The sequence below is a fragment of the Gossypium hirsutum genome, chromosome D05, assembly GCF_007990345.1.
Source record: "Gossypium hirsutum isolate 1008001.06 chromosome D05, Gossypium_hirsutum_v2.1, whole genome shotgun sequence".
NCBI lineage: Eukaryota > Viridiplantae > Streptophyta > Magnoliopsida > Malvales > Malvaceae > Gossypium > Gossypium hirsutum.
In genome coordinates this window covers 16,289,206-16,360,899 of record NC_053441.1, presented here as the reverse complement: position 1 = coordinate 16,360,899, position 71,694 = coordinate 16,289,206, and the positions used below count along the sequence as shown (strand labels likewise).

Below are 71,694 nucleotides of genomic sequence, written 5' to 3'. Positions count from 1 at the left end.
TGACAAAGTGCATTACTCTGATGCAAACACTTTAAAAATGCAAACATTTCACCCTAGATTTGGCAAAACCTAATATTCTCAAGATCATATCCAAGAACCTAAACATAGCCGTGGAAAAGCCCACAACATTTTTGGTGCTACTTATGAAAGATGTCCAACTTGTAAGAGTCCTGATTTTCCCCCAACATCCAATTGGTTCAAGCCTGTTTAGTAATGCCTTAAAAAAGAAAAAGAAAAAGTACTTTTGGCTTTAAAAATATATTTAGAAAAAAAATTACACTAAACAAATTATTTTTTACTAAAATTTTTTTGTTTTTCTCTCCTAAAAACACGTCCTTAATTATTTTTTTAATATTCTAATAACATAATTCTTTCTCCTTTCTTTTTATACTTAATTACAAATGTATTAAAATCATTAATTAAAAATAAAAAAATATTTTTTAAAATACTAATTACAAATATTTAATAGTTATACATAAATATTTAAAATATAATTTATATATTCCAATTACATTTTATAAATAATTAATATTTATTACTTAAAAATATTTAAAATTTATATTTCATATACTAAAATATAATAATATTAACTAATTTAAATATTATTTAAATATATATTTATGATAATAACATGTCTAAAATAAATATTCTCAAATTTTAAACCATACTTTTCAAAAACACTTCTTAAAATTATTTTTCTATGTTGAACAATAAAATTCTATTATTTAATTTTATTTTAACCTATTTCGACTGTATGCAGATCTTGACCATTCGGGGGTAAACAGTCCAAACATTCACAACTTATTCTACAAAAATTTAGTAGACACGTTGCCAGATGATGATGTAGCATAAATAAAATAAACCAAATCCTTAATCCCACATCGCTTCTGAACGCAGCAAATCAGAAGCGTAGAGATTAGAATGCAAGTCTTCCATATATATATAAAAAAGATTATTTATAAAGCTAAAACATCTATAGGAGGCAAGCCATCCAATATATAGCAAGCAGTTGTTATAATTATTTACATAGCCCTTTTAGTAATGAGGTTTGTCAACTTCCCCACCCTCCTGCCGCAGCTTCAGTCTCTCTTTGTACTCTTTCAATTCTCTCCTGTATCTTTCCTTGTCTTTCAATCCAATGTTCTGGTACACCTACACAAAATAACTTCATATCATAGCATATTGGGGAAAAAATGTATGGATTAAGAGACACTAAATAAGATCTCTTTCATCGTTTTGCAATTACCATCCTTTCTTCTGGGCTGAGACTGTTCCAAGACTCTCCTATCATTTTAGTGAACTCCCTCTCTCTGTTGGGGTACAGTGATTTGAGTTTATAATGCTTTTCAGCAAAGAAAAAGTTATAACCACTCCGATTCGGTTTTGGATAGCTGGGGTCCCCGGCCCTTCTGCTTCTCCTCCTCCTTGAATGGCGAGCGCTGCGAACTTGCTTGTATGGGACAATGGCATTGCTATATTCAGAAACTGGCTGTTGTGGATGGTAAAGCACTCCACTAAGAACCTCGGAACCCAACCTCACAGATATCAGATAACCACAATCGAACTTCCCTTCGATCGTTCCCGTAACTGAGAAACAGGAAGTTCCTACAAAAGAGAACCATATCAGATAAGGTTATCTAATCAATTGCAAGCCTGGAGATGTTCAAAGCAGCATTCTACCATTATTGATTAAGAGCTTCAACAAAATGTAGTTAGAAATAATCCATTTAAACTAGGTTAAATGTCAATGTTACACATTGCTTCCAGAAGCAGTTGGGTGCAGATTTGAACATGAAATGCCTTGCGAAACTAAATGTTTGCTAGGTTATTATGTAACACCATGCCATTGAAAACATCGGAATGAACCATAGATAGAGACAGCAAAATATACAAATATCATAAATACCATAGCCACATATTACCATAAACTTATGGATAAACATAGCCGGACCCCATATGAAAAAATAAGATTGAGAAATCACTAAGCTATCGACATACAGATTAAATATCAAAGACCCTACCAATAAAATGGCTAGATTTCTACGGTATCATAATGACCCTTGCCTATTTGACACTCACAAATCAAACCGAATTTTGGGGCATAAAGAAATTAAATTTGAACATATTTGTGTTGTGTGGATTGGGAATGAAACTAACTCTATCCTCTCGTACCTTTCCCTATTGAAAACAATAAAATGGAGAAATTAGAGGATTAATATAGGAAAAAGGAAGCACCTTCAATAAGTGGATCTGGGGATTCTCTTATCGGTTGAGGGGAATATTCCACGAGAGCCAGTTCAGGCCTGCATGAAGGGTCGTTGACAGGAGATGCAACTGCACAGACGTAGAGCATTAGAGTCGTACATGAATTACATAAAACAAGGGAACAAAGAGGGTAAGATCAAATAACAGTTTTCTGCCATAAATAAAAGAAAAAAAGGAAAAATCCATGCAATAAAAACAAACATATGCATTGAAAAAAAGAACACATACCCGTAGGAGTGTTGAGAGGACCCTTCATCTTAAAAAAATGAACCTGTTCGTAATGGTAAAGAAGGCTGAAGTAGTGTTTTCTAAGCACGAAAGATGCACTCGTCGTCGTTGGAGAGAACTTGAAAACACTGCCCACTTCCCTCCATTTCTTCTCTGAAACTACCTACTCAGCCATAGCAATCAAAGCAAAAGATTGGTGAGATGTTTTACACTTTACAAGATAGTGGCATTTAGATGAAAATCGCAAGAAAAAAATATGAAAAAGGTTAACCTTCTCATAACCACCCCTTTTGGTGGCTTCTACATACAGAACATGTAAATCTAGCTCCTTTCCTCCAATCACAGGAATCCTTTAAAATACAGAAGCCGTCAAAACAAAGATAAATGCAAAGGAGCATGAAAAGACATTACCTTTCTTTAAAGGAGTAACAGTGTAAATTTGATAAGTTAAAGAAAACGCATTACATTTTCATATATCTAATACATAATCAGCACCAAAGTTACTCTCGAAAGAAAAAAAAAAAAAAGAGAACCGAGAGAAGGATGAGAATTACATGAACTTGGTGCCCATGATGAAATGAAAGCGCCTGAGAGTATCCCAGAAAACGATAGGGTCCTTAACAACTTCCTCATGAGAGGTTAGCGAATCCGGGTACTCTTTCTTCTCAACAACCCCATTTCGACCCTTGGCTTTCACGGAAGACGGAGTTGTTTTGCTGCCACTGTCCATTAATGGTGGTCACCGGAGAAACCAGTCGAAAGAAACAGAAGGTGCGAGAGGGAATACTAGTTCTACTTTATGGAGGATAATGACAAAGAGAAGAATGATAAGATTACAATTAAGGAAGGGGCAGAAAAAAAAAGGTGAAATTAAAGAAACGGGGTCTTTGGACGCTTGAGCAAGTAAGGATTACACAAAATCGGCTTTTTCTGGGGATTTGGAGTGGCCAACCAATCAAGAATAAGGTCCTACTGGGGTTATTAAATTACACCGGCTATGTTCATTATTTATTTATACACTGGTTTTCTTTTCACCCTCTATCTTTTTCTCTCGTGTCATTCGAAGCCTGACATCTCTGCAGCTGAAAGGGGGTTTTGATTTGCTCTTTCTGGTTTTGCTTTCTCCAAACGATGACATGCACTTGCGCTTCTTGTTCTGATGATTTTCTGAACATATCTTAGCGTACATCTGTTGAAAGATATCTGGCATATAGTCTTTTTTTGGGTTCCAGTTCTGTAGTGCAGCAGCGTACGCTTTTGATGGGTTGAAAAAGGCATCTCCATCGTAGATTTATAACAAATCAAATATCTTAAAAAGCTCCAAACCTTTCTCTTACTTGTCTCTTGATCTTTGGTCAAATTGCTTTCTACTTGGCTGGTAGTACTGGGTCATCTTTATATCCGTTCTATGCCGAGTTGAAATAACGTATCTCAGCCTTTCAGTAAGCTTGACTTTGAAAAGCTAGAAAAAATAATAATAAATTTTTTAAGGGTTGAAGTATAATTTTCTCATTTTATCATTTTGCGATTTTTTTTCAAATTTTGAAGAGATTATATTATAAATTTACCATTTTGGGGCCTGTCTTCGCCGCCCCTGGTGACTAGAATAGCTGTCTAGTAAAATCAGAAGTATTCAACTGAGACTTCATTTACATGGGAAACAGACCATTTGGATATCCAGTGGATCATTCAATGCAGAACATTATTTGGCCCAGGAAAGTCGCGAATAATTGGAACCATTTTGTTACCACAAACGTTAGCTCAGGCTTATACTAGATATTGTAGGGCTTTACCCCATAGGGAGCCCTTCCAGAAATTCTCGAAGGCCAGGGACAAGCCCAGGCCTAAGAGGGGGTTTGGAAATAGTTTTCAACCAGCAATAGACGCGCCTCGGTTAGAACCTCATGAGCTGCGTCATTGCCCCAAGCGCAAAGATGGTTAAGCCCAGCTCGCCGTTGTCCTTTTATAGGACTTAGGAACCATCAGCAGCATATTCTCAAGTGATGTGGGATTTGTAGCATCACTTCCCTGATCTTATTAGCCTCTATCCCTGTGGCATTCAACCTTACTTGATTCTAGTTTTGAAGTCGCAAAATGGGAGATGAGAAAGCTTTTGCATGGGTATTCTTCAATTCAACTTCACTCTTTCATATAAATCAGACTCACTAGTATCTGTACCAATTATCATTTACACTGGGCGTCGCACTTGATTTCTACAGCTGGAACTTCCGAAGAGATTTGCTCCAAAGGAGAACCAGTTAAAGACGTGTCCTTATCTGTAAAAAATTATACATGATTAATACATCAAATAATAACAAATATTTAAATAAGCCTTTTTAATGTCTTTTACCATTAGTCACTGATATATTAGTTGGTATTTTATGATCACATGAAATTTAAAGAGGCAAAATTATACAGATATTTTTTTGTTGATATAGACAAGTACCTTTTTTGTTATTTTGAAACATGTCATGAAGCGGTTTGCTGTAAGAGATATATAAATTTTCAAAGAAACAACTAAATATATCTTATTAAAACTATTTTAACTTAACAAAATTCTAAGTTATTGATAAGAAAATCAAAAAAATAACAAAAATAAAAATATTTCTTTAAAAATGTCAGGCATAATGATTTTTTCCACCCTCTAACTTTACAAAAAAAAATCATTTTAGCCTCCATTTAATTCATTGTCTCTTTTAATTATTCAACTTTTTTCTATTATCAAATCACTTCAAAATTATGGAAAAATTAGCATTTGTCAATTTTTCTGATGTGGCATGCACGTGAATTGCCACATAGATTATATGACATCATTTAATTAATTTTTAAATTTTTGAAACATTAAAAAATAAATTACAACTTTTATAATTTAGTTATAATTTTTAAATAATTTTAATGATTTTTTTAAAATAATTTTTTTTATTTTTAAATAATTTTAATGATTTTTTAAAATATTTTTTTCCTTTTTTTAAAATTTTTAAAATTTAAAAAATAATTAAATGTTGATGTGTCATCCATGTGGCCATTCACATGTATGCCGCCACGTCCACGAAGTTAAAAAACGTTAACTTTTTCATTTATTTTTGGGTGATTTGTCAAAAGAACTACAAGTTTATGAGCTAAAAAAGCGAAAAATTAAATAGAATGCTAATATGACTTTTTTTTGTAAAGTTTAAGGGCCAAATAAGTTATTATGCCAAAATATTATGACTTCAAATAATTTTTTAAAATTTTTTTGGAGAAAACGAATTCATTAATGGAAAAACCGATCAAGGTAGACAAGTGTAACACCCCCAACCTGTATCCCTCGCCAGAACCAGGTTACGGAGCATTACTGAAGTTTACAGATTAAACAAACAGAAATTTCAAACATTTCATATCATCAAAACAAGTCATCAAAGCATCATTTTAATCCAAGTTATAAACATATCAAATCCAAAACAATTTTGCCTAGTTCACGAGCACTTAAACATAGAATTAAAATTCACATGCACCTATCTAGATTTAGTTCAATTTACCATGCCATAATATAGCTTCAAAAACAAACACATATTTATATGTATAAAACCAACCAAAATTAAACTTATAACCTCATTTACAATCAAACAACAAAATAATTATTATTTAGACACCTTAGGTACATGCCGACACAAAGGATAAACATCATCGCATTTGAGTTTGGGATCGTTGTTGGATGTTTAATCGGCGATCAAAAGTTAAGTACCTAACCTGCGCACGGGAAACAAAACCGTACGCTGAGTAAAACTCAATGGTATTTCTATAATCTGAATATTTAAAGACAAAATAATATAATAGACACAATTAAATATTAAACACAATTAAATATTTAAAATTCACATTTATTTATACAATAGCATTAACCACTCAATACTCAAATCATAAATACATCATTTTATACCATACTCAATTCTCATTATTTGCCATAAAATAGCTTCTCACAATATAATACACATTTCACTTAAACAACAATAATGTCCACTTCATGAATACACAATTCATGTGTCTCGATCCATATTTCAATTCACAGTCCCATTTTCATTTCACATATAATATTATCCAACATCGATCATGGTATCATTTCATTTAATTACCCCTCTTAACACAACTCGGACTCGGACGGATACAGAGATCCAACCAAAACATACCAGTTTAGCACCCAGTGCCTAATCGGATAATTCGAAGTAATAAATTGACACCCAGTTTCTCATCAGCTAAACCGAAGTAAATTGGTACCTAGTGCCTCATTGAATTAATTCGAAGTAATAATTTGACACCCAGTGTCTCATCGACTCGAAATCGAAAAAATTCTTGAACTATTTCAATCCTATGACATGCCATCTATATCCGATCCAGCCTGATACAATTAATAGGGTTTAAATTTCACATTTCAAATACAACCAATAACCAATATCAATTTTTCATATAGTCACATAAATTCAATTCAAATAAAACAATTAATACAATCATAATATATATATCAATTCAATCAATTTCCATTAACTTTAATTCAATTCAATATCAAAATATCAAATACTCACCTCAACCACTTACCATAAGCATTAAATCAAAATACAATAATTAATAATTAGATTCGGATTATAGAAATACAAACCAGGAATTCCAAGCTATTCCACGTCGACTTTATCTTTCCCCTTTTTAATCGAGGATTTCGGTACGACGTTAGCTACAAAATTAAAACAATTAAAATTCATCGATACAACACAATTCAATTTCATATTGCATATTTCAATTTTTGCTCAATATTTGCCTAATTTTCTATTTAGTCCCTAAACCGAGACTAACTTTATTTCTTTACATTTAATCTTATATTTTCATTCAATTTCCACTTTAAACTAGATTTAACTCTTTAATTTCACTTAAATCCCTAAATTTCAAAATTTTCATAATTTAGTCCCTATTACTCAAAATTTACAATTTGTTCTACAATTTAACCTTTTTTCATTTCTAACCTAAAAATCTATCAATTTAGCCTATAATATTAAAATTATTCAACATAGACAACACTTAAAAACTCAATAATTTCTAAAATTTTGATATAGGTCGGGTAGTATTTAATACCGGAATTCTAAAAACATAAATATTACAAGAAAAATGAACTAAATTGACTAACCAATTGAACTTTGAACAATTGAAGACCTAACGCAATGGCTTTCTCCTTCCTTTCTTTCCTTTTTCTTTTCTTTCTTTCTTTTTCTTTCTGTTTCGTTTTTATCTTTTTATTTATTCTTTATTTTATAATTATAATATAATATAATATATATACTTAATAATTAAGATATAATATTATATATTTTAACTTTAAATTTTATAAATATCTTCATCCTTATGTTGCCTCATTTAATGCCAATGGCATAATTGCTTATTTAGTCCCTTAAATTTTTTAATCTATAATTCAACTTTCACCCTATATGCAATTTAATCCTTATAACTAATTACCTTTAATTCAAGCAAATTCACTTAATCGAAACCTAATTAACTACACAAATAGCTTAGTAAATATTTATTAAAAATATTTATGAGTCCGATTTACGGGAGCGGAGTCTCGGGAATGCACTTTTTTTTAATTTCACCCTGTTCTCTTAATTAACTACCGAAACGTTAAAATTTCTTAACGAAACTTTAATACCACCTTAATGACACTCCGTAAATATTTTTATAAATATTTACGGCTTAGTTTATAAAAACAAGGTCTCGATACCTCATTTTCTAAAATCACTTGAACTTAATAAATCACTTATATAACACAAATTATCAAATCAAAAACCTTTTTAAAAATCACATTTGACTCATAAATATTAAATAATAATATTTATGAACTTACTCGTCGAATTTGGTGGCCCTGAAATCACTGTTTCCAACACCGCTAAAAAACGAATTGTTACAACAAGGATATAACAAAGAGAGCACCTAACCCCAAGCCATAAAGCTTGCCCAATACACCCAAATTTAGCTCCCCTTGTTGACATGCAAGCTAGACAATTTCTCAATGTTTGCAATACGGACAATAGAAGAATGACAAATAGTGCAATCCATGTAGTTTGCTCTCAATTAAGCTCCTCTTGCCAAAACATAAGCAACCTTATTAGCATCCCTACGAAACCAACACAATTGAAAGGATTGAAAAGCAAAGGCAATAGTAACACAATCTTTATGAACAAAACCTATGTCCGAGACATCCTCGTAATCATAATGAAAGGCTTGCCAAAGATGCTAACTATTGATCTCAATTATAACATTGTTTGCATGCAAGGACATGAGCTAAGAGAGAGCCTCACGAAACAAAAAAGAATCAAGAGTTCTCTTCATAAAACTCAAAATGCATCAAATAAAATCACTTTTGTCATTTCGCAAAACTGCTGCCCATCCCATGCGCCCATTATTCACGAAAGTGGCTTCATCAACATTACATTTTAACTTCCACAACCCTAACTTACGCCAACAAATATCCCCACCCTTAACCATGTCATGCATAACCAATTGAGAAGAATGAACAACCCGAGCCCTCTTCCAACATTGTAAAAATTCATCAACATACTGTACAAGTTTGTTTGTCATCATAACCTTTTGTTTCCACACCACCTCATTCCTACTATACTAAATACCCCCAAATCATCCCCCCACATGCCACATTTTTTCTCTTGTTGTTTGCCAAAACTCGAATTATAATATCCTCTATTGAAATATAAATTGGTTTAAGTCCTAGTTCATGCTACATAACAATTGTGAAAGGGCAATGAAAAATAATATGCTCTAAATCCTCATTTACTTGACAACATCTCGGGCAGAGAAGATCAATATCAGCCCCTCAAGCCAAAAAGCTCGGTATTACAAGGCACAAACCTTCGTAACAATCACCATAAGAATTATTTTATTTTTGACAGCAAAGCCTCATTCCACAAAGTTTGCCAAGGGCCATTGACATGAAAATCAATAATGTTGAAAAATAAGCTAAGAGTCACTTGATAGTCAGACTTGATAGAATAGGATCCATTAGAACCAAAATGCCATGTATAAATATCCTCCATAGAATATCAACTTAATGGTATACGCAAAACCCGCTCAACATCATACGGTACAAGCAATCCTTCCACCATATCCCTATCCCATGAGCCTCTATTAGGATGAATTAAATCACATACTCACATATGGGCACACCCATCCATAGGAATAATGTCAACAAAAAATTTACCATCATTATTAACCACGGTTGATTAAAAACACTAATCATGTTTCTTTTTCCTATTCACCATCTAGTACCTTCAAGGAACACTACTTTAGCCATATGAATACTTTTCCAAATAAAAGAGGGAGAAGCACTCTTCATTGAACTAAGAAAATCGCTAATTGAGAAGTATTTATCCTTGAAATTCTTGCACGGAGGAGATTTAGGTTGGTTGAGGAACCTCCACCCTTGTTTAACTAATAGTGTCAAATTGAAACAGTACATATTGCGAAAACCCAATCCACCAAGCTTCTTTGGAGCACACAATCTATTCCAAGTTGCCCAATGAATTCTTTTCCTATCATCCTCCAAGCTTCATCAGAATGAGTTCATTTTCTATAGATCATTATAAGTATTATGAGGGAGAAAAAAGACACTCACGCTGTTTTAATAACCACCTCCTTTCCCACCCTTGAAAGAAATCTATTATTCTAATTAAGGATATGTTTTGTCAAATGTTCATTTATAAATGCAAAGGCTTGATTTTTTTATTACGGCCAATCAAAGATAGAAGACCCAAATAATTAAGAGTTGTGGTGGTGCCAAGAATTGCAAAAATAATTTTGAATTAATAAATAGGCATTTGACTATAATTTTTATTAAAAATGTTCAAATTAGATATTTATGTAAAGTAAAAATAAGGTAAGAATTTTTTTAGAGAGATGATATTTCTTTTTGGAGGTTAGAGAAGACATATCTATAAAAGGAAAAAAAAACTAACCAGGTGAATTATTTTCCTAATTATTAAAAAAAGAAGAAGAGTGTAATTGAAAGTTGAACAGCGTGAAATAATGACATGCCGCGACATAAGGAAGTTTGCAAAAATTGTCCAAGTTATTTTATTTATTTAAATTCCATATCATTAAAAAATATTAACTAATTAAAATTAAAATGAAAGCTAGTGTGTAATGTAGTTTACTTTACTATGTAGAGCTTTGCTCTCTTCTTTAAACCCCCAAAAAATGAAAATGAAATTAAGAGTTCCTACATTAAAGGATAGAATTTATTAAAGTAAAAACCCATACATGCTTTTCTAAAAATAAAGCATACTCGTTGAACAATAGTCTGGTTTTACAAGGACAAAAAGTTGGAACCCAAGTTTTTAAATGTTTCCAAGAAACCAAAAGGCCCAATTATTGTTAATAAAAGGCTAAAAAATGCTTTAAACATGAATTCGGTTGGGCCGCGAAAATAACACCGAAAGATGGTTCTTCGTCTCCTTATTACAGTTGGATTGTTCTCCAAGGTTTTAGAATTCCTTTTTCTGCTCGGACAGGCCTTTTTATAAAATATCATAAAGCCTATTACTCCACCGTCGTAATCTATTAGAAATTAATCGAGTTTGATCTTCATTCTTTAGGCAATTCACCTAGGGTTTCCTTTTCTTGGTCAAGAATCAAGTATTTGCTAAGGCAATGGAGGATTCGGAACACGCAGAAGACAAGCCGTGGCTGGCCCTTCCCCGCCATAACCAAGAGAAGGGATGTTCCATGAGATTTCAAAGCGTTACGAGCAACAATGTTTACGACTATGAACTTGCTGCATGCGCTAGTGGAAAAACCTTATGCGGATCCTCATCTGGTTTTCTCATCATGGTCGATGAAACTTCTCAGATTTCCATGATCGACCTTCTCACCAAAGCTCGTCGGTTTACACTACCCACAATCCTACCTTCATTGCCGCCTAAACCTTCCACCGACATTGAACCTAGCGAGAGACGCTTGACCCACAAATACCCCGTTCATAAAGCTGTACTCTCTTCCCCTCCTGATCGCAATCCATACGATTACATCCTCATGGTTATACATGGAGAGGAACGGGAACTGGCTTACTACAGTGCATTGACCCAAACTTGGATCGAAATTCAAGAAGCTGGACGTTATTACGATGATATTATCTTTCGCTTGGGAAAGTTTTACGCTGTGGACAAGTACGGAAAGGTTATCCTTTGTGAGCCTGGTTTGCCTCCAACCGTTGACGAAATTGCAATGCCATGGCTTCTTCGAGGAAGCAAGGTCTATCTTGTGGTCATGGGTAGGGGTGTGCAAAATTCGGATAAAACCGATAAAATTCGGTTAATAGGTCGGTTAACCGATTTTTTTTGGTCGGGGGTCAGTTAATTATTTTTTAATTTTTCAGTTAATGGTTAATTCGGTTCGAAACTGGTCGGTTAACCGAAAAAATTAATAAATAAAATTATAATATATAAATAGACTCACTATTTACCTAAACCCATTTTAAACCCAAGTATTCAACCCAACCCAACCCAACCCAATCATAAAATTAAATTACAAATAATTTAATAAATAAAAATAAAATTTTAAAACTAAGACTAAAACTAAAGTCTAAAAGTCTAAAAATAATTTAATTATGTAGTGATTCAATTTGGTTAATTCGGGTAATTCGGTTAATTCGGGTAATTCAGTTAATTTTTAACCAAAAATAAAAAAAACATATAATTTTCGGTTAATTCGGTTAACCGGCCGAATTAACCGAAAAAATTTCGGTTCGGTTAATTTTTTTGAAAAAAATTTCGGTTCGATTAACGGTTAAAAATTTTGAAAGGTCGGTTAATTCGGTTAATATTATTTCGGGTCGGTTAACCGAATGAACACCCCTAATCATGGGGATGCATTATGTGTAGCTATTAGATTTTTGATGGAAAACCCTAACGTGGGATATGAAACTTACAAGTTCGCAGTACACTTGTTGGAGTCATACGGGAAAAGGATGCGAGTGTCGGAGACATGGCGGATTGGGCAATATTATTAGGTCAAAACGAGTCAATGGCTCTATCAATTAGAGTTGTCAAGGGAGCAAAGGGTAACTGCATCTACTTCACAGACGATAATTTCGATGCATATAAGTATGGAGTCGTTGGTGGCCACGATATAGGTATATATGACACGGGAGAAGAGAGGTCCAAGCCACTGCAATGCTGTCAGAGTGATATACAGTGTGCTTGGCCCCGACCAGTCTGGTTGACACCATATAATAATGGATCGTTTTCATGAATATTTGGGACATAACAATTTTCATTTTCTTAGCAATTTATTAATGTCAGCACAATCAACAGCTACTGTTAGTTATAAATTAGATAAAGAAATCACTAATGGGCAAGATTGCGAGCCCCATAAACTTGATTATATATTAAACAAACAAGCTAATCTGTTTGCAATAATTGGTATATGACATCCTGGGAAAAGAACCCATTCGTAGGCAAGGCTGCGAGCCCCATAAAATCAAGTTCCTATTAACTATTTAATTTCTTTACTTTAAAAATTAAGTCATAATTCAAATATAATTGTATTATTTTCAAAGTCTTATACTACAATTTCATATCAAATTATCATTTCTACATAATATTCATTAAAAAAAAACTACAACAATTTGGTTAATAAATTTAATAGTTGTATGTTTTGTTTAGGATTGAAATTTTAAAATTCAAAAAAATGTAGAAATTAAAAATATCAAATTGAAAAACAGTGATTAAATCTATTATTTTTGCATAATACAATATTGATAATAGAATTTGACTTAACAGATTTATTTGTTATGGTTTAGAGTGGGACTGAAATTTTAAAATTAAAAAATTTAAAATATATAAACTAAATCTGTGCAAAGATTAAGAGTTGTAATGTGATGTATGAACAAAAAAAAAAGAAATAAAGTTTCAGTTGGGTATTTAAGGCTGTGGTCTGTTTCTAATCTATCCCCAAGCCCTCTGTATTCGCTCTTTTTTTAATGAACACAAATGGAGCGTTGAAAAAGAAAATGGAAGTACACAGTAGTCAACGATTTGCTTGTTTGAACGGCCTTAAGCTTTGGATAAAAACCATTAATTGCAAATGTAAAAGTTGGTTGGTGGTCAACAGATTTCTGTCTTTTCTCCTCTACAAGGAATTAGCTTTATGAACAAAAAATTGTAAACAAATTTCTTGTCTTTGACATAAAAACGGAGAATCTGGCGCTCTCTTTTGTTTATGTTTAAGCGGAATCGAAGTCTAATTTTCTTTTTTCAGATGCAGGGCATCGTTTTCTAGTGTCTATCCAGCGTCAAATTTGGGCCGCAACCACTTGTATTGACATGGGTAACTTGAAAAATGTGCCCAATTTGCATTAAACTTGTTTGGAACAAATTCGGGTTAATTTCAAATTATGCATTTACAATGTAGTACAAGTTGTGACAGGGTATCATGTTTAGAAGTATACGGTGTTGATGCTAACCCTTGTTTAATCTAGTTATGGCCAGCTCCATTTGTTTCCTACACGTATCCACAAATACCCACAGCTTTTTTATGATTCACGAAAAACTGGTATTCTACATGACCATTTTGTAAGCCAAGAAAATATTTTATATTGAATTAATGGTTCTAAATTTGTATGCAGATTAACATGCGAAAGCGTCAAGATATTCACAGCCGGTCACCTGTCAGAATTCTGGAGACAACCTCTATTCCGCAACTACTGGGGGAAGATCGGGGGCTGGTTCATGGTATCCAGCTGGCAGGGAGTGGACACTAGCCACGAGCAGACAAAGATATGCTGTATTCATATATGTATATATGGCTAAATTAATAATGCAATGATTCTTGTACCTTCTTTTTTATCTATTCTTTAATCCGATCCGACTGGGGAATGGGTGCTACCCATTGAAATCTGGCATGATGGTTAGTTCTCCAGTGTTAATAAAGCATAAATCCCATCTGTTTACATTGGAAGTCATTCTGATGCTTTACCTGTTTAGAAATTATCTGCATTTACCATTGAAGGATTTATAGAGCATATCTCTACTCTTAACATTTCGTTCCTGGTGTTTACAAACATCTATGCGGTCTGCCATTTAGAACTCTAATTGCAAGTCTCTTTCTTTGTTCCCGTTTAAATCAGCTAAAGGACCTTGTTAATTTTAAACACGTTAGCTAACCATTTCCTGAAATTATTACATGTACAATATATGCTTATGTTTTGTGGGAACTGTAACGGATTATGTTATTCAAATTTTCGACAGTCCAAAAGTAATGGAATTTAATTATAACAAGCAAGGACAAAGACGAATATTAACTGCAGACAAAAGTAGAAAAATGTAACGCTTAGTAATGATTATGCAGCTAACTTTGTATAGCTTTGCAGTTGAGTTGTAACTTGCAAGTGCTTTTATTAATTTTCTGAATAAGAGCTGACCCCAAGTTAAGCTGAAACTCCGAAATGAGCCTGGGACAAAGTTTTCTACTGCACAACACTGTCAAAGAATTACTAACAAAAGAGATCACATCCAAGTAATCCATAAAGTCAAGTGAATAGTATACAAGTTTCGTCCCATCAAATGTGAGAAAGTCAGAAGTTGATGCACAAAAGCAGCAGCATATCATCAATGTACATTTTTGACTAATTGAACCAACTAAACCAAATCATCATCCATATAAATTATTAAATACAACTTCAAACTTCAGAAAAAAAGAAAGGAACCTTTGAAAATGTGGGGGGGGGGGATTCCACATGGGCTGATCTGTTAAAACTTGAAAATGGGCCTCCCGCAAGTAGGGAACCTTTGAAAAATAATGGATAGAAAGGTTTGTATGGAGTGCAGTGCAGAATGACAGATTATTTGGAGTCATTTGAACATTATTAACCTAGCAGGCAGGCATAGGCAGCTTAGTAGATAGTAGTAGTAGCAAGTGAATAGTGAGAGATGTGGGGGAAGAGAGAGAGAGAGGGAGAGTCACATGGATGGAAGTAGAGCTGGAAAGAGATTGAGGTGTATGACAATGATAAGCATGGTCATCGGCACCATCATTTCATGCTTTGAAACTAAATAAAAACTCCCTTCCCCACCACACCGCATCTCCTATTCCTTATCTATCATCAGTAAACACAACCAAAACTACTTTTGCAAGTTTTTATGGGGTTTGGCCCTATACCTAACACCCAATACTACAAATCACTATGTTCTATATGGCCTCCTCTCTCTCTCACATGACATGCACTGCTTCAAAATCTGTCAGTTCATTCTTTTTAAAGAAGAAATAGAAAAGAATTCAATCACCTTCCACGATATTCCAATCTCAATCATCACCTTCTTTAGAATTTATCCAATGTTTTCCTTCAAACATGCGCTCTCTTATCTTTTATTTTTTCAGGACAAAGAAACGTTCTACTACTATATATAATGTCAAAAGAAGTCAGTATGATCAGAGTGAGATTATGTATCAGGATTCAGGAGTTGTACTAACTTTACCTGCACACTATATATAGAGATTATATACGTCAAGATCCTCGCGACTTACCATTATAAAGAATATAAGTACAGCAACATGCTAATGATTAAGTTTCACAGACAAATTTTGTTTTCCTAAATCCATACTTGATCCACAGAACCTGTATGTCTATAGAGTAATTCTGCAACTGGGTTCCACATGGTTTGCTATTAACTTTTATTTAATTTCTTAAGTTGACAAAGCTGGAGATCACTAGAGTCATTGCGTGATGTTGGCTAATTCAGGTCCAGACATTTTAAAATTTTTTAATCTCATTTTTAAAGGCATTTTTATTGACCAACTTAATTTTCTAAGAAATAAATAATAACATTTACTTAAAAGAATTTATTTACATTTGTTTATAAAGTTTTGATGCAATATAAACCCTTCAAATAGAATATTAAAAAAGGAAGTAACCAAATAATAAAATATATGGTAATTTAATGGTGAGAATGTATGACCATTGCATATGGTGGTCCGCACGCATCAAAAGTGAAGGGGAGCGAGCGTCTTTAGTTTTGTACACCCAAATATTAATATTCGTAGGTGCATGGCATGGCATTGGCCACGTAAATTCAACTCTTTCCAATTGTGTTAATTTTTTCATCATGCAGATCTAATTTTTATATTTATGAAAATTTAAAATTTCAATTCATAACAATTAAATAAATTCTTTTGCATTTTTTTTGGTAAAAAAGATCACATACTAAAATAAAAACGTACATTATAGATGTAAATTTGAATATTAAAAATTATATTACTAAAAAAGCCGTTCCGATAAAATATACAAATTTCTACTTCAATCATAAACATAAATAAAATTTGTTTAAATTTGGTATGCTTTTTCTTTTTCATTCGACTTCAGTCTTATAATTTAAAATACAGGATACTTCAAAACTTCTAAATATTACTAGAAGAAAAAGGTTTATTCTTTTCATGATACAATTAGGAGGCGAGGAGGAAATCAAGATTTCAACTTTGACGTTACAATGTCAACTATTACTCTAAAGGAGTTCTTTTTTTTTTTTTTTTTTTGGATAATTAAAAATTACTTTTTCAATAATGCTTCTATATTCTTTTGAAAAATATAATATATTTGAGAAAACATTGAGAAAAATGATTCATTTTTCATCGTAATGATTATAATTATTTTAGTGGGACTGGGAAGTGCAGAAATTCTTATTCAAAAACACAGTACTTGTATATAGCAATAAATAAGATTGAATCCATAGAAATTTTTTAAATAATTGCAAATGGAATTTATTAGTTTTGATGATCAATTGTGGTGCTGGATGTCACGCTTAACCATGAATATCTGTTTACCTTTTGGATAACCATCCTATTAATAATATTTAGAATTAGACTAATTACATTTAATCATGGATTTAAAATTTCTAATTTGCAAGAGAAATATTCTAAACCTACAATATCTGAATATTTACAATTAAAATAAAACATATGTAAAGACAACTAACTTTGAAATCCTTTCAATTACAAAACAATTTAACAACACATTTTGAAGAGAAAACACAATAAAATAAAATAATAAATGCGGCTACGTCTAATTCTGATTCTAAAATCCTGCAGTTATGCGGCAATTTTTGTGTATCTTTCCAAAATGTTTTTATGCCTCGAGATGAAATAGCCCAGTTAAATCTTTCAAGTTTTGTAATTTAAAATACGGTTAAAACTGTCAAATCAGGTCCAGTTAAGATTTTTTTTGTAAAAAATAATACTCTAATTTCTTTTTCTCTAATTCTTTTGATTAATCCATAAAAACAAGTTATAAATCAATATAAATTAATTATGCACTTAAATAATAAAAGCTCAAACGAAAATTTTAGAAATTAATTCAAAATTAGAAGTTTTGTAATGTTTTTTTTTTATCTAAAAGAATCAATGTTTTTTAATTTGAATTAGTGGTTGAATTGGTCGAGTCATCGATTTGTGGTTCAATCGGTCTAACTGGTATAATTAAAAAATATTAAAATATTATTAACAAATAAAAAAGTTCAAAAGTCTCGGTTCAACCGATTTTTTTACCGATTCAATTGATTCCTAACTTAATTGATTCAAAGCTACTTTTTGGATCAATCCCCCAACCAATTTTTGATCTAACCAATCCAATAGATAGATTACTGTAAAAAATCGAGCCAATTTTTCCAATGTAAAAATAGAATAGTTACAAACTTAAAAAGAGACAATCATTTTATTAAATATTTTCAAGGTAAAAAAAAAAGATGATTTGTGATTTAAAAAAATTAGGATACATAATTATGACGTCAATACAATCGTGGTCAAAAGACTAATTGATAATTTAGTCAATTAAAAGGTTGAATTGAATCTAAAAATTTAGAAAGGATTTAAGTAAATTTTAAAAAAAATACTTGAAGAGCTTTTGGTACTTTTTAAGAATGAAAATAAGCACAGGAGACGGTGAGTTATTGAGAGCAGTTGCACTTGAACTCCAACACATTGCTCGCAATCATTAAAATTGGTGGATTTCCATGCATCGAGCTGTGCGATCATAAAACAAAGTCTCTCCTCTCAACGGTGCCCAATACACTTGCTGGTCCCTTCATTTCTTTAGTCAACCAAATCAAATCACCATTTCAACAGTAGTCAGTAGGCCCGGTCATCATCTCTTGTTCAAACCTTACCTATTAGCAATATATATATATGCCACCCTAATCTTCTCTTCCAACCTCAGCCTGAAATGGAAATTCAATGAAAATGAAACAGAAAACCACTAGCTTTGGCACCCACTAGTTCGCACAATAAGAACCAATTGTCCCCACAATCGCACCATTGCTTAAAAGCTTTCCAATTTCCATAAAGTAACTAAAGTACACGAGAATAAAAGTCGATACTTGAAAGTTTTCACAGTCGCAGGGAACAAAACGCATGAACTTTTTTTTCACTCTTTAACAAAGCTAAAACTGAGACATGGTTTTTAATTTGTAGTGGCCTTTGGGTGACAGTTCCTTGATATTACTCCTTTTTTATCTTTCACCAAAGCATCTATTGTTCTACCATATGAAAAAAGTAGCAGAAAGATAACCCTAAACTTTTAACTTTGTAGTACTAATTGTATATTCAAAGAGTAAACGGTCAAGAATTCCAGATCTTGTCATTAAAAAGTCAAGGCCCTTCTTTAATTTCTTTCAACTTTTTGATATGACAAGGTTCCCCCTCTTCAACTACCTATATATGTCTCATATCTACTGTTCATCCTTTTTTTTACCCCATATATTCAACTGGAATATGGAGCATTTACTATAAATGTTGCTGTATCAGTTTATCTATTTACAGAACAGTTTCCTTCCAGCCACTTTTAATCATAAATAATTCAATGGGGTTAAGTCCATTTTTCTTAAGATTAATTAACCTCCATTATTAACATTTGTCTCTTGAAATCTGCTAGAAGAATCAAATATATATACATATAAACAGGAAACTAATTCAGGTGAAGGACATTGATTCAATTGGAGTAATATTAATATCAGTGATTAAGAAGTAAGTAATCCTAAACGTTTTGAATGCTCCAATGATTCAATCATGGCTGGCTCTGACAGTCGCTCAGTGTGACAACTGGTATTGTACCTGGAGAGGCTAATGGGACGTTGAAGGAACAAAGTCAAAACCAATCTGCAACTTCTCCGAGGTGATATACAGATACTGATGTCTGTTTTTGAAATTTCGAACTGTAAAAACAATTAATTGAATATGGTTGGGAAGTAGGTTTTAAAGCAATAAATGGTGGAGTGTGTGTCATTAATAATCTTTTTACATATACATGTAACAAAAAATATTTGTGGGAGTTTGTTCTCTCATTTAAATATTAACCGCTGGCTCTGGAAATTAGTAAACAAACATTGCTACTATCAGAAAAAAAGCGCGCGCGCACACACACACAAACTAGCACATGAAAGAACAAAAAAAAAACAAATTGCAAGAAAAGGCAGTGATAAGACAAGGTTTAAGGAGGCAGCGGAGGACGTGCGAGTGATGAGTGCGACGTATCAGTCGACAAAAGGGAAGATTTTGATTTTGGGGGCTTTTCTTCACTTCTTTATCTGTCTAAGCCAAGCCACAAGCACCATTTCTGATTTTCTTTTCCTTTTTTTTTTGTCTTATAAGGTTCATAAGAGAGAGAACAGAAAAAAAAAAGCAGTCATTTAGTCATATTATAATGGTATGGAAAAAGAAGATTGACCTATGTAGTTTACCTTTTAATCTCCTTTTTAACACGTTTGATAGATAGGTCAAAAAGGAGTTTGGGGTTTTAAATTTGAAGCTTCTTCTATGGGTGGCACCTAGGATTCCACATTAGTGCTGTAATTCGTAGGACCCATGAAATTGGCTCCTTTCCACCCGAATATATTAATTAACATCGCACTGCTTTTCCAGATAAATTTTCTCCCATTGATAATGTCTTAAAATTACATTGAAATTACTAATTAAGTTGAGATTGATTGAAGTGAGAGTGATCTCATCATGTTAAGTAAAGATAATTTTGAGAAATATATTTATCAATTTTGAGGCAAAGTATATAAGCATAGGGGTACAGTCCAAAGCAAGAAATTGAGTGAACGACGTTATGCACGTTGTGGAATTATTGGCAAAAGATATAACCAATTTTCCCTACAAGCAAATTAATAATGAGATAAGATGAAGAAGGAGGAAACAAAGTCCGTTAATAGTTGATAAAAGAAGAAAACTTGGGAGTGGAGTGATGTAACAAATAATTAAAAGCAACTGCGCAATTTTAGCACCTATGGCTCACTCATTGGATTTCATAGGGTGTCATTTTCTCATAAAAGAAAAAGGATGGATATGATGTAATTCACTTAATTCAATTTACCATTATTGGTGGTAGATTTGCCGTTACTTTTAGGGCTGGCTATATATTTTTTAGCTGTAATTTTTAAGCTTTACTTGGTATCACTTTCAATTTCATTTTCCTACCATATTGCTTCTTCAATATTTCTTTGGTGCCACCAAATTCTAAAGGTGTGCGATAGTTTGTGAATTGATCAATATTGTTTCTTTGACTAATTTATTCGCGAATGATCGAAATTAGACTCATGCAGATGTGGACTTTAACAATATTGAGTTGAGAGAAAAGGCTAATGTGAAGTTGAGCTTTGGAAAGGGTTGAAGGAGCCTTTCCATCTCATTAATTAATGTTGATTTGAGGCATATTATAATACTGAGTTTATACAAGATTTTTGGTGTTATAATGAAGACTGTTCACACTGTATAGAATATGAAGAGTCACTCGATGGAGGGTAATTTACATTGTGAATGGTTTGGAAAGCCACTTGATTGGATAGTGAAAGCATATGGGGCTATATTAGGGTAGGGATTTATTATTTTGCACTTATTTAACATTCTTCCTGGAGGAGGTATCTAATAGAAGAAAATAGATTTGGATTTGGCCCTTATCTCATGAAAACTTCTTTGTAACGTTCAACTCTTAACTTGACTTAGGTGTGGGTCAGATGTGACTTTCCTAAGGTTGGTGAGCTTGAGTAGTGATAATGGTCTAGGCCCTATTCTTAAGGCGTGAAGGATTTTCTAGCATAAGGGTATAATGATTGCCCCTCCTAGTTGAATAATAGCTTAGCGAGTTATTTTGAAACTATTATAATATGCTAATAGAGTGATGACTTCTTAGTGATGATTGAGATTATTGTCGTTTGAAGTACCATTACAAGGATACAATCATTACTTGTGTGTGTGTGTTTTTAATTTCAAAATTGCACTTTTAATGGGTATAATTGCTTACTTTTGATGTGGTCTCATCTAATTGTCAAATAATTCATTGCTCCCGAGAGGTTTTTTTATTCATTTTGTCCTTTCACCAACATGCCATATCTATATCTATAAATAGAAAACTTAAAGCTTTTTGGGAGGTTCTTTCGTGCTTATTGAGTTTTTCCTCTGTTGTTGATATATCTTTTTGCTCTTCTCTATTTTTCAAATATGGATTATTTTCACTTTTGGTAAAATTTTCCTTTCTTTTCATTTAGATTTTGTTTTTTTTTGTTTCCCTTTCTTTTTGTTTTCTACTGGATCATTCTATAAAATTTAAGAAATGGAAAAGGAAAGTATGATGGGATGATATCCTCAATTTGAGCAATCGTGTTTCCTATATTGCTACGGTGGAGGACATATTAAAGATTCTTTGCTCAAAGGGCTTGAGGATCCTCATTATCGGTACAAGTTCTCTATTAGAGAAAGTAGGCACCAACTAAGTGACATAATAGACATTGGGAAGAGTATATTCCTGCCATTGTAGATATTTGAATTAGGTTTTCAGTTTTCACTTCCTTTTTCACCTTTTATTCGTAAAGATTTTGTATTATACGGTATGGCACCATGTCAATTACCAGGGGGTGATATTGGTTTCAAAGGGTGGCTTTCTTGTATAACAAGGCCAACGGAGGCTTTACTTCTTTCATCAACACAATTGCATCGACACACCTATTATTAACATGCTATATAACTCGCATAAGGAGAAAGGCCAACATATCTTTGTGGAAGATCAACTAGTTAACTCCTGCTTTTCAACATGGCAAGAATTCAACTATTCAAGAGTCTTATATATCTATATATGTCAAGCTCTTGCTTTTCAATCAAAGTTATTAAATTTAAACCTTATTTCAGTTCACTATTTGGAAATAAAGAGTTTGATTGACATTGTTCCTATTGATGCTAAAAAATTTAGTAACCAAATAAATCTAGAGGTTTGGTTTATGTAAGATAGAGGTTGGTTTATGAGAGCCTCTGATGATCTGAGGTGTAACACCCATCACTTGAGTTAAATAATTGCTTGAGTAACGAGTGCCACATTTGAGCACTACCTCACTTAAATATCAAATGCACTTCCTACAATTCTTTTCATTATTATAAAGCTTATTTTAGGCATTACAAATCATTTGCAGGCATCCTTACAATTTGGTAGCAAAACCAAGAACACTTGGGACCTTTTTGGGTTAAAAATAGTGAGTGATGCCGCGACTTGAAGGAAAGGGTCATTGTGACATTAAATCGCGATCAACATGGTTACGATGAGACAAAATCACATAGTGACGTCAAGGGTGTAATGCACTTACCCAACCCAATTGTCGAGTCCGGTTATGAAGTGTCACAATTAAATTGATTTAGTCTAACATCAAACTTTAGTCAAAATATTTGTTGAAAAACTTTATTACTTTATGATGAATATTTCTTACAACACGAACCTTAAACCAAACATAATTTGACTACCTCAAAAATTCAAATTCTAAGAAAACTATTTAATTACAAAAATATCTAACCTCGAGGTGAAGCTTTTGAAGGTACCCTTTTTATTGTGCATAGCATCTTACTAACAATGTTCTTTGGTTTTACAAGGTTTGACTTGGCCCCCCTCATCTTACTAACGAGTCTTGTAAACATAGGCCAAACTCTTGTATGTTCAAAAAAACTTATTGAGTTTTTTTTTCTAATATATATAAGTAATCCCTCATCTTGCTGAGGTATTAAGTAAAAAAGGAAATAAACATGCTAGCTCCATGTTTTACTTAAATGTTCGTGCTTTATCTGTTGTGGTAGATTCAGATACAACTTCTGCATTTCTTTGTTGGCGGATAGATCACTAAACAATCATTAATTGGTCGAGCTTATAACTAGTTGACTAGTGTAACACCCCTAGGCAAATCCTACATCGTCAAAGCATGGGAGAGACCTGGGCTATATAAAGGGGTAGCAACACTTAAGTGGTAAGAGGCCTTTTTGGGGTGTACAGGCACTCCTAAGAATACAACCGTGAGAGTCATGTGCGCCCAAAATAGTCAATATCTTACCGGGCAGAGTGTTGCCTATGACATTTATTTGTATCAAAGCCATTCGCTGTGCCTCTTGAGCAATGGTGGGGCAAACCTCATCGAGGACGCTGAGTCCCTAAGAGGGGATAAATGTAACACCCCTAAGCAAATTCCACATTAGAAAAGCATGGGAGACACATGAGCTATATAATGGGGTAACAACACTTAAGTGGTAAGAGGCTTTTTTGGAGTGTTTGGGCACTCCCAAGAACAAAGTCGTGAGGACCATGTGGGTCTAAAGTGAACAATATCTTACTGAGCTGGGTGCTAGATATGACATTTATTGGTATCAGAACCACTCGCTCTACCTTTTGAGCGATGGTGAGACAAACTTCAGCGACGACGCTTAGTCCTTAAGGAAGGGTGAATGTAACACCCCTAGAAAAATCCTACGTCGGTAAACCATAGGAGAGACGTAGGCTATATAAAGGGGTAGCAACACTTAAATAGTAAGAGGCCTTTTGGGGGTGTATGGACGCTCCCAATAACAAAGCCATGAGGGTAATATGCGCCCAAAGCGGATAATATCTTACTACTTAAGTGTTGCTGCCCCTTTATATACCCTAAGTCTCTAGCATGCTTTGCCGATGTGGGATTCGCCTTGGATGTTACAGCTAGTTTGACGATTTCTAGATGTTTTATCATACTAACAAATTCTTATTTTTACCTTGCACATTTTACTTTCTTTCTCTTTTTCCACACATTTATGGTCATGAACAACCATTCACCTTTATCTTGAATCGTAAACCCATAATTTCAAAACTTGGCGAGTTGCTGCCCACATTGTCATCGTTGAATATAAGTCTGATTCTACGCTCTATTCTTAATAGAACTTCTATTACATCGTAACCTTTAGCTGATTCTCTTATCTCATGACAGTTTTGGCATATTTACCGACATTCAACTCCCAAGGCCACTGGTAAAAACCCACGCCACACTGGAAGAATTAACTTTATTTCATCTTTTTTACTTTTACCCTACAATCTGGTTAAAATGTTGTTTGGATTTCACCCTTGTAATTCACCCTATTTGCGATACTATGTTTTTAAAGTGTAACCCATTTTAGCCTACAGTATCCAACAGACTATTATCTGAATGACCGTTCGAGTTTACGATCTCCCTTATATAATGGTTTTCTATGGAACTAACTCTATGGTGGGTATACTCACAATAGATCCTCATCAAAGAGGAATAGTCTTAACAGACATAACTATCACTTGGATAATTCTTATCAGTACCTCTTTCTATCAAGAGATTCCAACTAGCCCCTCTTTACAACTTAGACTATCCATAGTACATACGATTAAACATCATCGTATAAACTACGATTTCAACGAAACCTTATACTAGGAGTGAATCTTTTGTTACTATTTCAAGACCTCCCTCTAGCATACAAAGTTTGTTTGAGCACTTTTTAGCAGTTCTTATTGGTGGATCCTTATCTATGATTCTTAAATAAATCCTTTATCATTTGCCTATATACAATGTATTACTGTCACGTCATTCCCATATTTGATTCTTGTTGGGTTACCACCATATACCTTATCGACTTCCATGTTTACCATTTTGGCAGACTTTTTCCATTTCTATTACTTTTTTCCTTTTTCGGAGGATTCCTTAAACCCATTGGTTAGCTATCACTTGTTAACATTTGCATTTTTTTTCTAAACCTTTTTCTTTATTTGCGTTATTTTCCATTATTATCGTCTTGTCGGACTACCCCATTTTTATTATCCCAGTGGACTATCCCACATTTATTGTCCCAACAGACTTCATATTTTGCCATAGTCGAGCTATAGTCTTACAAATCATACCCAATGTTTAATGTTCTGGCAGACTCTCAATGTTGCCTTAGTTGAGCTATGGTCTTACACATCATAGCCCATGTTTAATGTCTTGACAGGCTCTCTATGTTGCCATAATCGAGCTAAGGTCTTACACATTATACTCTATATTTAATGTCCTAGCGGACTCTCTATGTTGCCATAATCGAGCTCCGGACTTACATATTATACCCCAAGTTTAATGTCCTAACGGACTCTTTATGTTACCATAGTCGAGCTATGGTCTGCACATTATACCCTATTACAGCCCATCCATTCTGCCTCACTTCTAACCTTAATGCTCGAACACCATAATGTCCTCTCGGCAAGACCTAGAGCTTCGAATATCATAGTTTGCACCCAACAATTTTAAATTGCGGTAAATGGAAACTACATCTCCTAAACTATCCGATCAATCTTCCACATCACCAAATTCTAACATCATCTAACCCGTCAATAATTTTCCCTCTGTACCCCATCGTTATAAGCATGCAATTCATGTATTTCATAAACATATTATCATAGAGTACAATGCCTTTTAGGCATGGAATCAAAACCATTCTATGCATAACAGAATACATTTGTGGATCCTCATATACCTACATAATCTTGTACATGAAAAATATTCTCAATCAGCAGAAATTATACATCATCACAGAACTTTCTCTCTGAACTTAACGCAAATTCATGATAGCCATACAACATTCTAGGCATGAAGTATAGAAACTCACCTGATGCTTCTTTGCCTACTCAACTTAGTTTTTTCGAACATCAAAGCTTCCATTCTCCTGGAAACTAAGCACTACAACCAAAGTCATAAGTTAAGCCCAACATTTCAGTTGAAAAACTCAGTTTCTAGAAATATGCAGAACCCCCTCAAAGGTTCTGAAAATTTTTAACTCTATTTCTCAAATTTATCGGCACCGAAATACTTCAATTTAGATATTTTACAATTTAGTCTTTAGCATTATGAAAACACCATATTTACTATAATTTTACTTTAACATCACTTTGTGTTTAATTCACTACCATATTACACTTCAATTAGGCCTCCTATCATAATACTTTATTTCACATATCAAAATTATTTTACATTTTATTTTACGAGTTTACCACAAATTGTATAAAGTTTACTCATTAGGTAACAAGAGAATTCAAGGGTACTTACCTATCTTCCACTAAAAAACACTTGTTCTTTCATCTCCATATCACTTGAATCAACTTCTCGATTTCTTTCCTCAATAACATGTCAGAAACATAAAACTCCTCACGAGAAATCTCTACTATAACATCACTTCCTTACTTTTCCAAAAATATTAAACTTGAAAACATGATAAAACCTTAATATTCATGCTTTGTTCTCTTGATTTCAAACCCTAACTTGATTTTCTTATCCTCCAACATGAACATATATTGTCTCCACATGAAACTAAACTCTCTATGTTGTTGCTCTATTGGTTTCACTAAAATCTTTAAAAAATTTTGAAGGGTTGAAGCTTGATTTGGTTAAAATTGTGGAATAGACTAAAATGAATGAAAGTGAAAGTTTCCTTCATATATTGATGAAAGTAGTGTGAGAATGGAAGAAAAATGATGGATAATTATACATTTTTCCATCATAAAAATTTATTAATTAAATAATTAAAATATTAGAATATAATAAAATAATTCCAACATCATCATTTCACCCAATGGCTTAAATTTTACCACGAAATCATAAGAATTTTCTCATAAATATCTAATTATAAAATGACTATTTTTCCTTTGAACTTTCTTTACAATTTCATGTTGGAAAAATCTCAGTTTAAAAACAGTATTCTTGCATAGTGGAAAACTAAAATTTTGAAAATCGATCTAGTTTGTGATGTTTATAGCAATAAACCTTAACCAAATTCATACCTATGTTTTCAGCTTAGCAAACGTTCGCTATTCCCGACTTGAACCAATTGAATCAAAAAACAAAACTAGAAAAAGTTCTCTCATTTTGGGGTGAAAACAAATATTCTTTAATCTTAATAGAAATCGATAGATTTGTTATTCTGGAAAAACATATGTAATAGTTGAGAATAAGTTCTCTCTATTTTTTGGCAGGATAACAATATTTTAAAGTTATTCTAGTAGCTCTACCGATGCCATCTCTTTATAGGAAGATAAGGTAGAACCCTTGTTAAGTTGTAGTAGTTTATTTCAAATAGAAAAAACAACATTTTACTTAGAATGGAACTAGGGTGGACGACACGCCTTAGTATTCCTACTAGGTTTTCTGCCCCCTCATGTCCTTAAGGGGTTTTTAGACGTCTCCTTTTTGTCCCAATACTCTATAATGTGATTCAACCCCATTCAGTTTTTCTATTTCCCAAAATAAACTTTAATATTTATATATAAAAAATTTTATTATCCTTATTTTACCCCTAACAAATTTTGAGGATTTTACTTCTTCTAAAATTTTGACGATTTTACCCCTAGTAAAATTTCGAGAAAATATGTTTAATATTTCACAAATCAACAACTTCACTATGATAAAATGATTTATTTTCATTTTCGGGCTTCAAAACCATCCAAAAAAATAAGCTCATTCTTTCGATCATTTTGTAAGTAATCCATATAGGACTGCAAATGGATTGTTTCCAGTTTCATTTCTATTTCTTTTTTTGGAAACCTTAATTAATTTTCAAATGATGTCATTTCTCCATTTCGAAGAAAACCATAATCATTTCTAATTGTTTCTCATTTCTCATTTTCTATTTATTTTGTTCATTTTTATTTAAAAACATGATTCATTTCTAGTTTCAACGAGTGAGCGGAGGGATCGATTAGACCTACAAAGTTGAAGCAAAAATGATTTATAATTAAGTTTTGACTTTTCGCATATTAATTATTAACTTATTTAGTTACAAAGTCATTCTACTATAGTATCGTGACTGAGTTCTCCTTAACGACATACTATTACGAAAGTAACTACTTAGTGCTCATCCAATGATCTTGTCATTAGTGTGTTACCCTCATAGGATATCCTTGATCTCTTTGGGATAATATTCGTTCTCCAATATGATCCTATTCTATCTCATAATAACCATTACATCTTCCTTTATGAAAAGTCAATCACTATTAAATAATGATCAAGTCATCCCTCACAAAGACGGATAACCCGTGGCCACGTTTACTTTTCATCAACCATGTAATGCCAATGAGAGGATGTAACACCCCTAACCCTTGAGTGTCGGAGTATCACCAGACTTTACGAATTAAATACGAATATTTCATAACATTTAATATACATATTAGAAACCAATTATAAAACACTCATATTGCCCATTGTATGAGCCTTAGAGACTCAAAATAAGCAATAAAAGTAAATCAGAACTAAACTGGAAACTCAAACAAATTTCTTAAAATTTCAAAATTTTCCTTAGGTGTAGGGGACACACGCCCGTGTGGCCAGGCCGTGTGGGAATTCGATGTGAGGCACATGACCGTGTACTAGCCCTTGCCCATACTCGTGTAACTCTCTAAATTGGGTCACATGGCCAAGCCACACGCCCGTGTGCTAGGCCGCGTGTTATGAAAATAAGGTGTAGGGGTCACACGACCAAGCCACATGCCTGTGTGCTAGGCCATGTCCAAAAACTGGGCATTCTGTTTCTCAATTTTAAAGATGCAGGAGACACACGACCAGACCACATGCCAATGTGTTAGGCTGTGTGTCACACACGGCTGAGACACACACCCGTGTGGACAAAAATAGGCCATTTTAAGGCCACTTTTCTCACCCATTTTGATATTAACCTATACACAATATTTTAATACATCAATACACCCCAAATGAGCAATCAACACAAGCCAAAATCATGTTTTAAGCATGACATAACGTCACAAATACTCAATTACTTAAACTTACCTATTTAATCTATATTATTGATTTATCAAAATCTACTACTAATTACATACATACAAACATATATCATTCACAACCTATTTTCAAATTATTTCATTTCCAAACCAACCCTATACATTGCATATAAAGAAAAATATACGTTGTAAAAGCTACCGGATTAAGTTGGATAGTGTGGCTTGATGTGTTGATCCGATCTCTCGACCTCAAGTTAGTCTACAAGAACGTTAAACAACATAAGTAAGCTTAATGAAGCTTAGTAAGTTCGATAGGTTAGACATAAATCTTACTGAACTTAATATAATAAATTAAATAGTAAATTAATCATGCACTCTCCCTATCAAATACAACATAAATCGATGAACTCACTTCTTTCAAATCAATATAAATAATAAACGATAATTCTTTCAATCTCAATCACATAAGTCATTTACCAAATCTTACTGGATTGGAGAACGACTTACGGATATTAGTGCATCATTTTCAGAAGCCTGAAGGCTAAACAGAAGCACGTAAGTGCTAAACAGAAACCCGTAAGGGTTGAACGGAAACTCATAAGAGCTAAACGGAAACCCATAAGGGTTAAACAGAAGCTCAAAAGAGCTGAACGGAAACTTATATGAGTTAAACAGAAGCTCTTGAGAAGTAAATGGAAAATAAACACGAAAGTTAGCAACAAATGCTGAACTTCGGTTTACTTGGGTAATTTACAGTCAATTCTTCCTTTGCAGTCCTTTGCCACAAAACGATTATACTCAATCCCGCGTTCCATTCGTTTTGAGTATTGAATTCAAAATTCATAATTTTAACATTATTTTACTTTTATTAATAGATATAAATAAATATATAATATCATTCATCAATTTAATATACACATATTAAAGTTTAACCATACAAACTTACCTGGGTTAAATTGTAAAATTTGTAGTAGTTTAGGGACTATTTTACTAATTTCCATTTTTCACGATTGTCTACGGCCTCTTGATCTAAAATATAAAATTATTCATTCATTAGCATATATTTCAGTTCCAATTCACTTCACAATTAATACCCCTCAATTTTTAAAATTACACAATTACCCCAACTTTTACAACTTTTGCAATTTAGCCTTACTAACTAGTCTATCAAATGAGCTAATTTTTCTCAATTGATAATTTATCTAAATATTCTAGACTATTATACAGCTCTTGATATTCAGAATTTCAATACCAAACCCTAATACTTAACTTTTTCATAATTTGGTCCTAAAATCAATATTTAACAAAATCACTTTATAAAATCATCATATAACAAAATTAAAGCTCTAAATCCATGTTTATTAATCTAATATATCCTTTATTCTTCAATGGTAACTTCCAAAATCTTCAATCAAATAAAAAACTAAGGTAATATCTAGTTGGACCTAATTGTAAAAGTCTAAAAAATATAAAAATTACAAGAAATAAGCAAGAATTGAACTCACTTGAAATAAAAATATGAAAAACCAACTGTAGGAGCTCTCATATGGCTATTTTTTGCTGAAGATTGATGAAGAAATGTCTAGAAAATCCTTTAATTGCTATTTTATTTGTTTAATTTTACAAAATTTATAATTTTGCCCTTAGTTCACGTTGTTTCATTATTTATTTTCTACACTCATGCCGCCCAGCCATTTCATTAAGGCTTAATTATTCTTTAAGTCCTTCCTTATTTTCCATTTAAACCATTTAATCTCTATTTCATTAATTAACAATTTTTGCATCTTTTTTAATTTAGTCATTTTTGATTAATTGACTATCAAAACATTAAAATTTTCTAACGGAACTTTAATACTACCTTAATAATACTCCGTAAATATTTATAAAAAATTTACAGCTCGGTTTATAGAATCGATGTCTCGATACCTCATTTTCTAAACCACTTAACCTAATAAATCCTTATAAAACACAAATTACTAATTCAAAAATCTTCCTAAAATCACATTTAACTCGTAAATACTAAATAATAAAATTTACGAGCTTACTCATCAGATTTGGTGATCTCGAACCACTATTTTCGACACCACTAAAAACTGGATTGTTATAAAAGATATCATTTACCCATGTTTTGGTTTATGAATTCCACTATTGTGAATGACACTACATACTACAGAAGTTGTACACTCAACACACCAGTTTTCGGTTCCTTATCTATTTGAATTTACTTACATCAAAGTGTACAAGTCACACATACATAATCCGTCATCCACTTATGATTTAAGTATGTCACACTATGGATGTTAGAAGTGAATAAATCTATAAACAGATTCAAGATCTATTCTGCTTGGGTCTTGTCCAATGTATTGTCAATCTAGTCAATCACATTTATATCTCTATCTTTTGGGAGTCATCCGCTCCGATGCCTAAGACAAGACATCTCCTCAATTGGACTTCATAGACGATATATTAGTATTTCAATTGATTTGCTCATTTTTTATTAGAGTAATAACATGTTTAGGTTAACCTACTAATAACAACTACTTTTTCGTATTACAATTTGATCACGTAATACCGCTTAGTATTAGTTAAACATTTATACAACCAATCAACAACATTTGCTTCCATTTTGCTTTGTATGCAAAAATCATTTGAGGACAATAATACAAATTATATTAATTTAATTCATCAATAGTTTTATTAATCAATCTGTTCGAAAAAATTACAAGTGTATATTGACAAAAATACTACACTTAGAGCACTAGATCCATAATTCCATCATTGTTTCATTGGTTACTTATGGTAAAATCATAGCTCTAATCCATTCTTTTTCTCATTCAGCTTCAATTTAATCATTCTTATTTTTAATTTCAAAATTTTCCCAACATTTTTCACTCTCTTAAAATTTAGTTTATACCCCAGAGTTAGTTTTCTTAACACACGAGTTATCTTCTTTACCAACACTAATAATTCCTATTTTATTCCCTTCAAAAATTCTAACCTATGCCATCTCATATTAGTACTATTTCTATCTCAAAAGGTTTTTTAGAATGTTGCATAAGGTGCATGCTAATCAGGGTAATAAAAGAGCTCGAAACTCCTAAAAGGAAGACTTCCAAAAGGCAAAGTGAAAATACAAGTGCCTTCACATAACTACCTAAATAAAATGCATCAAAGCTTATTGCCTTAAGGGTGCCTAATAAGAAAATGATGGTGAGTGTGACTCCTTCGGTGGTCACCATTGTCGATGAGGCTTGCCAAACTAAACCCACCCTTTTGGAGAGCTTTTTACTACTAATGGAGAGGATGTTATCTATTGGTTGATTCGATTAGTGATGATACATGGCATAGGTGGATGAGAAATGGCTTGATTCTTGAAAAGGAAAAGGGTTAGTGATACTACTGGTTATGTTTTACCCGTTCATGTTATGCCTACTAACTCTTCTCCTCTTTTATCATCATTACCAATGATAATGTTGACTACAGATGTTGCGGCCTAAAAAAGCCATGGACACCACTATTGTACGAAGGGTGTCATAGAGATTATGGTGAAATTATAAAGCTAGTTGCACATATTTCTCATTTAGTATGCACTTACAAACTCTTCTCATTATTTTTAAGTGTCATTATGAAGCCAATTGCACGTGTTGCTCATGTTATGTCCTTACCTGTCATGAATACCTTTAAGCTAGGTCATGTTGAATGGGTGGCAGAGATTATAGTTGTGTCATTATGAACCCTTTTCACAGTGGACGTATTTGCCTACTAATGGTTTTCCTCTGGATATATTGTAACACTCCTATCCCGTATCCGTCGCCAGAATAGGGTTTAGAAGCATTACCAGAGTTTTCATATCAAACTCGGATATTTTATATTACTTAACATTTATATAAAAAATTAATTTTAAATTAATTATATTGTCCCTTATATGAGCCCTCGAGACCCAAAACATACATTTGAAACAAGTTGGGACTAAATCGGTAACTCAGAGAATTTTTCATGAAACTTTAAAAAATTTTCCTAAGTGCAGGGGACAAAAGCCCGTGTGGCTCACACGGCCAAGTGACACACCCGTGTCTTAGGCCGTATGGTATTTGAAGTAGGGCACACGGCTGTGTCCCCAGCATGTGTAACTCTCTGACTTGTAATACATTTAAGTGCAAGGGTCACACGGCCAAGCCACATGCCCGTGTGCCAGGCAGTGTGAAAATTCCTATGCATTATGTTTTGAATATTTAAGATGCAGGGACACACGGCTAGAACACACGCCCATGTGCTAGGGCGTGTGTCACACACAACTGAGACATACGCCCGTGTCTTTGCTCGTGTAGACAAAATAAGGCCATTTTCGAGCTTTATTCCTTACCAAATTTCACCTTTCACCTACATAAACACTTAAACACATTCACCAACCAATTCAAGACATTTAAACCAAGCCAAAACCAAGTCTTATGCATGATACTTCATTACATGTATTCTTATACTCAATCTTACTTAATTAATCAAATTTACATATATGCATACTTTATCAATTATGCTATCTCCATCCACTCATCCATATGCTTACCATCATTAAACCATTTGAATTTCACACATCAAACATGGTAAGACCATATATATAAATACTTTTCAAAATATACCAAACACAAGCCATACCAATGGCTAGTTACAACCAAAATATTTAAAATGCCAACAATGGCCAAGTTAACCTATACATGCCATTATAACCAAAATTAGTTTCATAATTGTACCGAAATAGGTTGATGGATAGTTTGAGTGATATCCTCCATCCATATGCTTACCATCATTAAACCATTTGAATTTCACACATCAAACATGGTAAGACCATATATATAAATACTTTTCAAAATATACCAAACACAAGCCATACCAATGGCTAGTTACAACCAAAATATTTAAAATGCCAACAATGGCCAAGTTAACCTATACATGCCATTATAACCAAAATTAGTTTCATAATTGTACCGAAATAGGTTGATGGATAGTTTGAGTGATATCCTCCAAGCTTCCAAACCAACGAGCTTCCGAGTACTATAAAGCATAGGAAATACAATTGAGTAAGCATTTAATGCTTAGTAAGTTCGTATAACGGGAAATTAACTTACCATTCATTTACTTATATAATAAACATGCATAATACATCCAAAGCAATTTGGCAATTAGCCTAACACATATAACCTTAACAAACATTTTAGTCATGTATTTCATATAAATAACAAGAACAAGGATAAACTCATCAGGTATAAAGTTTCCAAGTATTTCATGCATATATAGATAACAGTTTCATTTTGATTTCACATGTTCTCATGTCAAAATTTCACCAGTTGAATCGTTTGAAATCTCGATGGATACGTGGTTAGTACACCTGAAGTGTACAATACTATAAATCTGTCAATTCATATCAATGAGTGCTTTTATAAGCACTTAAACAGAAAGCCCTCTCTCAAGCATTATAATAGGAAACTCATTGAGCCTTGTAACGGAAAGCTTATCCAGGCAATACAACGAAAAGCTCACAAATAGCCTATAACGGGTAGCTCCGAAGAGCAATTAATGGGTAGCATCGAATAGCTATATAACGGGAAGTTCAAGCGAGCTCTAACGGGAATCTCACAAAGAGCCTTTAATCAGAAAGCTCACGAAGAGCCATATAACGGGACGCTCATAAGAGCTGTTGTGTGCCCACAACACATGTAGGGTAACAACCGATCGGGATGCTCCAAAGAGCATTTAACGGGAAGCTCGCAAGAACACTATAACGGAAAGGTTGAGAGAGCTTGTAACGGGACGCTCTTTAGAGCTATGGTATGTCCGCAATAAATGCAAGACCACTACCTTTTCGACAAACAAAACCCTATATCCAATCGAATTTCATTCATTCAAATGGGATTTAACATTTATCGGGTATTTTCTGGATATATGATCAGATTTCATATACATGACCAATACACAATTCACATACAAATCATTCAAACCAGTTCAAAGATATAATTACACAATTAAGTTACACGAACTTACCTCGATAAAGTTCGTGAGTTGTAATCTACTAATCCGTTATTTTTTCTTTACCTCGATCTAACTCCGTATTTTATCTTTCTGGATCTATACGAGTAAATTAACTCAATTTAATACAATGTCATACTAATTTCAATCCAATTTACATCTTAGGCAAAAGTACGATTTTGCCCCTATACTTTTCATTAATGACAATTTCGTCTCTTGGCTTGGAAAATGAAATTCATGCAATTTAATCCTTATTCCAAGCCCAAATGAATTTTACATGTATTAATAGCAGCCCATGTATTTCACAATAATCAGAATTTTTCCATGAATTTTTACATTTTTACAATTTAGTCCCTAAATCACATTTTGATAAAAATTCCTTTAACAAAAGTTATTTATCTATCAACAACCTTTCATTTTCTACCATAAAAATTAATAATTCAACTATATTCATCCATGGAAAAATCCTATAACTTTGTAAATTAATCCTCGAAATAGCTTAATTATGCTATTACAATCTCGGAAACATAAAAATTAGTAAAAACGGGACTAGAATTCATACCTAATTAAGCCAAGAAAGCTTGTTTGAGCTATTTTCTCTTAGCTAGGGTTTCCATAAAAAAATTTGGGAAAGATGATGATAAATGATGATATTTTCTTTATTTAATCATTTATCATCTTTTAATATCTTTTATTTCCAATTTCATCATTTTCTTTAATTAAATTTCCATGGATGAATCATCATCCTTATCTACTAACTTCTCTTAATGGTCTATTTATCATATAAGGACCTAAAACTTTGAATTCCATAGCTATTTGATACTTATAGCTACTAGAACCTAACTTTTACATTTAATGCAATTTGGTCTTTTTATCAATTAGACATGTAATCGGTAAAATAATTTAGAGCATAAAATAATATTAAAATAATTTTCTTTACAGATTCAGATTTGTGGTCCCGAAACCACTGTTCCAATTTCACTGAAAACGGGTTGTTACATACTTCGAGCACATTACTCATCTAAGAAGATCAATATGAAAGGTAATAACGCAACACCTTAATCTCTAATCAATCAAAACCTTGACTTGGGAGGGAGTCTCATTGATATTTAAGGTAGTGCTAACAAAATTGGCAGTAAACGCGAAATGCCTCAAAAGGAAGTTAAAATCAAGCTTCCAGAAGAATTGGTTGCGTCAAAGGAAGAAGAGGAGCGTTTGAAAAAAGTGTTGGCCACTAAGAAAAGGGTTGTGGTAAAACTGAAGAAAAAGGTGGCCACTTTTGAGAAAGAGCTTGAAGCTTTCCGTAAGGAAAATGAATGGTTGAATAGGTGATAACCTTGAAGGGAGAAGTTGTAATGTCTTCTCAATAAATTGATGAGTTGAAGCTATCGATGAGGGAACTTGATGGTTTTGTTTAAAGTTAAGTCGCATTAAAAAAAGGTGAAAAAATAAGAGTTCGTTAAGTTAAAAGAAAACCACCGCTAGGCTAGAAATATTGTTTAGGAGGAAGCCTCTGAAAAGTATACCAGAAATATTATCCAAGTCCAAGTTGTGACGTTGGCATGTATTCAAATACTGCATGGGCTAGTTGATTTCTCTTGTGTCCTTTCGGTAGTGATTAACACTGTACTATAGTCTTTAAATATGAAAAAAATACTAGCGAGGTGCATGCGAATTGGAAGAAAGAAACTTTGTATTCTTGGTTGTTTAACCTTGCTTCTCCTTCTTCGCCAACCATTGAAGACCCTCATTAAGATGGCAACATCGAATATGACGATGAAACAAATATCCTCATTATCGACACTTTAAACGTCTTGATTACTCTTCCTTCTCTTCCCATGCCTTAGTGTTTTTCTTTTAATTCTGTATTTCACCTTTCACCAAATGTACCTTTCCTACTAGAAACAAAGATTGTTATTATTTTCCTAGTTTCCTTTGTAGCACTTCACTTGTCTTTATTTTTTATTCTTATTTATGTGAACTTACTCGCGTCCATGAAAACAAGTTGGTTATGGCATTATTTGTAGAAGTCTTTGAAGGTTGCATCTGGCAAGTTTTCAACCATTTTTAGAGAGTTGGGGCCCTAAGAGGCCTCGTTGAAAATGACATTAGGCCTCTCAAAAGCTTCGCGCAAGAAATAACACTTGCTAGGGGTGATTGGTTTTGTTCGGTCAGGTTTTAGATTTTTTGAACCGTCTATCATACTTCGGTCGGTTCGGCTCAATTCGGTTATCGATTTTTTCATATTTTTTTTTGTTATGATTTGTTTAGATTTATTTAGATAAAATGAGCTTTATTTTATGGCTTTTGAATATTATTTGTCAAAATTTCAAGGTCTTTTTCATAAATATTTCTAATAAACAAAAAATATTCAAAAACTTTTAAAATATTTTCATATTTTAAAAATAAAATATTTTTTTATATCATGAAAAATAAATTTAATTATATATTAAATAAGAAATAGAATTTAGTTCAGTTCAAGTAATTGCGATTTTTGAACTTGCATTCCGTAAACCTCCAAATACTTCTTCGAGTAAACTTTCTTTATCAACCCTAACACTTGCCTTATAACCTGAGAAAGGCTTTACAAAAAATGCCATCGGGCTTTTGGAAAGGCCTTTGCCAGAAGCCACACTAGGTTTTAAAATACCATTGTTAGAGTCTTACTACGCTAGTAGTCGATACAGTGAGTTAGGGCCCTAAGAGGCTTGTAGAACATGGCACTAGAGCTTTAAAAAGCTTTAGTCGAAAATAACATTGGGGCATTTTGAAGGCGTATGTCGTAAATGGCATTGGGGCCTTAAAAGGCTTTGACTAATACGACGCTAGAGCTTTGAGAGGCTTCACCGATAACAACATTAGAGCCCTCGAAAGGCCTACATGAAAAGTGGAATTGGGCCGTAAAAAGCCTTTGTTGGTAGTTTTTTTTTTTTGCAAGAAGAGGCCTCAGTTGATAAGGTACTGAAGCCTTTAAAGGCTTCATCGAAAATGAGATTAGGCGCAATTGGAGGGCAAATACTAAAAGATACACTGGGCCTTAGGAGGCTTCATCTGAAATTACATTAGGTGGAGGGTGGTTTACATAGTTTGAGGTGCAGAGAGCTTCTAGGTGAAGGGCGTTTCATATAGTGAATGGTGTGAAGTGCCATTTGGTTAGAAGGTTGGAGGTGGTTGAGATAACATTCGGATAGAGTTTTAGCATTTTGTGTCTGTCCATTGTTCTTCTTGAAGGAAGGTGTATTTATAAATGGAGAAAGGCTTCAAATAGAGCTTCATCTAATAATGATTTTCTTGTAAAGTTTAATCTTAGATATAATTTAGGGTGTGAGCTAGATTGATTTTTTTTTTTTTAGATTGGGAAGCTTATGAAATGGGTCAAATTTTACTTACCGAATTATTAAATAAATGCGATCCTATGTAATGGTCCTTAAGGATATTTCACCGGTACTTCCTCGAATAAATTATGTAGGTTGTATTCATAAGGCATAAGAAATGTTTTGGCATTAAGGTATAACAAGACCGTAAGTCAAATTAAAGCAAGCAAAACAAGTCATGTAATTTTCTTAATGCTACTTATCACGAATGTGCAACAATTAACTAAGGTCAAAATTGTCGAGGAGCGTAGCTCATCCTTAGTGATACACATTATATATAATCCCCAATAAGGAGAATACAGGTATAACAACAGACTGTAAATGGAGGGTTTTAGTCGCTCTAAAAGTTTGGCATGTCATTAAATCCACTAATTGTGGTTGTCCACGCCTAATCTCCCTTGGATAAAAACACTTACCTACACAGCTCCTCCATGATCCCAGACTTATATAATGTGAAACCGATCAAAACCCTTTTTCCTTGGTTTCAGATGTATGCAAATATATAGAGAGAGAGTTGGGGTATTATGAGGGCGTGTTTCATCAGAAACGAGGGGGGTGGAAAGGGTGGGGGACTAGTGGAAGGTTAGATGAGGAAGGCCAAAAAAAGACTGAAGGGAGAGGTGGGTTTTTCACCAGTAACGAGGGAAGAGAAGGGAATAACCATGATGATGAAGATGATCCTTTGATTCTTCTAAATATGCCCTTCCCTTATAGGGGAATGAACCATCCAATCTTAATTATATTTTTTATCTGTCTTTTTTAGTCTGAAAAACACCCCTTATCTTCCTCAGTCCTTCTACCTCCCTCTTTAATTAATGACACCATCTCACTCTCTCTCTTATTTACTATTCTTCCTTCATTGCATCTTAAATAGGAGAACCCCATCGGCATCTACTCCACTCTCCTGTTTTCATTTATACACTCTTTTCTTTTCTTCTCTTCTCTTCTCTTCCTTTCTCTTCGTGTCTCAGTGGTGAATACAAGGACAGTTAGTTTATCATTTTTAGTTTGCTTTCATGGGGGTTTAGCAAAGGGCTTCTTACAGAGTTTATTGGCATTCTGTCCACCTCCCCATCATGGAAAAAGTCCGTATTTTTCCCCTCTGGTTTTTCATGGAGGTGGGCATACTGCCAACTGTGCTCTGTTGGCTTCTCTTTGTAAAATCCTTGTGATGCATTTCTTCCAGCTTTCGTCTCACTCTGATGAACTTCCAGGTAAATAACATGCATAACATATGTACCATGATCTCCATCTATATTTTGCAGTTTTTTACTATTTTTCTTTCGGTGAACAACAATCATGTTCGTGCCAGGTTTAGTGTTGACACCTTCTGGTTATCTATGTATTGCCAGGTAACTTTACTACTTCATACGAAAAGAAATGGAATGAAGAACATTTTACCATCTATTTGGTACTTTCATCATGCTAGCTTCTGCTACTTGGAGGTTTTGATTATCAGTAGTTAGATATGTACTGACTAGTCTACTGAGGTTTGAGGGTGCGTGCCACCAACTTGAGGCACTACCTTCTGTTTTCTTATTTCTGTAACTGGTCTTATTTTAAACCCCCTTTGAGTCTTTGACTGCTAATTAAGAACCCTAACTAGGTTTTACAGATTAATTTTTCTCTACTTTCTCCTTTCCCAAGCAGCAATACTTGTTACAGTTGCAGAACTTCTATGTGGGGTTCCATAATCCATTTAGGGTTTTATGATTAGCTTCATGTTTATGCAGTCAAGGTCCATGAAACCATTTTTAAGTGTTGAAGGATCGATCCCTGAATTTGATATCCAATTCCAAGTAAAACCCCTTCGAAACAAAAGGGAAAGTGTGTGGAAATTGCATATTTATCCTTGAAAACAAAAAAAACCCAAGGGCAGGAACAAGAAGATTTTGTCAGAGTTGCATGAGACCCAAATGATAATTCCATTGAAGGGTTTTGAATTAGAAACTTTTAAAACTTATTATTTTGGTTTCTTGAGAGGTTTATGAGCAAGTTAATTATCAGATATCAGATTACACACTTGAAAGCAAAAAAGGATTTTTAATGTTCATGGCCTCATGCATGATTGCGCCACCAACTTCAAAAATGTCAGTCATTTATTTACTTCGTTTAAATATTGTATATTTTTAATTAAATCAGACACGGTGCACTAATGAATCTGTAGGGCAGGGTCTCTTTTATTTAGGGGCAGCTAGCCCTAGTACCGGTTGCATTTTCTACACCCTCCTGAACACCTTATACATAGCCTCATGATTGAAATACTGACAAACACCATTAAACAATTGTTAAAACGCAAACAAAAAAGGGTAGGTAAACATCCAATCACCTAATTTAACTCCGGTGACTCCACATCGATATTTTCACTCTGGTTCTATATAATTGAGCTTGGTGAGAAGAAAAGTGACGAGGATTGGTGGTGAGGATGCAGAAGCATGAGAATGTACGTTAATACAATGCAGGATTAAAAATAAAAGAATGAGAACCCATGTGTTGGATGGATGTGAAGGGTTTGAGTTTTACTAGTTGCTAGGGAAAAAAGGAAAAGTGGGGTTTAGACGGAAAATGGGTAACATTATCTTGAATGTGATATAAGATATGTATTCATTAGGTCTATACAGAGTAGGTTATCATGAGCTTTGAACGTGTACAAATGGAGGATATTGGTGAAGTCAGAGGTAGCTACACTGCTGGGTCGGAGCAGGAATTTTGGGTTTTGGGGTAAACAGAGTGGTGCTAGTGGACCATTGTCTGCCTTGACTACTTATTATTTGCTGCATACATAGAGCGGGTTTGGGTCAATGCGTGAGAGAATTTTGGTCAAGAGTACGACTAGGTAAAAGATGCTTATGACTCAATCAATGGGGACCATATATACTCTTACATTTCAACTTGTTTTCCTTTTTTTACGTTATATGTTTTGTTGGGGCAAGTTCTGGTGATGAGTCGGCCCTGCAACAAAGTTGTTTGAAGAGGTATTTTGTTTGATCGTCAGTTATGTCGCGTCTTCTTCTGTTGGTTCCTTTGGGCCCTCTAACCAGCTGCAATATACCCTTCACTATCGGAATTTATTTCATTTCTTTACTATCATAAAAAAGGATTGTTCACTTTAAATATTATTCTTTTCTGAATGGTAGTGTTATGTGGCAAGGCAGCCATGTGAATGGTGGTTAAGAACAAATAATTCTCTTGAGATGGTTTAGAAATTTTATATTAGTAAAAAACGTTTTAATGAATTGGGTTTAGTATTTTAATGAAAGAAATCCACTTGACGTGAGTACATGACAACTGTTATAAGTTGGGTTATGAATGGGCCTTAATGATTCGCCCCATTAACAGAGAAGTCGATTGTTTCGTTTTTCTCTGTTCTTCAATTTTTAACATAAAAATCCATATAGATTTAAAGATTCTCGCCTATATGTAGTGCATTATCCTTCGAACCTACAACTTAATTTAGGATGCCATGTCGTTTTAAATAATTTTCATTTTTCAAATAAAATATAAGTGCAAGTTAATCTGCGTGTTAATAAGGTTCGCATAACAACCTATTAATTTATACCATCATAAAGCTTCTCTACTCTTGAAACACAAGAAAATTGCTAGCAGTTTCTGCTACAATGGTGATACTTAAGCGAGTTCCGGCTAAACCAATATCCCCTCCCTGATTGTTTGGGGAAATGAGAAGAAAAAAAGTCTCTACTTTGTATGTCTAACCATAAAGGAATATATATACAAAGATCCAATCTAATCCGTCAGAAGTAATGACAAATCAGAGCTTTGAGGTGCATGCATGTGATGGCGTAGGCTATCTCAATCTTAATCTATAAGTGCTACTGCCAGTTTTTCCAGGTTGATGATGCAAGACGTTGTTCCTTACATTCTTCAAAAGGCTAGCCTTTCCAGTGAGCCAGCCAATGCGTCTCTAAGATTGCCATTAGTTATAAGTTGACAAGTCCTCCTATCTGGGCTCTCATCTATTTCATCTGAATCGTTGGATGCTCCCATACCACTTGTTGCACCCGCAAGAGAACGTTGGTATGAGAAAGGACTGGGCAATATCCGCCTTTGTATAGGCAGAGCAGCACCAATTTGCCCTGGCTCATTAACAGGCATTAACTCTGCTGTTGCACTTGCGCGTTGTTTTGTGGCATCGTCCACATATAGCAGATCATCAATCCTTGCTGTTATGTTGAAAGCTAGGCTTTCCATCACTCTCGAGTAGCTCTCAAGGATTGCTTGTCCTACATCCTAAAATAACCAACAACAATTTTACTCTATTCTCTTTGCCTTTAGCATATTTCAACAATCCCCAAAAAGAAAAAGGAAAAAAGAAGATGCAAGTTCATGCGAAATCTTAATAAACACATGTTATTGATGGAGACAGGTCCACAGGACCTATGATGCTTTAAGAACTAATTCATGGTAAGATGAAGTACCTTGTTATGCTGAATTTTGCTCACGTCTAAAGAAGTCTGAGGAAGGCCTGGAAACCGTAGCCTTAAATTCTGTAAGAGTGTCTCGGCCCGCTGAGCTAAAACCTTAGTCGTTTCTATGTCACCAACAAAACCTTTAACTTTGCCACCCCATGATGACTTTCCAACCTTTGCACGTAGTGAATGCCTTTTTGAGTATTTTTGTTTCCAAATATGCACAGAAGCCTCAACCCTGTTAGCTATTTCGAGAGTAGTGTACTCTGATGATTGGTCTAAGTAATCAAGAAGACACTCAGGGAAGAACTGGTCAGCAGTTAAGTAACGATACATGCCCTCACCCAAACAGTCCTTTCCACACTGGAAGACAAGTAAAAACGGCATAAGGAATCAATGATTATGCGCATAAAATGCTCCCAAAAGGAAGGAAAATGGAAACAAAGATGCATGAGCAATAGTAATCAATCAAAATGCATAGTGTGTGAATACATGTCACAAATAAGCTCAGAATCAAATGACACTTTCAGGAACCTAATAATACATAAATACTCGATACAAATTAGCCTCACGGTTTCTCTTTTTGAAAATATATTTTATTTTCTCATGCCACATGAAACAATTTTGTATACTAGGAGCAGTCTCCAAACCTTGGGTAAGCTCTTGAGGTAAGCATTTGGGATTTCCATCTCAGCCAAGACATTGCTGTTTATTGCCATAGCAGCCTTAAGGATCTGGTGCGTACATTCTCTACACTGCTGCAATCTCTTTCTTGAGTCTTCAGATAAACCAGAAGGGGGAACCTTAGGAAATGGGAGCCACCACTTCTCTTCCTGCCTAATAGATGGCCACTCAGATGTCGAAGATGAAGGAAATGCCTCAATTCCATCGTTATCGGAGATGACCACCCCACGATCAGCATAACAATATTCAGAATCATGAAAGCTATCAAGAATGCTTAGCAGCATTGCATCAAGTTTCTTGAGTGCTGGGAGGTTTACATATAGATCTGAGCGTGGGCGGGCCACCATAACCTCAAAGGTTCCCCCTCCTGGAAACTCTTGCAATGACGGTTTAAGCTCCACTATGGAATCACTTACACACAGAAGCCAGTCCATCTCTCTACGCCACATCATTTTCCTTTGTGGTGATAATGGCTCTAATTTCCATAGTTCCCCAAACACAGAAGCTGCAAGAAGTTAACAAATCGATTCAGATTTGAAGTTTTTAACCTCTTGTTAATGATGAGCCAAGGAAAAAACTAGAACAGAAATGAAATGCTAGAACAAGAAACTAACCAGAAAGATTTGTAATGGCATTGGAGATGGCCAGAGCAGTACAAACTCCTTTCCCTCCACCTGACATATCTTCTCCAAGCAAAAGTTTAGCAAACCTTTCCTTCATCAATTCTATTTCTGCAGTAACATCAATAGTAATTCAAACACAAATAAACCTAAAAAAACACAGAGGAACAGCAGAGTCAAACTAGACTTTGCAGAAAAATCTGTCCATATTATTGGGCTTTGTTCGATTGAGAAGTCCGATTTGTACCGAAAACTTGGAGTCGAGTTAAAACTTAAAACGTAATAATAAATGGGAAGGTATAAAGCCAAACATAGTTTTAAGAGATCAAAGTAGATAACAGATCTAAACAACCGTCACTAACTAACTACGTTGGTATATGCATGCAGCAAAAAAGATTCAACCAGAAGTCTTCGATCTTTACCTAATTAAAATTGCCTCCAAAACCTTCAATGAAGGGACAAATTCTACTCTCAATTTAGTTAAGCGCTAAATAGAAAATAAAAACAAAAGTGCAGTGAACGCACCGGACATTTCGGCCTCCGATACCTCCGCCTTCGTCGTCGGAATGACCACGTGTCTTCCACCGACGACCGGCAACATCACGGGAAGTCGCTCTTTGAAACTAGCACCGTCGACAAGCTCTGACCCCGCGGGGGGCGAAGAGGTCAAAGAACTCGAACCACCTCGGTCAAACCGACGACAGGAAAACCCACTTGAACTCTCGGATTCACTCACGTCGGCGCTCAAATTGTAACTCTCCAACTGCTCGCTTATTTGATCGAAAGATTCCTCAGACGAAATGCTCCCCATTCTTCAAGTCAAAGATCAAATGCTCAACAAACTTGCAAATGGTTTACCTATTCTTGCCGGCATTATGGGGCCGTACGGTCGAGTTGAAAAAGAAGAAGAAAGAAAGCAAAATAATGAATGAAGAAATAAAGATTCAAAGGGAAGTATACTCTGTTTCTTTATTCGGCTTTGGAGGCCATATTGCCGTTGCAATGGAAGACAATGGCGGTTTCTCCTTTTAGTTGGCGGGTGATCATGGAGCGTGAGTGGCACGCCCTGCCCGTGTAGGGTTATGAAAGAATGTTTGTTTCACGCGATTGGAAATGATAGTGCCGCGTTTAATACACGATGGAGTTGGGTTGAGGCGTAAATGGGATAGTATGCGGTGTAGGTTAATGTGTTTATTAGTTTTTATCAATAAATTTATGGATCCCCCACCAACTTTACCATTCCTTTAAATTTGGTGGGTCTTTACTTATTTCCTTCTAAAATACTATATAAAATATATTTCTCTTTTTCATCTTTATTTGTCGATGTTCCAACTTCCTTTACCAAATTACTCTACTTAATTACGTCTCTAGCATTAATTAGGAATGGAAACCAACAATACTTCCACTGACTTCTAAGTTGTATATATTTTGATTAGTGAAAGTTTTACTATTAATCACTAAATTATGGTATGGATAAATTTTTGTTTCAATCATCGAATTATTCAAAGGATTTTATTTAAGTTATTAAACTATTCAAATATTTTTTTTATTTATAAGTTACTAGGCTATTAACTTTTTTCTTAAATGCTAGCGATCTCCAAGTGACAATCGGCACAATAGATCAATACCCATCAATGAACAGAACATACCTTATATCCAAGTCAAGCTGACAATCAATGTAAGAGATCGAAGAAAAAAGTTGTTTAAATTTTAATTTACAAATTCGTAATGTTCAAAGTTGTTTCATGAAAAAAGAATCTTTGATTTGTACAAGTAATGCGAATAAAGAAAATCATATACCATTGATTTTAACAACCAAATGACTTAAATGAAAACTTTTGAATAGTTTAATTATTAAATTATAATATTTTTAATCAAGTGAGAACTATTGATTATCAATTAAATTATGTGTTAATAATACATCTATATAAAGTTGTATCATCATTTTGACTATTAATGAAATTATCTAAGAAAATACGTCTATATACATATGCCTAAATGAACTGATTGCAACATGATTGAAACTTCGGGTGTAAAAACAATTTTTTAGGTGAACATTAGCTTTGTAGCTCAGAATTTTGAGGGTGAATTTGTTAAATTATCAGATACCCTTTGTACGAAATTTATAGAAAAAAAATTAACAAATGTAACAAAACCTTAGAATTTGGGTTATCGAGCAATTTTAATTAATTTGTTGAATCTGCATATAATTAATAAAAATAACCATGAATTGAGTTATATTTTTAGTTCTAATCATAGATAGAAGATCTCATATTGGAATCAACTCACTACAGATCGCAGCATTTCCGGTTAGAAATATTAATGCTTTGTTTTTTTGGTCAGTTAATGCTTTTGTCGACTATATAATGAAAACAGCAAACGAGAGGAGAAGAGATGACATTGACAGACATAGATAGCCCTCCCCTAAAAGGACAACATATTAATCACTGGAACTAAAACCTTAGGGCAGTAATCATCCTATACTAACTATGGTTGTATTACTTAACCAGACCCCCCAAACAACCCAACCCATCATCAGAACATTCCTTGCCCACGAACCAAAACAAGAGGTAAAAGCAACTTGAAACATTTGCCTTTGAATGCCAACCATCTATAATAACCTATGTTTCTCATTTGTTAAAATGTAAGGAATCAAATAGAAAACAAAAGGCTAACAACTAAACTTAAGAAAAGGAAAAAAGAGTAGTTACACTCACTGTCAGTTCAGAGACTACAAAAAAGAAACTTGATGTGTAGCGTAGCATCATTGGACACTAACGCCTCATTCACTCAGAATCCATTTTTACGTCTGTAACATCGAGCTGCAATATCTCTGCTCTGCATCCTAGGATTGATCCAATACTGCAGAAGAGTATATTCATCAGATTTCAATGACGCTGCAGGTATAGATACATTATAGGAAAAAATGTTTGGACCCAAAGAAAAAGAACATATATAAAGAAAATGGTAAGAATAGTCATCTAGTAATACTTGGTGCTTCTCCATTATCGTCACTAACTGATAGTATAACGATATCATTTTTAGTTTAGTGTAGTACCTGGGTTGAGTGCGCCCAAAATCACCATGAACAAATTCCTTGATATAAGTTCCAGCCTGCATTCCAATTATATCAGTGTATCACATATTCCCCATCAAAAAACATCACACATTTACAGTGGAAATCCCCATCCTATGCTAGTGTCTTCCTGACCAATATGACCATCATTTATTTAGAAGTACTATTTACTATAACTCAGTAAATCATGGCTTGAAGAATACTTGTGGAGTACTCTAGCCAATATTAAATTTCATAAATGATCAATAGCAATCTACCAAGGTGCCACAGCCTATAATCCATACAACTCTACATGCGTACCGAGCACCTAGGCATGGTCCTCACAAAAACAAACCAAGAAGGGCAAAAACTATTAATTTCACCTATTTGAAGACCCTCCACACCCCCTCTAAACAAACTGGATATATCTGACCATGTTTCAAGTAAAGAAAATCATTACCTGAGTGCAGAGATGCAAAAGAAAATATTGGGAGCTTTCAGCAATCCTCTCAATCTTCATCCTATACAGGATTTAGGTATGAAATAGAAACATGGTTAGACCTTTTGAATTTAAAAAATATATCTGGCAAATAAAGATGTGTAATGGACAGATGCCAACCAATATATAATTTTCTTGCGTTCTAATGGACTCCTACGATGAAGCACCCGTATTGGGGTCTTTTGCAGAATTTGCTGCGCAAAGACAACAGAAAGTTCTCACTAAATAGAGGGTGCTATATTATTTTACCTGGTAGATATTCAATGAAAAATAAAAATAAAGCTCAAAGAACAGCTAACCATGTCATTAAGCAATGATATGGAGCACACATCTTCATCCTCAAGTGGACGAGAAATCCACACTAATGCACAATATTGCTTCTGCATGAAAGAGGATATTGTAAAGATAGAATTGCCAGGTCTAGTTTTACTGAAACTTGATATTTTAGTCCTAATGATAAAAGGATTAGCTACAATAAACAATTATGAAAGCCAAAACCACCTGCTTCTCGGCTTCTCCTTCACGCATCAGTGTCCAACCTTGACTGCCTACTACTTGAAGATTTTTAACTCCAACCTACGAGAATGCGTTATGTGCAACTAAGTCTTAAAATCTAAATCATTTGATACACAAATGTATATGACAACGTATTAGAACTCACTAGTTTATTCTCCAAGCCATTTATCTTTGATTCAATTTCCTTAACAGTCTCTTCGGATGGAACTTGGCGTGCATTTTGTATCTCAAGCAGAAAAGGCCTGCCTGAACCCAACATTCGGACCTGCAATAGGTTCCATAGATAAGCACAATACTCACTGATTTTTTGTGGGGGACAAAAATGTATCAAGTTTAAGCAAGCAATCAACAAAAACTAGAACTTCATCACATCAATATCTTCTCTTCCAGCAGCATGAAACTTGTAATTATCACCCCGACACATAGGAAGGATGTTGCTACCTATTATCTCCTAAAGAAGAAACAAACAAATTTGTTCAGTTTCAGGTATTATTACATAGATAAAGTAACCTCATTAGGACAATAAAGAGAAACAAAGCACTGTCTAATACCTCAACAGAAGCTTCTCCCATCCTTTCCTCATCAATTATCCAGCGTGTTTGGCTCACATTTCTTGAGTACTGCAATAAATGGAGAACACCATATATTGGAAATCAGAACAAAATACAAGGCTTGTTCAAGGTCTCAATAATTCCAAGGATAGTATCTTTTTTAATCTCAACAATTGCCATCGTGCAATCTCATAAGTCAAACTCATAATGCTTGAATATGGATGCAAAATATGTTCTAATGTATTAACTTACCTTCAGATATCTACCACATAGGTAAATATGCGTCCTGTAGCAAAGGTATACCAAGTGGCAAGGTTCACTAACCTGAAAAGGCAAAGACCAAACTAAGTGCTAAGAAACATCAAGATAAACAACAGTATTGAATTTCAAGACCTAGACTAGTAAAAGGTTTTGCAAGCAAGGAAATTGCAGTCAGAAAATATTACAGAACACAACCTTATCTATGGGCACTTTCAAAGAAGATCTTCCAGTGACAGCAATTGTTTCATTAGTAGGATAATCGGAACAATCTTTGTTGGCAACTACTGACTCATCATTTACATTTTGCAACCCATTCTCAGTGCCTGTATCACCAGTGAAATCAGAGTGAATGTTATTGCTTCTAGATGCAACCGAGTCCCCAGTATATGTTTCAAAGGATCTAAAATACCTATTTTTCGCCTTTTGAATCCCTGATTCCTTTCAACAGAATTTCCAAATGCCATTTTATGAGTGTAAGCCAAACGGATCCGAAAAGAGCTTGCACTAGCTTTAGTATCCTGCAAAACTTTAATTCAATTCAGTATTAATACACCATACTGAATAACGGACAGTATACAATCAACATGGCCACAAAACAAATTTTATTAAAAGGGATTCCAACCAGCAATATTTCGGAACATTGAATCAATTACAAGCAAATTATACTTACCAATAACGTTTCAAGGGGTTTTGTTATAGCAAATTTCAGAACATCCTTAACAGAGACGCATTTGGAAAGTAACCTTTCTTGAAGCCATGGCTCTGATTCATATCTCTTCTTCATACCTGACCTACAAATTTTGGGGGGAGATGCTATGTATTAATGGGCAAACGATAAACCCTAACATAAAACCCACCAAAAAGAGCAAAAGAATAAAACAGGCTTACAACAAAGAGGATTCATTTTCTAAGATAAATTGTGGTATGGAAACTTCTAGAGAAAATCCATCAATTTGATGGCCTTCTTTCTTAACCAACTCCGCAATGACTAAAGCCATGTCATTTGGACTCTCCATTTTCACCAACGTTTCTTTGTCATCGCGGTAAATTAACTGTAAGACACCCAAGCAAACGCTGCAGAATTGAAAATCGCATTCTGATTTAAAACCAGTCACTTCTTCAAGAACTGAACAGAGCATCGATTGTGAAAACGATGAATGGCAATAAATATGGTCCTCGGTACCCAATATCCGTAGAACGCATCTAGAACACACCTAAAACAAACACACGGATACATAAAAGAGGCCGTACTTGATTGATTTTCATTTAGTTTATCAAATGCAATAGTAAAAACGGTTTCGATAAAGTAATTTGACGATGAAAAATGCAAAAAGAACGCACCCCGATAGACAAAAGGTCCTTGACGACATGATAAGGCAATGACCGAACGGCGTCATTTAGAAGCCGCGACGGCATCTCCGCCTCGCAAGAACCGGCGTGGCTGTCCACTGCAGCCAAGCTACTAAGTTGCGCCACCTCCATGGCGTCGCTAACCTGCGCAGACTCGACCTCGTTGGACATTTTTCGAACAGCTGGTGCTTAGAAAAGGGAGGTTTAACTGTTGAAGTGTGTTTTACTTTAGATGGCGGGGCGGCATGACTAGCCGAGTTTTTAGTTTATATGAGTTTTATTAAAACAAGCGGCCTTTCTTTGACATTGAGGCTTGAAACAAAATCACGTAATAATAACAAGGCCGATAACCATCAAATCTATGGACCAATCGACCTCCATAGTCCAAACTCGCTCAACGACCCATTTCTAGGAAAGCTTAAGACAGAAACATAGACAAGGCCCATTCCTTATGTCGGGTATAAAGTACAAACCTCTCTATTGTCTTCCATTTTTAGATTTTCGAATGATTTATATCAATCATTGCCCTCGTTCAGCTTCTATGCAAATTGATCATCAAAATTCAATATATAACAGATTTACTTGACCCTTTATATGGGGTTCATTATTGACTGCAATCTCTTTACTGCTAATCTTTGAAAAGCTCGCATGGTTGATCCTTCTCCTTCGGCGGCTCTCAGCTTAATATATAACTGTCTTTTTAATGTAATTTGTATAGGCAACATATGTTTCTTTGTAGGCAGAGATGTAGCTGTCTATGCCTTGGGCGTCGGAGCATGTGGACGCAACGCCATTGATACCGATGAACTTTTAAATATGTTTACCGTGAAAATCGAGAGCAGTTTACCATGAAATTGTAGAGTACAGATGATGTTCCCATCATGCTACTTAATTGCCAAATATGAATCAATTACAAGCAAATTTTATTTATCATGAATTTTGATACTTTGTTAATCATAAAACGTAGGGACATAAAATTTGTCTTCTACTAAAATCCAATTATATGAAAATCTCAGTATAAACCTGTTTTGTACTGTAATTAACAATTGTTGTTCTTTTTGCAGATACATGATAAAGGTTTGTACTTTGTATTCGTTATCTGAAACGATGGCAAGTAAAAATAAAAATTGAGGTGGTACCATAAAAGTAAACAGATTGATTATTGATTACTTTGCTTCCTTATTTTGTTAATCCTAAATGACGTTTTTCATTTCCTTGAAGTACTAAGTTAAAGCAGAAATTCTTGAAATTGAAATCAGAAGTTATTAGAAACAATGTGGTATGAAGTAAATAGGTGAATCCTCTTTGACATGATAATCTGATTCTAACACTGTCATGGTGGCAGTTGATAATCTAGAAATGATTATTCAGTGTCTCTTTCTGCGCGGTACAGATGGCTTCTCAGATCCTTCTCCAGCCATTTTTGAAGTCCAACTAACCTGTGGTTAGTGCTGCACCACTCAACTGCATGTCTGCATGAAGGCTAATAATCATTAATTCTTAGTTGTTCCGGCCTTCAACTTGAGGCTATCAGCTATGAAGCCCTAAGCCAAATAATGTAGTGCTTTCTTCTTGATTGTCCCATGTTGATAGATCACCGCTGCCAATTTTGCAGGGATTTGCAGCTCGAGCGATTATCAAATGCATTTGCAGGGGAGATCCAAGCATGATCACAACCATGCCTGGTCTATTCCTTTTGGACGTGTGATACTAAGATGTGGCTCCAAGGCATAAGGTACTAATCTTTCTTCTGTGATACACTATTTAACAGGAAGCCAATGCTACACCTTAAGTGTTACATTCATATCAACAGAGAACTGATAATTGGTACCATAATTTGCAAGGTCATATATCAAAAGGCAAAATATAGAAAATCAAGCTGTGCTGTCAGGCTATAACCTCCATAGTTTAGCTGCTTGACTATAAATGAACTAAATTCAGATAAACAGATTTTGGGCTACAGTAACAAGTCCTAACTTCATGAAAAGGGATGCTAAAGACTCGGAAATCTGATAATCGGGTATCCACACAAACGGTTGTAGAACCACGAGGAAAATCGGATAATACATGCTATGGAAAATTTAGCATTGAAAAATCGCTAGTTTTAGATTTTTAATGGAGTGAAGATTGCTTCCATTTTCAGTAAAAACTGAAACAAGCCACCAAAACTTCAGTTCTAGAATCCAACCATACTGCAGTGAAAAACAATCAAAATCAACAAGCAAATGCCAAAGACAGTAATCCGTTACAACAAATGAATGTGCCGTTGACTATCGTCATTTTCACATTCTATCTTCTCTCTTCCTTGGCGCACATGTGATGATTTCATCAACTCTGAGAATCATTTCAGCAGCCTCAGTTGCAGATAGCAATACGGCTTGCTTGACTTTGAAGGCTTCAGAGATTCCTAGCTCTGCCATATCTCCTACCTGTTAAAAAGGTTGAAACATATCACCCATCACAGCAAGGAACGAACACTATAAGTATTCCATTTTGTTTGGTTGTATTGAATCTCTATACAATCATTGCCTGTCTTGCATACCAAATAGGCCTAAACAATATCAGTGTTTCAATCTATAACATTAGGATGAATACTCCCAAGAAACTGAATCTCTTGGTAAGGTATTCATGAACAGTGAAATTAGTCTGTAATGATGTTCAGCAGCCATATCTAAGCTGGTGTACTTATCTAGGAATAATATCCTTAGAGGATTGAACATGAAATTACCGACTGGACACAAAATAATTTGCAGCTGGTTTCAAACAAATTACAAACGATAAAGAAATTTTATCCTATTCTACTTTTTAAAATAATTCAATTTCAGCACTTACAGATCCAGAGATGACATCAATCCCTGCATTGCATCCCTCCTTGTGGTGCTCTGCACGAAGCTTAGCTACTAAGTCTGCACTGTCTAGACCAGCATTGTCAGCAATAATTGTTGGGATGGCCACAAGCGCACGCGAGAAAGCTTCAATAGCATGAGACTTCTTCCCCGGAGTCTTCCGTGCCAATTCATCCACTTCCTTTGCCATTACCATCTCAGGCCATCCACCCCCAAGCAATACCCTAGTATCATTGACTGTCTGAGACAGCACACACAAGGCATCATGCAGAGACCTTTCAGCTTCATCCAGCACATGATGGCTGCCACAAATAGTTGCATGTTATGGAAAATGCAAATATATTAAAAGAGAACTAGAGGAGATACTGCAATACTATACCTTGCCCCTCTCAACACAATAGTACAAGCCTGACCCATTTCAACACCAGAAAAGTGGATCAACTTGTCCTCACCAATCATAATTTCTTCAATAAGCTTGCAATGTCCAAGCTTAACAGACTCTGGGTTGTCAAAGGTTGAAGCAATTTCACCACCTGTTACCAAAGCCAGACGTTCTATCCCATCAAAATCAGCATGCTCAATAGCAAGTATGCCTGCATCTGCAAAGAGTTCTTCGGGGAAATTGTAAATCAACTGCCTGTTAACGAAGCAGTTAATCCCATGTCCTAAGATCTTTTTCACTTTCTCTCTCATCTTTTCCTTTTCAGCCCCTTCAATCTCAGCAACCTTAGACATTGAGTCAACGCGAACACGTGCACCATATATCTTCACTTTATCTGTATCCATTGCAGTATTTGCCACCAAAATCTTTGCGTTCTCTATTCGTTTTGGTTGTCCGAGACCTATTTTCTTGTCAAGAATGAATCTGAAAGCATAGAATTCATGATTAAATCAACAAAATAGAGATTCCTAAGTAAAGCTTTAAACTATTCAAAGACAGAATAAGAAACAATGTAGCAAAGCCTGCAACAAAATGAAGCTGTTGGTGTCCTTAGTCACAACATATTCTATACAATGACAAGTGTCATAAAATCGGATCAAAACTTTAGCAGAATAAAGACATACTAGGGACCCAGCACATCCCACCAAAAACTATCATAATAAATATTGAAGGGGATAGGAAATACAAAAGAACTCACCCTTCATCTAAAAAGGAATCCTTCAAAGATCCTCCAGGCTTCTTGATAATTTGGATGGCCTCTAAATTTGTGCTCCCCTGGAGTTACAAATAACATGCCATAAAAACTCAGAAAAAATAAATATGGGAGAAGAAATTCGATTAAAGTAATAAACATGGGAAAGGGGAATCCCTTGCACAAACCCGCCTCTAGTTGTGCAAAAAATTCAACTGAAGTGGTAAAATGTTAAATGCAGAAAAATTGTCACCTTTAACCTCATAACAGCATCCACAGCTAGTTGTGCAAAATGCTCCTTATCCTGAGAGAGAATTTTGGAGCTCAAAGTGGTCATTGCAATTTTCATCAAGTCTGACTTGAATTTCTCTGCAATATTCAGAAATACCGCATGCATGAGAAAAAAGACATTCCAGTGACAAGGACAACTCCCTTAATGATTTCAAGTCAAACACATTAAAGAACTAAGTTCAACGAGGAACAAACAAACCTAAAACATTTGACATGATACAAAGCATAGAGGTCTCATACAATAAACAAATAAAATAAATGTGATCATTCATCATATCCAACAATCTTAACCTGCATTCTCTTTGTTATCCACAACCCTCTGCAACAAAGCATTACGAGCACATTCGGCTGCCATTCTATAACCTACAAAAGAAGCATATATTGTTATAAACTCTGAACCAGAACTCAGTTTGTGATTGGCACACCGACAAAATGAAAGAAAATAAAACCAAACATAGTCTAGATACAAATGCAATTGCACTGCTATTTTTCTACAAATAAGATACAAAATGTGATAATGAAAGGTTGAGCACTATCAGAAGCAAGGACAGAGATATAAAAATTTAACAGTTCCTTTTTTTATTCTGATCAGATCCCCCCCCCCCCCCGCGGCAGCAGCTTCATACCTTTGAAATAATACAACAAACAAGCCACAAAAATACATGCAACATTTAGTGGAAAGAAAAACACGCAAGAGCGAGTGGCATCATAAAAGAATAATAATCGTTGTGTCTCAAGAGGCGTCATAAAAGAAAAACAATAGGAAGCAATGTACTAAATGAGGCCAAAAAGAACCTGATATTATTGTCATAGGGTGAATCTTGGCTGCCACTAGCTTTTCTGCCTCCCTTAAAAGCTCCCCAGCCAAAACCACAACAGAGGTTGTCCCGTCTCCAACTTCATCATCTTGAACTTTGGAGATGTCTGGATATTGTATCAATGGTCATTATCTAAAAATATAACAGCTATCTTGTGCAACAAAAAATTCAAACTTGTGCAAGATTGTTAATACGTCGACAAAAAAGCAACTATGTTAATCATAGGGTAGTAAAGAAAAAAACAATTTATAGGTACCAATCAAAACTTTTGCCGCTGGGTTGTCAATGTGCAGGGACTTTAAGATGGTAGCTCCATCATTTGTAACAGTGACTTCATTTCCCCTGCCAGTTGACTGTAAAATTTTATCCTGCCACATAATTTCACCAACAATAAAGTCACGATTTAAAGTAGAGGAGAAAAACAAATGTTAAGTATTCTTTTAATTTGTATAGACAATGTGGAAAATTTACCATTCCCTTTGGCCCAAGGGTTGTCTTAACCAAGTCAGTAATTGCAATTGCCCCAACAAATGATGCCTGAAGATAAAAAAGAACAAATATATCTTACATTACCGAAAATAACATACCCAGAATAACAACAATGCAATAAAAGTATAACCACAGAATTCCAAACAATTAGGGTTTTTTTCCCTTCTTTAAAACAGAATATCAGCATTTTATATTTTTATTCTAGTTATAATGACTTACCATTCTGGCACGCTCCCCCTTCTCTTCACTAGCATCATCTTTAAGAATTTTCTCAATCTATCACATTTACCAAGCAAAGCATACGCAAAATAAAACTTCAAAGACTGGGAAAAAGAAGTGCGAAAAACAAATCTAACTGAACACAAGTACTATTGGGCAAATAACGCACCGCCATGGAAAATAACTAGGACGAGAGTAGCTCTGAGTCTTAGTGCAGAGAAAAAAGACCTGAAGCAATTAAAAGGAAGTAACTTTAATCAACAACAAACATGAAATACATCTGCAAGAACTAATCTAAAATGCCACATAATGAACCCTAATTTTGTATAAAATGAACCGGTAAAGGTTGTCTTAGACATTTTCACTTCATTTCCCTCATTTCACTTAGAAACTGACCGAAAGAACTTTTAAAAGAAAGAATCGTAACATGGCTGCAAAAATTGAAGGTGAAAGAAAAAAAAAAACAAAACAGTTGTAGTCGTAGTAGTAACCAGAAACCCTAGAAATGGTTGAACTGACTAGGGTATCACCTGATCGTATGCGCGATGCTTGGGAAAATCGGAGATTCGGATCCCGCTGAGAACACAAAACAGAAGCAGGGCTAGTGTTTTCTGGCCTTGGGGCTTTGCTGTGCGCTATAAGCTCGCAAGGGTTTTGGACTTTTTTGGTGAAATTCTAATATTGGTCCCTCTATTATCATACAATTGGGAATTTAACTCATGTACTTTAATTAGACATAATTTAATCCTCCTAATTTTATAAAATTATTAATTAACCCAACTTGTTAATTTTGATTATATTCCCATTAAATATCTGATATGGAATGTTTTCTAAAACATCCTTAAGCATTTGGGTTAACATATAAACTTTTTACTAGATTATAATTTTCTTAAAAACACTTTTAAGCATTTGATTAACAACTTGACATATAAATATTTTTATTTAAAATTACGTCAACATTTTAATATAATTAATTAACAATATTAAAATTTTAAACTAACTAATGTTATAAAAATAGAAGAAATAAATTATATTAAAATACAAAATTTATGCTCATTTTCCAGAAAAAGGAATTTTATATTCATTTATTAAATCAACAAGTTCAAATAAAAGTATGCTCAGTTTTTTCTTTTTGGAAAAATGGAGCAATAATTTACATCACACACTGGCTGGCCATCGCATCGTCATCAGCTAATAAAATATGCTCAGTTAGTTTATGTTCAAAAACACTCATTTATTATCCGTTATGAGCTTGTCTTATCTAAGATTAATTTACCGCAATTTTTATTTTTGATTTTCGGCTCATCCTCAAGTGTTAGTCTCACCTTCGCCAATCTGTTTGCACAAAAGTTCACATCCCTTTCAACATGTCTTATTTAAATCGACAGGATTTGTTGTAATTCCGAGAGGCTGGTCATTCGTAGGCGAAACACTTCTGCAAATAATTTTAATTAAAAGGGCATTACTATTCTCAAGTCTCAACCTCAAGTTTTCTATAGTCATTCTGCTAAGCTAGCTACAGACCTTCAAATATACCATGAGCTTCAACCTAGAAAATAGAAGTTTCCCCTAGTTTCCGAGCAAAGCCAGCCATTCATTCGCTTTTTGCATTTCACAGCAAGTCACCAACAGCTGTAATTTTCAGTCCAGTTGCTATCGACACATTCGAATTAAGCTTAATCCAATTATCTTTAAGGTCGTTCAAGTAGAAGTATATTCAGGAATTGCATTGTTTCTCTCCTTGATTTGGCTATGATAAATACTCTATTGCTCATGTATGGTCAACTAAGCTTTATCCCCACACCAAACGCAATGATCATTAGCAACCATTCCCCATCAAACTATCTCCATGTTTGTTAGAAGACGATCATTAAGGATTAGCGAAAGAAAATGATGAAGATATTGGGGTGTGGGGTACTTCCAAACCATGTTCTAAATCATATTTTAGTCTTGTTGTCGCTTCCTTGCACTAAAAATAGAATGTATGTATTTTTGAATTCTATCTTTCCAATAAAGATAGAAAGTAATTTTGGTATCATAAATAAATTTTGTCATCGTAAATGTCACATATAAACCAACACTCTTCAAGTAGTTTAAGATATATCCATCAACATTCGCGAATTTTAAATTATGTTGAGCATGAACAACTCGATATTCCCATTAATCAAAATATCACCAAAGAAGTCTTTAATTTTGAGTTGAAATTTTTATCATATTGATTTCATAGTTTGCTACATGTTCTTGAAATCTCAAAACAATTTTTTTGAGTGGAGAATTTAAGAAAATAGAAAAAGTCAACTCCCATACATGTTGATTTCTTCGAATTAAATAAGTTGATTGGATGAATAAACAAATAAATTTTTTAATCAAACATCTCACCCTCGAAATCAACTCTCATGAGAGTTGAGATTTTGTTGACTGTACTTTATAGACACTTCCTCAATAAAAAAACATATGTACTTCTAACAATATATTGAATTTAACACAGTATTGCTAAAAAAACATATTATGAAAAGTAATTTTTACAAAACAGATAGTAATAAGTAATAAAAAATTAATAATGACGACATATACATATATCAATATACTTTAAGAAAAATTATATTCAATGATTTTTAAAATAAAAGTTCAGCTTTCCCCTGCTAATTTAAACATGTTATCTTTTTACATGTCAAAACTATTTTATACTATCGTGTTTTCGCATTAAAAAAATCTTTAATTATAATTCATATTTGGGTTAATTTAAAAAGGGTTTAATTTGATAGTAATAAATTATAAGTGCAGCAAATTTGGGTGATTTGGTGACAAAGACAAAGATAGCTGTACTAAGCTTGCAATTGCAACCATCACCGTATATCCCTTAATGTAAAGATCGATTCACACAAATAACAAGAAATAGATATCTATGACCTCCAACAATGCATTGGGAATACAAATGTATAGTAAGAAAGAATGCGACCTCGAGTTGAGGTCTAGTAATTTTAAACTCGTAACCAACAATCGTGTTGTTTCACTGTTCATAAGTTTATACGCTAAAACTCTGCTGTCCAATCATTCATCCTTGTAACCAGCTTTGACTATCCAACTACGGATCATTTATTGTATGGGTGGCTTTAAAGGGGACGGGTTCTTCTGCCGCTTGCTCTGCCGCAGAGTAGTGCGTTCTTGGGGATCGGGTATTCATCCCTTAGTGAAGTTGACGTTGTGAAGACACGCAAATAAAACTGTTGTCCCAGGTACTGTCTCGCCCAATACTCGGACCTTAAGTTCCACATTCCAACATTGTCAAGCGCCACATAAATGGCAGTCCATGACTTGGGGTACACCTGCATTCACGTTGCATACCCAATATTCATCAATCTTTGCTCTTCACATAAATGATGGAAAGATCAAAGATGTTAGAGCTTTACCTGAGTGGTACACCGTGAAACGGCATCACGGAGGTTGTATCCGTTCCGACTAGCAGCCGTCCATTGCCCTCCGTCCATACTACATTTCACAAAAAAAAAAAAGGCTGAGAAATCAACGAATAATCAGCACAAATTCGAAGCAGACATCTTAAAAATGATGTTTTGCTTACCCAACAACGAAGAAAGAGTAGCCGTCGAGATGCCAGCTCTGGACAATATCCTCATCATTCTGAAACACAATCTCAATGAAAGACCTATAGTCCGAATTCATAACCGAAGTGTCAAGGTATATCCCTCCACCAGTAGGGTTATCTGATATGCTTCCAATACGATAAACTCCATCGATTTTGAAAAAGTCTGCAAGTTTCAAAGGAGTGTCTGCTGGAACAAAGGAAACACTGTTAACTGCATATCTTTGCTTGCCATTGACTTGGCCGGCAGAATTGGCAAGCCTGATGGTTCTGGTCGTATTAATGAGACCATAGTGATACGACCCCTGTGGGTTAGGCCTTGGTCCACTTGCTGTAAGGTTAGTCCTGAAACAGAAACATGTCAATAATGTGACTAGAACAGATGCACACAATGACGTGCTGTATATGTTGATTGGTAGATAAAAAGCACCTGATAGAGCGGGCTTGGTTCAAAGACCAGTCAACTTGGATGGTGGGACCACCAGGAGGAGGGCCGGAGACGGGACCGGCTGAGTTGCTATAGCGTAGAGTTGCTGTTGAGGTGAGAACCGGGTTGGTAAAGCGAGAGGAGACCACAATGTAATAGTCTTGAGCAGACTGATCGGCTGTAAATAAAACGGACATTGATTGGCCAAGGTGAAGGTCTATTGAGGAGTAGGTAGTTTGGAGAGTGTGGGTTCCCTCCACTTCAACCAACTTCAACTTGTGGTTTTGGATGCGGAAATTGAGAGAACTTTGCAATCCAACATTTGATATCCTAAGCCTGTAGGTTTTCCCTGCATGATGACCAGCATTGTTTATTTATGTTCAGAATACTTGAATAATGACCGAAGCAACATTGAAGGAAATTAAGACCGACGAAAATTACCTTGTTCGACGTTGAAGGAAGCACCGCCAGGTCCACGGCCGTTGATAAGGATTCCATCAGGGAAAGGTAGCTTCCTACCACTATCCAGTTGAGCTCTCAAATCCTGCACCAAACACAATTTCTAATTAGCCACAAGCCGGATTACTACTGTATCAGACATTCAGACCTCAATAAAACTAAAATCTAATGCAAATACAAGAATCATTAATTAATTAAAGCCCACCACCAACAGAGCTTAGAAATCTTTCTTGGCATGCGCTGGCCCAGATGAAACAACATGTGGGCAGTGCAGCGGGAATGCAAATACCTAATTTGCTTTGGGCCCTAAGTTGAGCACATCCCATGAAAGTACCATATGCTAATGCGTTTCAATAATTTGAGATTCGCGAGTGATTGATGCTTAATATGAAAAGCAACAATTTCTCTGAAAATATTTAAAATTCGCTGCCTTCCGTTAAATTATGATTTCCATCCCTTTATTAATGTTTAATTTTAATTTTAGATTAATTGATTGAGTTGATATGGATATTATTGTCAATGTAGAAAGACGTAGGTTCAAATGTGCTAATACGTATTATTCTTTTATTTATGAGTTAGGAGAATTATGATCAATTTTAAGTATTATGTAAAAAAATTGATATTATCTAAATTTATAATGAGATTTTAAACTAAATTTTTTAGGTATAGTATGATAGTGGGATAGAAATACAAAATCATAATTAAAACTCTTAAAATTAAATTCAGCAGGATATGATATGAGAGAGAAAAAGCCTGTCAACGTATCCAGCTGTGAAATGGCACAGAAACCATCACACCGAATATAATATGCTTCGTTTATCCAACTCCGTTGCCAAACCCATTTAAAATCCCCAGACACGAAGTGTTCCCCAGTCCCACCACGTTAAGTTTTCGTAGACCCCGATGCCCATATCCCCGGCCAGTTATGAATATCATGCATGCATTATTCCATTTCAAAGCCTCCTAAAAGCAAGTAAATATAAATAAACCAAGGCTTTGTAAAAAGAAGAAATTATTACCGTGTGATTGGCCTTGTACCAATCTCCAATAAGGACAGTGTAATCTCCAGCAGGATCTGGGAAGGGAACCGGGATGCGTGGTCGGCTAAGGATCCTAATCCCTCCAAAACCACCAGCAGCCTTGTGGAACCCAAGAGAGGGGAAGTAATAGAAGCTTCCTATTTGATCCTTCACCTGCAGAATGTATGTGAAGTTCTTTCCTGGAGGGATAGGGCATGTTGTTCCGTATACACCATCTTCATATGAATTCCTCCTGTTTTGGACTCCATTCCTACATATTTATCATCTCCATGTAAGTTACTAAAGGTAAATAAGTCACATAGCTTGGGATAGTTTTGGATTGAATCAAAATAGTCTAACCTTTATTTCATTTTAAAATTTGAATTTATTTTAAGTTTAAATTATTTTGAGTTTCGTCTTTCATGATTATTTGTGTGACTTTTTTTAAATTGAATCATTTTTTTGTTCCAATGATAAATTTTAAGTTGATTAAATTTAAGTTATTGATTGTTATTAAAATCAATTTGTAAAATTCAAGCCAAATTGATACAACTACGTACATTACGACAATGGAGTTGCAAGTTCATAAACGAATCATCTACTAGTTTATCAGAATTTTGACAAAACAAATTAGCATCAATATTTAACAAAATATAGACGTGATAATTGATAAAGCTAACAATTAAGACCACCTTTGGTTCTGGGTCCATATATCTATCCAAAAGAATTCCTAATCCACTTGCTCTATCTGTTAGGGGTGGTAGACAGCTAATTAGAAGGTGGACCACTTGGATCACGGATGATAATTAGTGGGTAAATGTTGTCTCTCCCAATCAAGGACATGTCGCTTTCTACCTCTAATTACAGCAAAGGAAAGAATCCGCTTACTTGTAAACTGATACTAACAACGAAAAAGGTAATTATGTGCTCCACTATATACCACGATAAACGGCGGACGCTTGATTTGAGTGGCAAACTGCCAGTTCCGTGGATAATGTATTTTTGCAGAAAATAGTTAAGAAATGCAATGATATTATGCTGATTTAAACGCAGATCAGCCATGTCAGCAATTGCATATATATATGTATGTTTTCCCTAGCGTTCACGTTTAATAAAGCAGAAAAAAGAAGCAAAATGAATGAGTCCTTCCGACCAGACATTGTTCAATAGCAAGTCTAAAGTGTGAGTGACCGATTAAGGCGGATGGTTGTCGGAAGAAAGCGTATAGATTACAAATATGTGCATCGTACGTCAGTGGGATAAGTCGATAATGATGGGTTAGATTCGTCTTTTTCAAAAGAAGGGCACGTAAAAAGCTGAGCGCAAAATGTTGGTGGTGAGAACATAGGTAGGGATGATTGGATCTTACCAGGAAAGGAGGAAAGGCTCGTTTAAGCTGTTAAAGACGTTGATAATGAGGTTGTCATTGGTAACAGAGTGGATATCAGGGCCTGGGAATTGCCCATTGATGAGAATACCCTGGAAAACAATTCGTCAGCATCGATCATTTTTCATGTATATAGAGATAGATCCACAAACATAATCAAATCAAAACGAAAAATGTATACTATCGAAAACTCACCGTTTGACGAACGCCGAGTGGGAAAATGTCACCATAAGTGACATTCCAGTTGAAGAATCTGTAGGGATCTTCAGCTCCGGCAATGACAAAAAGAGAAACAGTGGCACAAATCAATGCCACGGCCGAATGAAGCGGCATTTTTTTTGCAAGGAAACGAGATATTCCCTTTACTGTAGAGTGAACGTGAGACTTTAACAGAAAGGGGTAGGGAGTGAATGACGATTTGGTTGAATAGGGAGGGATATGACACAATATTTATGTGAGGAAGATGGAATGGGCTTGAACTGTAAAACTAAATAATCCCTTAAAAGGGAATGAAAGAGCGAAAATGAAGTGTCGGTGATGGGGTCCTTTCCATTAGCTGACTAATTTCTAGTGTGAGTGTACGTGCTTGTCTGCCACATGGGGTTAGGTTCGTTGTTTATGTAGCTGCAAAAAATGGGAAATGTGGAAGAATATTTTATTGGTGGTGGCCAAGACCTAGAGTGGTGCTTTTGTTTTGTTTCGAAATAGGGATTGCATGTGAAGTGTGAAGCTGTTAAACATGCAAAGGCAAAGGGCAAGGGCAAGGGCAAGGGCCCCTCCCTCTTAAGATGTCACTTTACTTTTCCACTTCTTTTAATTTACTGCTTGTTTTTGTTCCAATCCAACAACTTCGTTGCTTTGCTTCAGCTTAAATGTGCATTCGAAAAGAAACAAGACGTATTGGCAAGAGCTAGAGATGGACTGCTACAAAAGTACAAATCTTCATCTTGGCAGAGCTGCTAGTAATTTGTTGCGGAAAGGATCGATTCGAGAACTCCGATATGACTACAAGTAAATTGACCGGAACGAAAAATAAAGTGAACACAAGGATTTACGTGGTTCGGCTTTAATGCCTACGTCCACGGGCAGAGGCGAAAAAGAAATTTCACTATAACAAGATGAAGATTACAAGTGTTTTACACTCAAGACACAACCCGAGAACCTCACAACTCTCAACCCCTATAGAAAACCCGAAAGCTAAAATCCTAGCTTTCAAAGAACAAGCTTTGCTCTCTCTTGGTTTGGGATGATGAATATGGCTAATGAACCTCTCTATTTATAAGAGAGTTCAAGGACATAATTGTCCAAAACTTTGGCAAAGATTTGTGGTTGAAAATGGACACCAACAACCATCCACTAATCCACTACCACCAACAACCCACTACCAACAACAACAATCCACTACCAATTTTAAGCCATTTCTTAACAAATCTCCACCTTGGCTTGAAATTTACCAAGCTGAACATCATAGTGAATTCCTCGAACTGGATCACCTCTTCCAAACGCCTCTCTGGCGCTAATCAATCCCGAATACCTATCAAGTCCAAGCAATGCTTGAACTTATATGCAGGGATCACCTTAGTTAACATATCTGCAGGATTCTTCTCGGTAGCAACCTTGCTGATAACAATGTCACCTTGCGTAACATGTTCCCGAACAAAATGATATCTGACATCAATGTGTTTGGTCCGTTCATGAAACATCTGATTTTTAGTCAGATGTATGGCACTCTGGCTATCGCAAAATACAACAGTGAAATCCTGTTGTAAACCCAAACTGCTTACTAGACCTTTCATCCACAATGCTTCTTTCACTGCTTCTGCTAACGCCATATATTCCGCCTCAGTCGTAGATAAGGCTACGGTAGACTGTAACACAGCTTTCCAACTAATGGCTCCTCCAGAATAAGTGAAAACATAACCCGTCAGAGATCTTCTTTTGTCCAGATCTCCAGCATAATCAGAGTCCACATAGCCCGTGACACTGCTAGTGCAGTCACTCTGATCATATACCAAGCATAAATCTGCAGAACCTCTCAAGTACCTGAGAATCCATTTCACGGCCTGCCAGTGTTCCTTGCCAGGACAACTCATGTATCTGCTGACCACACTAACTGCATGTGAAATGTCTGGACGAGTGCAAACCATTGCATACATCACGCTTCCAACTGCACTCGAGTATGGAATGTGAGACATTTGCTGCTTTTCTTCATCAGATTGTGGTGACAACTCTGCAGAGAGTTTGAAATGTGGTGCCAACGGAGTACTCACAGTTTTCGCTTTATCCATGCCGAAGCGTTGAAGAACCTTTTCAATGTAGTTCTTCTGCGACACACGAAGCTTGCCCGCCTTGCGATCTCTGTGAATATCCATGCCCAAAATTTTCTTGGCAGCACCCAGATCCTTCATCTCGAACTCACCACTCAACTGCGACTTTAACTTGTTGATTTCCGACATGTTTTTGGAAGCAATTAACATGTCATCAACATACAGCAACAAATAAATGTGCGAACCATCTGAGAGCTTCCGATGATAGACACAAGCATCATAGTCACATCTTGTGTAACCATGCTGAATCATGAAGCTATCAAACCGCTTGTACCACTGCCTTGGGGATTGTTTCAATCCATATAAAGACTTCTTTAATAGACAGACATGGTCTTCTTTACCAGGAACTGTAAAACCCTCTGGTTGACGCATGTAGATTGTTTCCTCGAGCTCACCATGCAAGAACGCCGTTTTTACGTCAAGCTGCTCAAGTTCTAGATCAGACTTGGCCACCATGGCAAGTAATACACGAATGGAAGAATGCTTTACGACTGGGGAGAAAACTTCATTGTAGTCAATCCCCTCTTTCTGAGTGAAGCCTTTAGCAACCAATCGTGCCTTGAATCTAGTTGCTTCAACCCCTAGGATGCCTTCCTTTTTCTTGAAGACCCATTTGCAACCAACTATCTTCTGGTTACTTGGCGGCTTAACCAACTCCCAAGTATGGTTCTTGTGAAGAGATTCTATCTCCTCACTCATAGCAATTGCCCACTGTGCCGACTCATCACACGTGACAGCCTCATTATAACTGGAAGGTTCTATACCAATGGACTCCGCCACACTGAGCGCGAAAGACACCAGATTAGCGTAACGCGGATTTGGTTTGATTTGTCTCTTCGTTCTTCCAGTGGCAATGCTATATGGTTTTTCTTGAGGTGACTCATCTTCATCGGAATCTTGCACCTCAACTTGATCATCCTGGACTGAAGTACCTTCCGTAGGAATTGGAGCGTCCACCTGACACTCCACCTGCTTCTCAACACCGTGATCTCCCATTCTATCTGACTCCTCCTTTTCCCGGGAATTTGTGGTGGATCGAAGCATGGATGACTCATCAAAAGTCACATCTCTGCTGATGATGAACTTGGACGAAACCGGATCAGGACACCACAACCTGTATCCTTTCACCCCTTGGCCGTATCCAAGAAATATGCATTTCTTCGCCCTCGGTTTGAGTTTTCCCTCATTTACATGAGCATACGCAGGGCAGCCAAACACTCTTAAACCAGAGTAATCAGCAGGAGAACCAGACCATACTTCCTCAGGAGTCTTCAGCTCAATAGCTGTTGATGGAGATCTGTTAACCAAATAACAAGCAGTATTAACAGCTTCAGCCCAAAATTCTTCACCGAGCCCAGCATTTGATCGCATGCAACGAGCTCGCTCCAAGAGAGTTCTATTCATGCGTTCTGCAACTCCATTTTGTTGTGGTGTTCGACGAACAGTGCGGTGTCTCACTATTCCTTCATTTTTGCAGAACTCATTGAATTCACCTGAGCAAAACTCCAAGCCATTATCCGTCCGGAATCGCTTGATCTTCTTTCCTGTTTGATTTTCGATCAAAGCTTTAAATTGCTTGAAGTTGATGAGAACCTCATACTTGCTCTTCAGAAAATACACCCAAACCTTTCTCGAGTAATCATCGATAAAGGTAAGCAGATATCTGTAACCACCTTTAGAAATTGTCGGAGAAGGCCCCCAAAGGTCAGAATGGAAGTAATCCACTGTGCCTTTTGTCTTGTGAATCCCAGTGCTGAACTTTACCCGAGTCTGCTTACCGAAGACGCAGTGCTCACAGAAATTCAACTTTCCTGTACACTGCCCAGACAATAATCCTCGTTTGCTTAGCACCGATAAGCCTCTCTCGCTCATATGCCCGAGCCGCATATGCCATAACTTCGTGGTGTCAGAATCTAGATCATCTGATGATGACACTCCCGCAACACCTGTAACCGAGGAACCATCGAGGAAGTAAAGGCCCCGCTCCAAATTACCACGTATCACAGTCAAAGCACCCGAGAATACCTTGAGAACTCCACCTTCAGCAGAGTACCGAAAGCCTTTCTTGTCCAACGTACTCAAAGAGATCAAATTTTTCTTCATTTCTGGAATGTGCCGAACATCAGTTAGAGTTCTAACAATACCGTCAAACATCTTTATACGAACTGTGCCAATCCCCATGACTTGACATGCGTGGTCATTTCCCATTAGTACTGAACCAGAATGCTTCTCGTATGTTGAGAATGCATCTTTCGAAGTACTTATATGAAATGTAGCTCCCGTATCAAGAATCCATCTCCCACCAGCGTAAGAGTCGGATACTGCAAGAACGATCTCGGCATCACTTGAAGAATCTGCATCAGCTACATTCGCACGATCATTTTGTTGCTCCTGTGATTCTGATTTCTCCTTCCTTTTCGGACAATCTACCTTCATGTGCCCGTACTTCTTACAGTAGTAGCACTGTATTCTCTTCTTGGACTGCGATCTAGGATGGCTTTTACTTGAACTTCCACCCTTTGCCTTGGATCTTCCTCGAGCAACCAAGCCTTCGCCTTCATTGTTTTCGACCACCTTACCAGTGATTTTCTTCCTCAACTCACTGGAACTTAAGGCATTTTTCACCTCCTCTAGAGTCAGGTCATCACGACCGTACATCATTGTATCAACAAAATTCTCATACGAGGGAGGCAAAGAACACAAAACAATTATTGCTTGGTCCTCATCATCGATTTTGTTATCGATATTATTCAAATCCATGATAATGGAATTGAATTTATCCAGGTGCTGGGAAACAGGTGTACCTTCCTCCATCTTCAGGGCATAGAGTCTTTGCTTGAGGTAGAGCCGGTTCGTCAATGACTTCGTCATGTACTTGCTCTCTAACCGGAGCCACAAACCGGACGCGGTTTTCTCATCCGCTACTTCTCGTAGCACTTCATCTCCTAGACATAGCAGAATAGCACTATGTGCTCTTTCTAGCATGTCATCCTTTTGCTCTTCCGAAAGCGTGCTTGGTAATTTATCTTTACCAGACAATGCTTTTAGCAATCCTTGTTGAACCAGCACTGCCCGCATCTTGATGCGCCATAAACTGAAACTATTTTTCCCGGTAAATTTCTCGACATCATACTTAGTCGATGAAACACTTGTAGCCATAATTTGGAACCTTTGAATGAATGATAATATTTTCTTCCTGATGTGAAAGATCAGACAAAGCTGCAGTCACAGGGCAATTCAGAAAATATTATCACTCCTTCAACTACGCTCTGGTACCAATTTGTTGCGGAAAGGATCGATTCGAGAACTCCGATATGACTACAAGTAAATTGACCGGAACGAAAAATAAAGTGAACACAAGGATTTACGTGGTTCGGCTTTAATGCCTACGTCCACGGGCAGAGGCGAAAAAGAAATTTCACTATAACAAGATGAAGATTACAAGTGTTTTACACTCAAGACACAACCCGAGAACCTCACAACTCTCAACCCCTATAGAAAACCCGAAAGCTAAAATCCTAGCTTTCAAAGAACAAGCTTTGCTCTCTCTTGGTTTGGGATGATGAATATGGCTAATGAACCTCTCTATTTATAAGAGAGTTCAAGGACATAATTGTCCAAAACTTTGGCAAAGATTTGTGGTTGAAAATGGACACCAACAACCATCCACTAATCCACTACCACCAACAACCCACTACCAACAACAACAATCCACTACCAATTTTAAGCCATTTCTTAACATAATAGAATCCAATGTAATATTTAGAACCTTTTTTTAATTACAAATTTTTAAAATTATAAATAAATAATTTATTTATCCAAAAAATATATATATATGCAATTCGTAATAGAAAGCTGTATCTCCATCTTTGTTTTCAATTAATTTATTGCTGCTTTGCCGCCTCGACTAATATTGACTCTTGCATCCATATTCCTTGGACCATGTGCTGAGATGGCAACCAGCCAATGAGAAATGAAAATTTTGAGGTAATTAATATATTTAATACATTAGTATTTTTAAAACTCCATCAAATTAATAGTAAAATGATACTGAGATTTATAATCTTAATTTACTTACCATGAATCACCGGCTAAACGAATCTTTTGAAAATATAGATATTGAGGAATTATTTGTTTCCAATAATATCTGGCAGACACTAGCTAGCTTAACTGTGACACGGTAACTTTGATAGATCCAAATGTTTAAAATCTTAAAATTAAACTATGTAAACGCAAGCAGTGCAGCACCAGTTTGAATTTAGCAGCTTTACTCGCTAATAGATTAGACTTTTGCATTTTGATTAAACAAAAATGATCGGCCGGCACCTTTCAAACAAAACTTACCTTTAAAGAGATCCCGGCAAAACTTTTTACTTTCTGTTTCCCCTTTAATTGTGGACAATGAGCTACACAATAGCGGCTTGCTTTGGTGAACTGGAAGCAGCATGGTCAAGCTTTTTAATTTGGATTTATCTCTTACCTTAATGTGAATCTCAAAGTCGTTGCATCTTCCATAGGTCGATTTCGGTGGGGGTGGGGACACTTCAATCACAACATAAGCCTAGAAAAAAAGGGCCACAAAACCATGGAATTGCAAGAAAAAAATATATACTGGTATTGCTGGCAAAACGTGCATAAATGAATAGTGGTGAAATTTCCAAGCGTCTTATCCCCACGTCCGAAAGGTCAGTCATGGTCCATGTGCCATGTGCCATCATTGCAATTTTCAAAAGCTTGCTTTGATTCCCTCAAACTCAAATTGCAAGACCTTGGTTGGATTGGATGAATGATGATAATAGCACCTATATCATCAATTAACATTAAGCAGCAGTTTAGGCGTTTTTAAATGCAAAATAAGATGATTACAATTTTAATGATATATTTGTTGAGATAGAGTGGGACCAATCAACCCGGCATTAGTGGGCATGTTATTGTCATGTTCTGGAAAGTTAATCCTTTACTGTCTTCATTTCGACCGTATGTTATGATTTGCTATTCTGCTCCACGTTTCAATCTTCTGGCCTTTACTAGTAGTACCTCAAACACTAGCAATTACGCTAGTACCTTAACACAAACCTACTTCTCTGTGAAACTATTCTCCTCTCACCTATTTAACTGACATCAAACAACTATGTGTTTTTGCTCAGAGGATTCTAAAATTTTGAAGAATTTTTAAATGATAGGTATTTTTTTATAGCGGTACTACATGTACCAAATGAAATAAATTTAAGAAGATTTTTGGAAAACAATTCTTTTAAGTGGAATTTGAAAATAAAAAAAACTATGCAAATCTCCTCTCGAAAATCCTTACCAATTTAGAAAGTCTATTAATTTTTCAGTTAAGTAAATTAATTTTAGAATTTTAAATATCTTAATTCAAATAAAATTGTCCTTAGATCTTTTGTCCAAATACATTCTAAAAAATTTTGAGTATTTTTTTATATACTCTGCATGTCCTTTTTACGTCCTATATTCAAGATTCGTAATTGTTCTTTTCAACAATGTTGTCTCTAAAGTTTGAATTTGTAAACTCCCTTGAAAATGTAATGTATATTACCATTGTACCTAACTATTTATTGGTAAATTTTAAGCATACTTAATAAGAAAAAAAAATGAGAATAGAGAAAACAAAAGAATAACCATTTTCTATCTTAACGCATAAAAATAAACCTTCTATAAAAGAAAATATGAGAAATGAACGTATGGAATTTGAGAATTATGCATTTCAAAAGTTACCTTTTGTATCTTCTTATTTTTTTT

The 71,694-nt window shown here is 35.1% G+C and overlaps 5 protein-coding genes, 1 long non-coding RNA gene and 1 other non-coding gene across 10 annotated transcripts; 1 reads left to right on the top strand and 6 right to left on the bottom strand.

The window, feature by feature from the left end:
- Positions 1–853: 853 nt before the first annotated feature.
- LOC107902663 (high mobility group B protein 9) lies at positions 854–3,868 on the bottom strand. 3 transcript variants are annotated; one of them, XM_041094025.1, is made up of 6 exons: positions 3,048–3,868; positions 2,765–2,843; positions 2,494–2,656; positions 2,236–2,334; positions 1,247–1,605; positions 854–1,143 (listed from the first exon to the last, which is right to left on the bottom strand). In XM_041094025.1, exons 1-6 carry the CDS (start codon positions 3,221–3,223, stop codon positions 1,036–1,038), a joined length of 984 nt encoding a protein of 327 aa, XP_040949959.1. In that variant the 5' UTR covers positions 3,224–3,868; the 3' UTR covers positions 854–1,035. The 3 variants fall into 3 exon arrangements, with proteins under 3 accessions (XP_040949959.1, XP_040949958.1, XP_016684289.2); XM_041094024.1 differs by having other exon boundaries at positions 854–1,165; positions 3,048–3,867; XM_016828800.2 differs by having other exon boundaries at positions 854–1,152; positions 3,048–3,857.
- Positions 3,869–4,278: 410 nt separating this feature from the next.
- On the bottom strand, positions 4,279–4,429 carry LOC121218103 (U4 spliceosomal RNA). The gene has a single exon (XR_005914366.1). It is a non-coding gene; the product is annotated as a U4 spliceosomal RNA (small nuclear RNA).
- A 34,945-nt stretch (positions 4,430–39,374) lies between these two features.
- LOC107905635 (uncharacterized) lies at positions 39,375–40,569 on the top strand. The gene is made up of 2 exons (XR_001686569.2): positions 39,375–40,169; positions 40,308–40,569. It is a non-coding gene; the product is annotated as an uncharacterized lncRNA (long non-coding RNA).
- A 1,903-nt stretch (positions 40,570–42,472) lies between these two features.
- On the bottom strand, positions 42,473–45,898 carry LOC107905636 (rop guanine nucleotide exchange factor 1). The gene is made up of 6 exons (XM_016832330.2): positions 45,647–45,898; positions 45,212–45,498; positions 44,681–44,797; positions 44,033–44,571; positions 43,392–43,745; positions 42,473–43,203 (listed from the first exon to the last, which is right to left on the bottom strand). Exons 2-6 carry the CDS (start codon positions 45,495–45,497, stop codon positions 42,838–42,840), a joined length of 1,662 nt encoding a protein of 553 aa, XP_016687819.1. The 5' UTR covers position 45,498; positions 45,647–45,898; the 3' UTR covers positions 42,473–42,837.
- A 1,377-nt stretch (positions 45,899–47,275) lies between these two features.
- LOC107905638 (tRNA pseudouridine synthase Pus10) lies at positions 47,276–51,218 on the bottom strand. Of its 2 annotated transcripts, none has more exons than XM_016832331.2 (15): positions 50,910–51,218; positions 50,457–50,782; positions 50,239–50,359; positions 49,978–50,086; positions 49,764–49,891; positions 49,560–49,631; positions 49,308–49,376; positions 49,127–49,207; positions 48,902–49,021; positions 48,742–48,816; positions 48,540–48,620; positions 48,361–48,434; positions 48,202–48,262; positions 47,745–47,800; positions 47,276–47,548 (listed from the first exon to the last, which is right to left on the bottom strand). In XM_016832331.2, the coding sequence occupies exons 1-15, from the start codon at positions 51,087–51,089 to the stop codon at positions 47,473–47,475; spliced, it is 1,629 nt and encodes a 542-aa protein (XP_016687820.1). In that variant the 5' UTR covers positions 51,090–51,218; the 3' UTR covers positions 47,276–47,472. The 2 variants fall into 2 exon arrangements, with proteins under 2 accessions (XP_016687820.1, XP_016687821.1); XM_016832332.2 differs by having other exon boundaries at positions 50,457–50,771; positions 50,910–51,154.
- A 1,787-nt stretch (positions 51,219–53,005) lies between these two features.
- LOC107905639 (T-complex protein 1 subunit beta) lies at positions 53,006–57,380 on the bottom strand. The gene is made up of 12 exons (XM_041094023.1): positions 57,245–57,380; positions 56,884–56,942; positions 56,715–56,771; positions 56,478–56,543; positions 56,263–56,374; positions 55,984–56,112; positions 55,480–55,551; positions 55,151–55,266; positions 54,904–54,980; positions 54,144–54,629; positions 53,751–54,066; positions 53,006–53,347 (listed from the first exon to the last, which is right to left on the bottom strand). The coding sequence occupies exons 2-12, from the start codon at positions 56,887–56,889 to the stop codon at positions 53,201–53,203; spliced, it is 1,584 nt and encodes a 527-aa protein (XP_040949957.1). The 5' UTR covers positions 56,890–56,942; positions 57,245–57,380; the 3' UTR covers positions 53,006–53,200.
- A 2,220-nt stretch (positions 57,381–59,600) lies between these two features.
- LOC107905640 (L-ascorbate oxidase homolog) lies at positions 59,601–64,605 on the bottom strand. The gene is made up of 8 exons (XM_041094022.1): positions 63,803–64,605; positions 63,590–63,699; positions 62,221–62,491; positions 61,184–61,286; positions 60,746–61,091; positions 60,295–60,660; positions 60,125–60,203; positions 59,601–60,040 (listed from the first exon to the last, which is right to left on the bottom strand). Exons 1-8 carry the CDS (start codon positions 63,938–63,940, stop codon positions 59,828–59,830), a joined length of 1,626 nt encoding a protein of 541 aa, XP_040949956.1. The 5' UTR covers positions 63,941–64,605; the 3' UTR covers positions 59,601–59,827.
- Positions 64,606–71,694: the final 7,089 nt, after the last annotated feature.

Coding starts and splice junctions, on each gene's coding strand:
- LOC107902663 (XM_016828800.2), bottom strand. CDS start 3,223: ATGGACAGTGGCAGCAAAACAACTCCGTCTTCCGTGAAAGCCAAGGGT. Junction 2,335..2,493: donor TCCTCTCAACACTCCTACGG/GTATGTGTTCTT, acceptor ACGTCTGTGCAG/TTGCATCTCCTGTCAACGAC. Junction 1,153..1,246: donor TCAGCCCAGAAGAAAGGATG/GTAATTGCAAAA, acceptor TATTTTGTGTAG/GTGTACCAGAACATTGGATT.
- LOC107905636 (XM_016832330.2), bottom strand. CDS start 45,497: ATGGGGAGCATTTCGTCTGAGGAATCTTTCGATCAAATAAGCGAGCAG. Junction 44,572..44,680: donor TGCCATTACAAATCTTTCTG/GTTAGTTTCTTG, acceptor AACTTCTTGCAG/CTTCTGTGTTTGGGGAACTA. Junction 43,204..43,391: donor GCAAAATTCAGCATAACAAG/GTACTTCATCTT, acceptor TGGTTATTTTAG/GATGTAGGACAAGCAATCCT.
- LOC107905638 (XM_016832331.2), bottom strand. CDS start 51,089: ATGTCCAACGAGGTCGAGTCTGCGCAGGTTAGCGACGCCATGGAGGTG. Junction 50,783..50,909: donor AGGACCTTTTGTCTATCGGG/GTGCGTTCTTTT, acceptor TGTTTGTTTTAG/GTGTGTTCTAGATGCGTTCT. Junction 49,632..49,763: donor TGAAAGTGCCCATAGATAAG/GTTGTGTTCTGT, acceptor TTGCCTTTTCAG/GTTAGTGAACCTTGCCACTT.
- LOC107905639 (XM_041094023.1), bottom strand. Junction 56,375..56,477: donor CCCTTGGGCCAAAGGGAATG/GTAAATTTTCCA, acceptor ATTATGTGGCAG/GATAAAATTTTACAGTCAAC. Junction 54,067..54,143: donor ATTGTGTTGAGAGGGGCAAG/GTATAGTATTGC, acceptor TATTTGTGGCAG/CCATCATGTGCTGGATGAAG.
- LOC107905640 (XM_041094022.1), bottom strand. CDS start 63,940: ATGCCGCTTCATTCGGCCGTGGCATTGATTTGTGCCACTGTTTCTCTT. Junction 62,492..63,589: donor GAGCCTTTCCTCCTTTCCTG/GTAAGATCCAAT, acceptor ATAAATATGTAG/GAATGGAGTCCAAAACAGGA. Junction 60,661..60,745: donor AACCAAGCCCGCTCTATCAG/GTGCTTTTTATC, acceptor TTTCTGTTTCAG/GACTAACCTTACAGCAAGTG.